This window comes from Zalophus californianus, chromosome 4 (genome assembly GCF_009762305.2).
Source record: "Zalophus californianus isolate mZalCal1 chromosome 4, mZalCal1.pri.v2, whole genome shotgun sequence".
NCBI classification, from domain to species: domain Eukaryota; kingdom Metazoa; phylum Chordata; class Mammalia; order Carnivora; family Otariidae; genus Zalophus; species Zalophus californianus.
The window spans coordinates 25,022,953-25,093,854 of NC_045598.1; the positions used below are offsets into that span (position 1 = coordinate 25,022,953).

The 70,902-nt window shown below is 50.5% G+C and overlaps 1 protein-coding gene across 3 annotated transcripts; it reads right to left on the minus strand.

Annotated features, from left to right (window-relative positions):
• Positions 1-8,274: 8,274 nt before the first annotated feature.
• On the minus strand, positions 8,275-37,008 carry TRIM62 (tripartite motif containing 62). 3 transcript variants are annotated; one of them, XM_027584246.2, is made up of 6 exons: positions 36,918-37,008; positions 35,941-36,375; positions 24,735-24,830; positions 20,215-20,471; positions 19,335-19,450; positions 8,275-10,579 (listed from the first exon to the last, which is right to left on the minus strand). In XM_027584246.2, exons 2-6 carry the CDS (start codon positions 36,346-36,348, stop codon positions 10,029-10,031), a joined length of 1,428 nt encoding a protein of 475 aa, XP_027440047.1. In that variant the 5' UTR covers positions 36,349-36,375; positions 36,918-37,008; the 3' UTR covers positions 8,275-10,028. The 3 variants fall into 3 exon arrangements, with proteins under 3 accessions (XP_027440047.1, XP_027440065.1, XP_027440058.1); XM_027584264.2 differs by having other exon boundaries at positions 35,941-36,352; positions 36,918-37,006; XM_027584257.2 differs by having other exon boundaries at positions 35,941-36,472; positions 36,918-36,988.
• Between the last annotated feature and the right edge of the window lie 33,894 nt (positions 37,009-70,902).

Consider the following 70,902-nt stretch of genomic DNA (forward strand, 5'->3'; position numbering starts at 1 on the left):
CCCTGTGGAGGTCCCACCAGCTCAGGAAGGGGGGTTTTCAGGGTGATAGGGGGGCAGTGTGTGGCCAAGGGCAGCCTTGGTCTCATAGTCACCCAGAGCCACAGTTACAGGGGCTGCAGAATGGGCTTCCTTAACCCAAGGTTTTGTGAGTAATGTCCAACAGAACCTGGACAAGGGTTCAGAGACTATGAGGCCATACAACATGGTTGTGATCTCTGTACGGCTTTATCTAGCTCAGCACATTATTGCTTATTGCCCCAAGAGAGTAAAGGGGTTTCTTCTCTTGACATAACGGTCACATGTCACACCTTTGGGCAATAGAGAAGTTATAGGGCTTTTCCCCAGTGTTAAGCACGAGGAGATGGAGAATAAAACAGAAATGGAAACTTCCCAGTCTTTCAGTCCTTGAGTGGCTTACCTGGGCTCCTGATGGGGACGCCGGGCTGGAGTGGGGGACGTGAGATCGCCGGCAGCATGTTTTTCATAGCATGCAGCTGAGGATCAGCAGAGTGGATGAGGACAATAGGGCTAGAATGATGATCACCGCAGCCTGCAAGCCACCCACATCTGGCCAAAGAGACTGAAGCATCAAGGCAGGGGTAGCAGACTGCTCCCCAGGAGCAGGCTGTTCCCCTGCCCTTAGTAGCTGTGCCCACATGAGGTTGGGATCCCAGGTCTGGAGGAGGCAAGGAACAGGGCAAAAACAGACTTGGAGGCAAAGATTGAGTGACCTTGGACAAATAGCCAATAGTTCTCCCCGCCGCCCCAGTGCTGGCACTTAGAAGTACATTGTACTCGGTCCAAGTTTGTGGACTCTAAGTGAGAGGAGTGATATTAATAACACCAGGTGCTTTATATGCCTTGTCTTATCCAACCTGGCAAGCTGCCTGTGATATTACCCTCTACCAGATGGAGAAGCTGAGATGCAGAGGCTGGCTTGTCTGAGGTTAAAAAGTTAGTAAGGGGCAGAGGTAGGATTTGAACTTAGGTCTGCATGCTGCCAGGTCTCCATGTTGTCCATGTGATTCCCAACCAGAATGGGCCAGGCCGGTGGGCCAGCCCAGCAAGACAACACCTGGCGCATGATAGTCCCTCAACAAATTCCAGTCTCATTAGGTATTAATATTAGTTTGACTCATTGGGTCCTCACAGTAAGGATAGATATTATTATTCCTATTTCTCAGACAGGAAAATGGAGGCTAGGGAGGTGAAGTATCTTGCTTAAGATCACCCAGCTGGGAAGTGGCAAGCCCAAGAGTCAAACCCAGGCTGACTCCCCTTTTCTCATGTCCGCTAAGGTGCTTAGGTCGTAGAGGAATCCAGGACCCCTGCCTCAGTTTATGCAGCTGAAGAATAGGAAGGTGTCCTTGGAAAAGCAGTAACAGAGGGATCTTTAAAGGGCCATCCTATGAGAAGGAGGCCAGTCTTGTCTGGGGGATGCAGAGGACAGAGCTAGGACCAGTGGGGATGCAAGGGGACCCACATAAGGAAGGACCTCCTAATCGTTATGGTCCGGTAGTGGGATGGGCTGTGGTAGAGCTAGTGAGCTCCCTGCCACCAGACTTGTTTACCCAGGGATGCATGGTGTGGGAGACAGCAGGAATCACATTCTACGGGTTCTGTTGGTGTGGGGAACAATGTGGGAACTGCCAGCTTACTGTACCTGTCCTCTCTGGGGCTCTTGAAATAAGGGAGTGAGGCTGAGCACTATGGCTCCGAAACAGCCCCCAGTGCTCCCAGGAGACTTCTCCCTTCTTCCGCCTTTCTCTCCAGCCCATGCTGCAGCCTCGCCAGCCTTCTCTTTGCCTCCAGTTTTGCTCTACCGCATGCAAATATGACCTCACTCCTGCCCTGCATAAAACCTTGTCATGGCTCCACAGTGCCCTCAGATGTCTCACAGCATGGTGTGGCCCAGCCTTGCTTTCCTCTCCAGCTACATTGCTCTGATTTCTGTGTCACATTCAACCCTCTGTCACATAACCCCATTTCTGGCCTCTTAACCCTTGCACATGCTGTTCCCTCTTCCTGGAACACTCTGCCAAGTTCTGACTCTTCCTGCAGGCCTCAGCTTCAGCAGAACCTCCTCCCACAGCTTCTTCTCTAGCCTTGCCTCTCTACATGAGCTGTGACTGCCTGGTCAATGTCAACCCTTGGATAGAGACCTGGAATGCACCTGTCATTGCTTATCTCGGTGGTAGCACATAGTAGGCACTCTCTACGGGTTTGTTGGGTGAGTGATTGAATGAGAGAGAGAGAGAGAGTGGAGAGCACAGTGGGGAGAATGGAGAAGGATGGGGGGTGGTCCTCTGGCCCGGCCCTCCCCCACTCCACAGGTAATGTCACCTTTTCTCCCTTTAAGACTTGCCCAAAGTCAACACTTCTTTGCACTGAGCTTGGGGAGGGAGGACCCAGGCGGGGCTGAACAAACATGAACTTCCCCACCTGACCACCCAACCCCCATTCAGTTCTGGGCATTTGACTCCAGCTCAAGGGCGGTGTCTGGTTCATCAGCTTCCCTCTTTGAAAATTCGCCAGTGCTGGGACACCTGAATGGCTCAGTCATTAAGCATCTGCCTTCGGCTCCGGTCATGATCCCAGGGTCCTGGGATCCAGCCCTGCATCGGGCTTCCTGCTCGGCGGGAGGCCTGCTTCTCCCTCTCCCACTCCCCCTGCTTGTGTTCCCTCTCTCGCTATGTCTCTCTTTGTCAAATAAATGAATAAAATCTTAAAAAAAAAAAAAAGAAAATTAGCCAGTGCTGGGCAGGAGGTGAGGGTAAGCTGGGAGGCACAAAACCTGGATTTACCCAGCTCTGCCATGAACTTGCTGTTCAACCTTGAGGAATTTACCTCCCTTCTCTGGCCTCAGTTTCCCCAATTATAGCAAGGGAAGTTTCGCCCTACACACATCACAGGGTGGTATGGGAATGGCAAGATAATAAGGAGTCACACAGCCCTAAATCTGAACTCTAATTGGAAAATCATCTTAACTCTCTGGACTTAGTGTTCTTATCTGTAAAATGGGGATAAAAGTAGTACCTTCTCCCAGGCTTGTACTAAGGATTAATTGAGATGACAGCTAATAATAATTACTATGTTAGTGATGCCTCAAACAAGGCCTGGTGCACAATTAGATTCAATACATCATAAGGTGTGCAGGGACTTGGAGAGAAGAGAGAGCATTTGGAAACATGGCTTCAAATCTAATTATAGAATTCCAGAGTTAGGAAGGTGCCTGAGAAACCACACAGTATGTGAGTGAGAACACTGAGACTCCTTGGAGTGGAGAAGGGTCTTGCCTACGATCACACTCAAGTCCATAGTATTTGGCTGGAAAATTCCTGGGGCAGAGCCTGGGCAGAAAGCTGGGTATTTGGTTTTGGGAACCGTAAAATGTTCGAGTGGCTCAGCTCCATCCCCGCCACCCCTGGCACGGGCTTGCAGCTATTCCTTCCCCATCCCATAAGCCTGAGGGAAAGCTGGCTGAAGAGCTGGCTGAAGTACAAGGGTAAGTGGCACTTTTCTCCAACTCCCTCCCTCCCCTTGAGCCCAGAGGCCCTCTTCTGCCTCAAAATCAGGACCACCCAAGCCCTCCATACCCCGTGATCAGAGGAGCCCAGTGTTCAAGAAAGTGGCAGAGGAAAGGGGCAGGGTTCTACTTACTGCACCGGTGGGCAGTGCTGGAGAAGTTGCAGGCGGGTTCTGTGCCCATCAGTGGGGTATTGGGGCCTCAGCTCAGGAGGGGTGGAAGTGGCAGGTGCTCAAGGCCTTCCCAGGACCTTCCCTTTCTGAAAGGCAAGGGGCAGACCCAGGTTACTTCCTGGAGCAACTATGGCAGCAGGCTCCCTACTCAGAATGGGGGTCAGGAAAAGCAGGCTGCCAGGGGCTCTGAGATCCAACATCCCTTAAGGTGTTAAACTGATGCTGTAGAAGACTATTTGACAACATGGAAAAATGAACACAGTCTGTTATTAAGGGGGGAAAATAGGCTATGGAGCAATAAGAGATTGTGTTCTGACTTTTGTAAATAAACACACTCAATGGGAACAAAGACTGTAAATGTTATCACCAAAGCACCATCAGTGGTTATCTCTGAACAGTGGCTGATGGATGATTTTTACTTTGTATATCTTGACTGTATTTTCTCAGTTTTCTATAATAAGCACGTTATAAGAAAAAAAATTACCCAAGAAAGCAACACATTTTAAGCGAGCAAGCCTTTCACCAACAATTCCATTTGTAGGAATTTACTCCACAGAACACATAGAAACATAAAGAATGATCCTATTTTCATAAAAGAAAATTCTATTTTTGTTTATGCATAAGCAAAAATGCCTGGAAGGACCTGAACCAAACTGTTAACAGCTGTTGACTTCTGGGAGCCAGATGAGGGGGTTTTCTGCTTTACAGTCTCACATTTATTTGAATGTTTAAACAATGAGCAGAAATTATTTTATAATTTTTTAAAATGGCAAACAATCAAACGACATTCCTAGTCTTCTCTGGCTCTCTCTTGTTCGCCCTGTGCAGAATCTGGCTGAGGGTGGTGGGGTGGTCAGGGGGCTCACTCTGGGGGCTCAGTTTCCATCCAAGCATCTTTAGGAAGGAGCTTTCTCTGGTCTCTAAGATTGCCCCCAAACTTAGAGCTGGGTGGCCTCATGATTCCAGCTTTGACACCAGCCAGTTGCAGCCAGCAATCATTTCTTGAGGCTCTCTCTGCACCCAGTGGGCAGAACTGGGGAACATGATCCCTGCCTCAAGATGTTCATGGTAGTGGGAGACCCATAGTGCTGCAGGGGCCCAGAGCACTGAGTTCTGCTGGGTCTGAAAGACTGGGACAGCTGCACTTTGAGTGGGACATGAAGGATGGACAAACAGGACATCAATAGGAAGAGAAAGGAGGGCAAGGGCTTTCTAGGCAGGGGGATAAGTATCACAAAAGCAGAGGTGTTAAGGACCAAAATATGCTTAACATGCTCCATTTGGAATCCTAATATTCTGAGTGCTCTCCTTCTACCATTATATGCAGTCTTTTCCTCCTCTATAGGTAGTAGCCCCTGGAAACAGAAAAGCCACGTCATGTCGCCAGCAGTCTGTGTTGGGCTCTTGGTGGGGGGGAGGTGAGGGCTGAAGGCTGGGCCAGAGCGACAATTGCATTGGCCAGGTACACGGGAGCCACCGCCACATCTAGTTGGGTCTGTGCCCACACAGTAACAGCTGCTCATGCTGCCCAAATGTCATAAGAACACCCCTCCTTCTTCCTGTCCCCCCCCCATAAGCTTTCACCTTCCTGCTTGGTGTGGTGCCTGAAATTCCACCACTAGTCACTCTTTGGGGAATGGCTCCTATTATGAATGTGCATAGGTTGGGAAGGGGATGGCATCTCAGGCGATAAACCAGTTACCCTGAGGAACACAAGAGGGTGTGTTTTGACGGAGGAAGGAAAGGGACAGAGGAGGACATTTCAGGAGTGTAACAGAGGAAGAGGGAGGCTGAAGGGGATAGGCTGTGTCTCCTGACTGCATCTCTCTTTCTTCTTTCTTTCTTTTTCTTTCTTTCTTTCTTTCTTTCTTTCTTTCTTTCTTTCTTTCTTTCTTTCTTTCTTTCTTTCTTTCTTTCTTTCTTTCTTTCTTTCTTTCTTTCTTTCTTTCTTTCTTTCTTTCTTTCTTTCTTCTTTCTTTCTTTCTTTCTTTCTTTCTTTCTTTCTTTCTTTCTTTCTTTCTTCTTTCTTTCTTTCCTTTCTTTCTCTGTTTCTGCTCTGCTTCCCATCACCCCATCTTTGGGGGTGGTTCAGGATTCCCGGAGAGACACAGTAGAATCATGGGTGTCCCAGAGTAAGGAGAAAATAACCACACCCTGGTGGGCAATTATGATTCAGCACCTTGGCCAGCACCCACCATTCCCCCACCTTGCCTCTTCAAGCCCCCTTCATTTAAGCCTATGACATGGCCCTTTGCAACTGACCTCTTGATGGAGTGTTTCGGGATGGTGAACAGAGTCAGGACCCAGGCAGGATGAGAGGAAGCCAGGAATACTGCCCAGGTGTGCTCACAGTCAGGCTCCTGGGACGACCTCTCCAGCTGAGCTCTATGCTGCCAAGAGACCTTATCTCTGTTGTTTTCTATTCCTGCTGCCACCCCAGAGAGAAAGACCCAGAGCTAATGGCCTTGTTAGGTTCTGAGCAGGACAAACCCTGCATTAGACTTACAGAATCCTGGACAATCAGAGCCAGAACCTTGGCAATCAATTAACTGAATCCCTAGCCCCTCACCAAAAGTGATGGGGACACTGAGGCCCAGGGAGAGAGAGGCACCTGCTTAGGGTCACATAGTACCTTCTTGAATCTACCCCTGACCCTGAGAGACACAAGAGTCTTGGCTCGAAGTTGAGTCTTGACTCACAGTTGCACAAATGCACAATGGTGTGGAGGGAGGGTTAAGGTCCCACTTTGAATCCCAGGGGGACCCAGTTCTGCTTCTGCTGCCTGTCACTGAAGTAGTCCTCAAAGTTGAGAGGCATTCCCAGGGAGGTCCAGTGAAGAGTTTGGCTTTAGCTTTGGATGGGCCTGGGTCTGATTTCCAGCTCTGTTGAGTACTGGTTGTGGGTCCCCTGGGAGGTGATGTTTCTCCACTCAAACACTGAGAAAATGATACCAACCTCCCAAGCTTGTCTTGATGTTAGATAAGTACCAGCACTTTGTCTGCTGACCGCAAACTGGGATCCAAATAGGGATACAGTTCTCTCCTGCTCTGGGTAAGATCTTTGCTGATCCCTCTTCCTCCCCCAGACTGTGATGCCTTTGCCTCCCCTCTTTGCTTGTCTGTGTTAAATGGGGGATTCCTGGTATCAGCCTGAAACCCCAGATTCTTCCATTCAGGAATTTTTTGGAAACTTCATGCCTTTGGAGATGCCCTGATTTCCCAGAGTCCTGAGTTGGGTGTGCAAATTTGGCCCCTACAGTTACTCCCAGACACTGGGAAATGGGAAGTGAAGACTGGAATGTGGCCAGCACTTCTTGGACCTCATGCTGAGGCTGAGTGGGGGAAGGGTAGGAAGGACTGTGGAGGGGGTGCTTCTCCCCCAGAAGAGAGATCCACTGAGCAAAGATGGAGGGGCATGGCTTTGGGGGAGCCACAGAGATTTCAGAGCCTCAGGTGGGGTAGGGGGCTTGGGGATACTCTAGTCTCAAAATCACCTTCCCTCAGACTGGGTGCTCTCCATCAACCAATCAGAGACCTTTCCCTCTTTTCCTGCTAATTTCCCCAATCTTTGTTCATGCCCCTCTTTCTAGAACTCCAAACAATTCAATGACTATGATGATTCCCTCTCTGCTCTCCCTACTTCCAGGTATAAGTGAAGAGGTCTGAGGCCTCGGGGGGCATCCAGTGTGACCTCCCTCATTTGCAGGTAAGGTGATGAGGAGAGGGGCTTGAGGGTACAGAAAGAGTCAACACAGAACTAAGATGAGGCTCAGGACTCCTGTTTCCCAGGTTGCTGCGCTGTGCAGCTGTGGGGTCCCAGAGCCTTGCGCTTACAGTGTGCACGGCTCATCTGTCCATATTCAGGCCCCTGCCTGACTCCTGGCCAGACTCCTTCCCCACTAGTCAGAGGTAGGATGGACCTCCTTCTCTACAGCAGACCTGGGGACATTACCGGCTGAGGTGGTCCCACTCTCCACACAAGGCCTAAGGACGAAGATAGACTCCTTAAGGTCAGACTCCTTAGGGCACTGACTCTGGGAGGCAGCTGGAGTGAGAGGCAGGACTTCCCTAAGTGCACTGCACTTTGCAGCTTACCAATAAATCATGAGATGGGTGTTATTATCCCCATTTTTCTTGTGGAAAAGCTGAGGCCCAGAGAGGTTAAGTCATTTCTCTAAAGTCATACAGTAATGGAGCCTGGTTCAGGCCCAGGTTTGTGGAATTCAGGAGACCATGACACTGTCTCGTGAGCTCCCCTTTGCTCCCAAGGCTACAACTAACCCCTCCTCCAGGCAGGCTGCCAGTCTTCCCTGACTACTAAGTTGTAATGTAAGTGCTGGCTTTAGAACTTAGTTCTAATCCAAGCTTGGCCCCTTACCAGCGTGGGACATGGGTATGTCACATCTTCTCTCTGAGCCTCATTTTCTACCTCTGTAAAATGGGCATAATATTATTACATACTCAGTAGGGCTGCTTTGTGGATTAGCCATGTTAATATACGTATACGTATACTGCCTGGGAGAGAAAAGGTGGGCCTTTTTCAAAATAAATGGAACTGACCACTGACATTCTGTAACTTTAATACAAATTCATCATAACTCACAAAATGGGCAACATTTAAAATAAAAATATTGCTGGGGGTGGCCCAGATTCTGGTAGATGTAGGGGCGGGACGAGATTGAGGATTCCTCCCGCCTGAGAGGGATGCCAATGGGCAGCAGTTGCAAGGGGAGCCCCCCAAGTTCAGCTAGTCTGGCTCCTTTGGGATGAGTGTGGTCAGGGACCCCACGAGTTCCAAATCTAGGCTCTGCCCGAGAAAACAAAGCTGAGGCTTGAGACATTTCGGCTGCGCCTACAGATCCACCTCCTGGGGCTGTCACCCCTGGGCAGGGCCAGAGCCGGGGAGCAGGACAGCTGGAGGCTCTGCTGCTTCAAAGCCAAGACCTGGAGGTGAACCCCTGTGCACCGGCTTGTTCAGCATCTGCTCTCACTTCCTTCTGCGCCCTTTTTGTGTGGCTGGGCCCGGAAAGAAGAATCCATTTCCCAGACACCCTTGCAGCCAAAGTTCTGGGCCAGGTTTGTGTTTCCCCAACAATGCCCCTCATCCAGATTGGGACTTGGGAATTAAATTGAGTGGGAGAGAGGCGGGCCTCATGACATCCATTTGCTGGCATGGCCAGCAGTGGAGGGAGCACAGCTCTGTGGTCCTCGGCTTCCTGATTCGGTGGCTTCCTGCAGATGGGAGCAGCGTTTCTGATCAGGACAGGCATGATGAATCTGGTGGCTGGGAGTTATTCCTGGAAATCCAGCAGAGTCTGCTCCTCCAGTCCTTCCGATGATTCTGCAAAGCCATCAGGGATGTGATAATAAATCCTGTCTAATTAAACCAGCTAAAGCAGCTCTTGTTATTTGCAACAGGATCCGAATGGAGACAGATGCCAAGCCTGATGGGAGGTCCCGGCCAATAGCCTGTCCCAGTGCTCAGGTCCTGAACGAGATGCTGCTCCCTGCACCCTAGCCTGGTCACAGAGGCCCGGTTGGACCCTTATCCAAGCTTCTGGGGACCTCCATCACCCAGTGATGCTTGGCCTGCAGCTGCCTTTAGGCTACTGGTCTCTGCCTCGGGCCCGGGGCATGCCATCATCCTGCTTTTCCACCCGTGGGCTGGAAGGTGGTGGCACAGTGACTGTAACATGTGGGCTCATTGACCGGTGCCTCCCATAGGTCACAACATCATCTCTACCTGCAGGTCAGTAGGAAAAACAGGAACCATAAAGCTCTTGGTCTGGAGGTAGAAGAGGTGGTTCTCGGGCAACCCTAGGACCAGCTACTGCCTGTGTCCACTGTGGGCTGGGGTCAAGGGTAACATGGTCCATGGCTTAGTGAGGGGCAAGTCTTAGACGTGGGAGCATGAGAGGGTTCCTGTGTATCTTTCAGGCTGCCGAATGCTGGCAACACTCTGACACATCCTGAGATCAGGGCGTGTGGGCAGGAGGGAGACATAGGGAGGTGGTCCCCCTGCCCCCCACCCCCAGAGGATGGGGATGAGGGCTGGGCAGAGGCTGCCCCAAGGAGAAGCCACGTCACATCCTCGGACCAAAGCTGCCTCCCCATCAAGGTCAGAACTACAGGACATCAATGCTGATAGAGTTTAGGAATCATGGAGCATGACCTCCATTTTACAGACAGGGCAACGGAGGCTGAAGGGTAAACAAGCGGTCTGAGACCTCACGGTGGCCATGCTGGACAGGAGTCCAGGCCTCTCCTCCCCTGGGCCGCGCTCCTGCGGTGGCCGCAGCGCAGGCGGCGTCTGGGGCTCCCTCCGCTGCCCTAGATGCGCACGGTATTGATCCTCAACGGCTGCACGTTCTTGCCATTGGCGTGGCTCTGCCCGGGGCTGAAGTAGGAGCAGAGCTTGCCCGGGAACTTCTCGCGGAAAGTGTAGAGCCAGGACATGTCGTCAGCGTTGTAGAAGATGAGCAGGCCCTGATCGTAGTCCAGGAACACGCCCACCTTGTCAAGCTTGTCGCGGACGTTGAGCCGGGTCCAGGGCTCGGTGCAGGCGCTGTACTGGTTGCCGTCGTGCATGACGATGCAATAGAAGCCGCGGCTGGGCTGGATCTGGATGCTGCCCTTGCGGCTGGCTGCCTCGTGGGCCAGCCCGATCACCCACTGGGTCTTCTCCGCCACCACCACCTCCCAGTAGTGGACGCCGCTGCTGAAGGCCTCGGAGCCCAGCACCGACACTTCCACGTCGAAGCGCTTCGGGGAGTCCTGCAGCGGCTGTGGGTGCAGGTTGCCATAGGCCACGATGGTGCAGTCGTCAGACAGGATCAGGCGCTGGTGGGCAGTGCCCGGGTCCAAGGTCAGGGCGGCGGGCACTGCAGGGGACGGAGGAGGGAGAGGAGGTGAGTGGAGAGAAGGCTGTGGACCCACTCTGCCATCCTCCCTGAGGGCTGCGTTCTGGTTGGTCCCCAGGAGGCTGTGTGATGCTGAATGCTAGCCTGCCCTCTCTGGTCCTCAGCTCCCTCCTCTGTAAAATGGAAGGGTGACGGCCAAGGTCCTTCCAGATTTAAACCTGGCTGCAGCAGAGCAGGGACTGTGACTGCCTGGGGCATGGAACACAGTGGGTGCTCCACAAAAGTTTGTTCGGTAAACCGCAATGAAATCCAGAATTAGGGAACTTCAGAGCTGAGAGAGCTAAAAGATTCTCCAGGTGCTGGTAATCACCCTGGTGGGGATAAGGACACGTGTGGGGGTGTTTGGGTTTCTCAATAGATGAGATCCGTGCATCTAAACGCCCTGAATGAAATGCACGGGGTAGTCCCACGACCCCCTTGCCACCCATAAATTTCCAAATGCTCAACCAGACATTCATTTCATTCATGAAAAACTTTTTTACAATGACCTAAAATTACATATTAACTCCATTTTATGTATGAACAGGATATAATTTTTGTACAGTTTTAATATACTGAGTAGTTTGGAACACTACTACCATGGAAACTGAGGGGAGACTGAATTTGTGTTGTTTTAGAACTTCATTGAGAATTGTTCACTTTTGGGGAAAATACATCTGTTAAGAAAAATGCCACTGACTCATAAAATCTACCTGTTTGGGGCCACATTTGAGGTAGAATGGTGTTTTACCTATGGTGTGAGCACCTGACTACTTCATTATGTTTTCCGGTGTGGTTATAGTGAGCACCAAAGATTGTCATGTGCAATATTTTCTTATAAATCATTTCTGTGTATTTTTCCTTTATATTATCATCAGAGTGTGGATATATACAATTTCAAGTGTATATATATATATATATATATATATATATATATATATATATATCTTTGAGACATTACAAGTTATGTTAGGAAATGTAGGTGACAGGTCTGAAAGGGCTGTAAACCATTAATTCTGAGCCAACTCTTCCATTTGACAGATGGGGAAAATGAGACCCAGAGAGGAGAGTGGACTAATCTCAGGTCACCCAGCACCTAGTGGCAGAGTGAGGACTAATCAAGGCCATGTGCAATCTGGCCCCAGCCCTCTCCTCCAGCCTCCCTGTCACATGCCACCCAACCTCACTCAGCCCCAAAGCCTCCACTCAGACTGTTCCTCCATTGACTCCTCTCCGCTTGTTATCACCCCTGCATCTGGCTCGGACCATCCTCTGGGAAGCCTTCTTAGTTGCCCAGCAGGTGTGCTGACTCTTTCTTCTGAGCTTCCTTAACTTCGTGTCCTCTCCTGATTCTATAAGGGGTACAGTCTCCTGTGCCCACATCTTACACCCATTTGCACCAGAAGGGCAAGAGCTGTGTACCATCCAACTAGGCTCTCCTTCGTGTGTCCGGTGCCCAGCACAGAGCCAGGCATGGTGAAGGTTTCCAGAAAGGCTCACCAAATTAAACCAACCCTGTTTGTGTTGCTCTTGGGCAGGCAGCACAGGCTGGGTCATCCTGCTCAGGGCTGGCCACACTGGCTTAGCAGGGCTGGCCATACTGGCTTAGCAGGTCTGGCTCTCAGAGTCTCTGTTTACTCTTTCCTCCGTGAGGGAGCTAATGTTCAGCCAGAAGATGCGAGAACCTGGAAATGGCCCTCCTGAGCCTGGATGACCATTTCCAGGCCAGAGTGAGACAGAGGCGAAGAAGGGTGAGGAGAAGAATCCTGCCACCAGTTCCTAGGAGCAAAGGATTTCTTCATGTTGCTCTCTGGCCCTTCCCTTATCTGGGGGAGCAAGAGCATGATTCCACTTGGCTGCAGCATTACCCCCTGCCTCTGTCACCCCCGTTGGCTGCATGCGTGCACAGAAATAAAGCACCTCAGCGGTGGCAACTGTCCCCAACAGGGAGCAAGAACCAGTTTCTGAACTGCGCTCCCATTCACACATCCACTAACAACACTCACCTTTGACTTGTATCAGGCTCCTTCCACGAGCTCTGTTAGGAGTCAGTTTAGTTTTGCATTTTACATTCTCCTTTCCTGTTCTCAGAACTCAGAGGGCTGAATGGGAACAATTAGGCCTATGAATAGAGGGGTCAATGGAAACACAGCTCTCTATCCAGGGACATTGAAGAGGGGGAGCAATGAGAAGGAAGACACTGAATCAGTGGCTGAATGTTCCACCCTGTTGTCCGAGTGATCACAGTGCAGCCTGCCGAAACCAGAAGCTCCTGCCACATGGAATGTGGGAATCCCCACAGTGGCGTCAGGAGGTGAGAGCTGGAGGGAGGTGTAGGAAGTGTGTGTGAAGGGGAGGCTAGGGAAGCAAGAAGAATCTAATTAGACACAGACGGGCCACTCCTACTGGCTGTGGAATGTGGGTCACACTCAGGCGTCTGTGGCAGCGGGGCAGAGAAGGCACAAAGCCAAGGTGTGGGCAGCGCCGTCCTGAGTGCCACGCGGGAACCCGGGGTGCTCAGGATGACTGCGGAGGTCAGCAACAGGCAGAAATTGCAGCACAGGGCATTAGGACAGGGGCTGGAGGGTGGGGACGGGGGTTGGAGGCAGATACCAGCACACGGAGAGGAGGGCTCAGCCCCAGGCTCTTAAGCCTCATGGAAAGTCATGTGGCCACTTCCAGTGCCACCGATGAGTGGGGAGGGCGCCCGAGGAGGCAGTCAAATGGGCTCTCAGTGGCTCTGAGATTGGGCCCACAGAGATGAGGCTGCAGTACAGAGAAAATCCTGACTGCACTGAGAGCCAACTCCTGGGTGTGGACCCTCACTACTTTGAAGCCCCGGGGACCGGGTAAGGGGAGGGCCCGCCACTCATTGGGTGGGCCTGGGGGCGGAGTCTGCTGGTCATTGGACAGCGCTGGCAGCGGAGGCGGGACCAGGGGTGGGGACCGGTAACTGTGTTCTGGGCCCAACCTCCCAGGGGCAGGGCTAGGGGCGGGGCCCGGTGTTCTTATTAGGCACAGGGCGTGGCCTGCTTCTTAAGGGGCTTTGACACCCCCAAAGGGTAGGCTGGGGTCCACCTCCAGGGTCTCCCATCTCATCATAAATAGAGGTTCTGTCTTCCCAGGCCCCCTTCCCACCCTCCGTGAGGCTAGGGGTGGCAGAAGTAACAGTCTTCAGACCAGAGAGAGACCCAGAAGGGGACATGGCAACACCTTTTCCCCCTCTGAGATGTCAGTCGCTGGATGGGGACTGGCAATCCCTCCACCCATCCTTTATCCGTGGGAGAGCTGCCAAACCCCAGCGAAACAAACCAGTCCCCTGGAGCTCACTAGGTTACAGGTCAGAGCTCTTTTCTAGGTCCAGAGACAAACAAAAAGCAGCTGTTGAAGCAGCCCGTCTGGTCTCCAGGTGTTTTCTCTGTCCACTAAAGCCTGAGACCTTGAGGTCAAAGGCATTGAGGGAGGGACATGGACAGTCTGCTGGCCATCGTCAACCCACCCCACATGGCCCAGGTAGCAGAGAAACCCCCTAGTCCAGCACCATCACTTGGCAGCCGGTGGCTGGTGCCTCTCTGTTCCCAAGGACAGTGGCTTGACCCTTCAAAGCCTGACAGGACAGGAGATACTACCAGCTCTTACAAAATCTGCTGCCTCAGGCTTCCCACCTATTTGGGCCCTCCGGGTCATCGTGTTGGCATTCGAGAAAGATGCTCACACCCACTAGCTCTTGGGAATGCTGCAGCAGCCCCAGGAATGCAAATCACCGTACCATTTGTCAGAAGAGGAAACTGAGGCTCCAGGGACACTTCTCGGAGTTAAGTGGCCTGCCCGAGCTGCCACTCGGGGTGGAAGTACAGTTAGAACTTGAGCTAAGGTCTTTTTACACCATGTTCTTTCCTTAACGTGGCCCCAGAAAGCCTGCTCAGCAAGACTGAGGAACCATCTGATGAGTCATGACCATCATCATCATAAACAGGTATCACGTACTTACTAAGTTCCAGGATTATTATCACAAATAGATCATTTTATTTCATTCTTATACCTACCCTGGGAGATCAATCACATCTTCCCCATCCCTGTTTTACAGAGGAGAAAACTGGCTCAGAGAGGGCAGTGATTTGCCCTGGGGTACACAGCTAGGAGATGAACACCCTGGAAGCCGAAATGATTGGATTGAGGCGAGTAGGGGGAAGGAGCGAGCAGCCCAGGGGAGGGAGGTGGCAGAAGCACAGAAGGCAGTGTCTGGTGTCCTCGGGTCTGGCTGGGGAGGAAGTTTGTGCTGGGGGGCTGGAACAATCTGGCCAGGCGGCTGGAGGAGGGTTTCCAATGTCAGCTGAAGGGTGGGACAGGAGGTGGGTGGTGGTAAAGACGGGAGGTTCGGAAGCAAGGGGAGTGACCAGTGCTAAATGGAGTTCTCAGGTGACCCAATAGGAAGCCCTCGCTGGAAGGCGGGCAGGCAGGAAGCTGCTAGAATCCAGGGGCTGGGTCCCTGGGGGCGTCTGCCCCTCCCATAAAGGGCCTTGGTTTCAGAGTGACTTCACAGGCCCTACAGACAAAGGAAGGGGCCTGGCTAAGCAGGTCACTGTTCTCTGAACTCCCCAGGGACCTGTGTCCTTGGCCGGATGTTCAGGGCACACCTACTGCTCCCTCGGCCCCTCTTCCACAGACAAGTTTTCTCTGGGCCAGTGATTCTCAACTGGGGCGATTTTCCTCGCAGGGATCATCGGGCAATGTCTGGAGACATTTTGGGGTGTCAAAACTGGGGAGGGGGGCATCTGGTTGGGTAAAGACCAGGAATGCTGCTACACACCCTACCATGCACAGGACAGCCCCCTACAACAAGAAATTATCCAGCCTCAAAGGTCAACAGAAACCCTGCCCTGGGGCAACCAGCAAGTTCCCACATCCATGAGCTCCCTTGCAAGGGACTTGAGAAGGAACTAGCATCCCGATTTTACAGAGGAGGAATCTGAGGCTCAGAGGAGAAAGTGACTTGTTCAAGGATGTGTGGCAAGTTCCACTCAAAAATATTTACTGAGTACTTACTTTACGGCACTATTCCAGTAGCAGAACTGAGCCTAGGACTCATTCATTTCTTTATTTACATATCAACAAACATTTGCTGTGTGGGCTTCTAGGGATATAGAGGGATGAATTAGACCCAGCCCTGACCTCTCAGAGCTCATGGTCTAGTGAGACAGACAGCTACACAGACATTGACAAAACAGAGAGACCAGGAAAGCCCAGGGCTACCTAAAGAAATCCTGGAAGGCTTCTCAGAGGAGGTGTTTATAAACGAGGCCGTGAAGGGGAGTAGGAGTTTGTCATCAAAAACTGAGGTTTGTGGAGAGGGTTCTAGGCAAAGGGAGCAGCATGTGTGAAAGTAGAGGAGGAAGAATACGGCTCATTTAAGACCTGGAGATGGATCAGTGTCGCCGAGTATTATGGGGGTGGGGGGTGGGGAGGAGGATGAGAGAAGGGCAGGCAGGGCCCAGGTCTTGTAGGACCTTGACTGTCAGGCTGAGGTGCCTGGAGTGCCTCTCTGAGCTGTGACAAGGATCCAGCCAGTGGCAGCCAAGACAAAGAGAGCTCTTGAGACCATCTGCCTGAGGGGCTTCCCTGGGTCAGCAGCTGGGGACGTGCTTCTTGCCTCCTTGAGTTATTCTGCTTCACCCACATGTGGCCTTCCCCCTGCTGGGCCCCAGGGTGGCGGTCCCTCCAAGTCTAGGAGCACAGAGAGGCGAGGAGTACCCCAGGAGGACAGCCCAGAGTCCCACCCAGTCTGCTGGAAAACGGGCCCTTCCCTAAACTGCTGCCCCTTTTGGCAATGAGGCCACAGATCCAGATTTAAGAGTACTAGGTGCTGTCCCTTCGCTTCTGGGAAATTGGTAATGATGTATCAGATGTGGCTTTCGGTCACCTGCAGGGGAGCCCCATCTCTGTCCAGCATTCATGCCCCCAGTGATGTCTTCTGCCCTCTCCATCCCTCCCTGGAAGGCCCCATCATGAACATCCTGGGATCCCTCATGCTCCTGCCCTCCCCATGGCCTTTGCTGGTGCAGTTCCCCACAGGAGGGACAATCTGGAGGCCCACCAGGCCCCACCCTTCCCCGAGTCGCAAAAGCCTCAGCCTTCAGTGCTCAGTTCAAACATCATCTGTTGAGGGCTTCTCCTGGCCCCTGCCCTGTGCCATCCAGAGCCTCCTGTTTCCCCCTCCGGGTTTCCCCAGCCCTGTGTGAGTCCCTCGTCATAGTTTGTCCCGCTGGGCTGTCAGGGTCTGGAAGGGTCTGTTTGACCATCTGTTTCTCCTGACCCCTGAAAATGCCTGGAAGGACTTTCAGTGTCTGTGGGTCGAAAGAATGAATCCAGGCACGGGGACAGAGCTCTGACTGCTGTGTGACTATGGGAAATCAGTGAGCCTCTCTGAGCCTCAGTCTCCCACCCTGTCTTCCTGGGTTGGCGTGAGGCCAGAGGGTGCCTGGTTGGCTTAGTAGGTAAGGGCACAGGCTCTGGGCTCTGAGAGGTCTGAGTGCAAATCCTGACTGTAGCACTTCCAGGTTGTGATCATGGACAAGTTCTTAATGGTTCTGTGCCTCTTTCTTCAACTGAAGAAATGAGGATAATAGTGCCTACCTCTTAGGGAGAATTCCCCTTTATATCCTTGTCTCACCTTTAGAGGACATGGTGCCTTTGTAGGTTGTATGATTTCGGGTCCCAGGGTCTACTCCCTCCACTAGAAACCTGTTCACACCTTCTCTCTCTGCAAACCTCCCATCACCTGCTCTTGTCCATCATCATCCAGTCGGCAGCCTTGCTTCCTACCTCACTGGGAAAGGGGAGGTCCTCAGAAGAGAATCCTCTCAAGCTCCCACCCCTGCCCATTTACTCCCCCTCCTCTGGGCTCCCGAAGATGAGCTGTCTGGGCTCCCAGCAGACGCCGCAGCAGACCCCCCTCCTGGCCGTCTCCCTGGCCACTCTCTCTGCCCTTCGCCCTCAGCTCTGCCCTCCTTCCACCGGGTCTTTCCCATCATCCACAAATAGACTGTTACTTCTTTCACCTTCAACGGCCTCTGCCACCTTCTCTCTCCGTCCCTTAAATCAAACGCCTGCCTTAGAAATAGAAAGCACTGTCTCCACTCGCTCTCCTCCCACTCGCTCTTGGCTGGCCTCCTATCCAGCTTACGCCCCTGCGGCTCCACTAAGTTCTCGTCACCGAAGACCTGCATGTTGCTGGAGAACAGTCAGTTTGGGTTCTCCCACCTGGCCTAGTGGCCTTTGCTGCCCTCAGCCACTCTCCCTACTTGGCTTCCAGGACATACCCGGGTTCCCCACCCCACTTCTCTGGCTATTCCTTCCCGGTCCCCTTGGCTGGGTCTCCCTCCTGTCCCTACGATCTGGGGAGTGCCCCAGGGCTTCAAAGTTGAGAGCAGCCCTGTCTCTCTTCTTTCACTTCCTAGGTGATGTCATCCAGGCTCATTAAATACAGCCCACACGCTGACATCGCCGGCCCTGACCCTTGTCCTCTACAGTACTAGTGATTCCATCTGCCTTCACTAAGACATCTCATCCGTATGGCAGACCTCACGTGCTTACAGCTCTGTCCTTCCAGGCACCTCGGCCTGCATCGTTGTAGTTTCCTTGTCTTCTTTCTCTCACACTTGAGATCCGATTCATTAGCAAATCCTGTTGGCTCTCCCTTCAAAGTATATCCTAAATCTGATCACTTCTCTCTACCTCCACTGCCATCACCCTACTCCAAGCCACCATCGCTCGCCTGGAGTATTGTGGAAACCTCCTACCCAGTGTCCCAGCCTCCACCCTTCACCCACTTCGGTCTGTTCTCAACCCAGCAGCGAGAGGGAGCCTCGAGGAACTTAAGCACATGCCACTGCATGTCCCCAAGCCCTCCAATGGCTCCCATCTCACTCAGCATGAAATCTGAGTGATCTGAGTGAAACTTCAGATTTCAAGTTCTCACCCTGGCCCGCAGGCCCTCAGGGTCTGGCCACTGCCACCTCCCTGACCTCACCTTCTACTCTCTTCCACTCTAGCCACACCAGCCTCCTCACTGTTCCTTGAATATGCCAGGCTTGCTCCTGCCTCAGGGCCTTTGCGCTTGCTATCCCCACTGCGAGAGACACTCTTCCCTCAGAAACCTGCATGGTTTCTGAGGGGAGACACTCTCCTTCTTCCTTCAGGCCTTTACGTCTATGCTTCCTTTCTGGTGAGATCCTCTAACTGGACCTTCTACCTAAAATCACTATCTGACCTAACACCCCCTAGCTCCCTTCCTTATCTTTTATCTTTCTCTAATGAACTATGGATTTCACTTATTTACTTTCATTTTCTCTCTCCCTATGATGTAAGATCCATGAGGGCAGAGACTTTTGCCTGTTTTGCTCACTGCTATGTCTCCAATACCTCGAATAGTGCATGGTGTGATATGTGTTGTAGGATGGATGAATGAACTGCCCAAGGCCTCAGTCTCTTCATCGGAGAATGGACATACTAATGGCCTCACGATGGCTGTATGAGGATTCACTGAGCTGAGTGATCATGCGGGACAGGCCCTGGAAGACAGCAGGTGCTTGGCAAGAAACTCTCCTCCTCCCTCTGCCCTGCCCCCATGCTGTATTCAGAGCAGGCAGCTGGGCAGGGACGTAGCCCCCTAGCTCCTGCCCGTGCTAACCCTTGCCTCTTCCTGGGTGCTCCTGGGGATGGGCAGGAAGGGCCTTACCTGGGTGGATGTCCTGGAACAGGGACTTCCAGATGGTGTACTGCAGGGGGCCCGTGTACTTGGAGGTTGGGAAGTCTTCATAAGTCAGATTGGTCTCATGGATTTTCCCTTTAAGCCTGGAAGGAAAGCAGGACAGCAGGTTGCATTGGGGGCTGGAGTTTGGTCCCAACACTGGGGGCCCTACAGCCACCTTCGGCGCAGCTGATGAAGGGCGAGGTCATGTATGTCAAGTCTGCCAGCCCCAGAGTCAAGTGCCTGCTTATGCCACTTCCTACTTCTCTAGCCTCATTTTCTTCAACTTTAAAATGGGTACTGAGATAGCACCTGCCTTTCAGTCTTGTGAGGATGACGCGGCATAATGTATGTAAAATGCTTACCACAGTGCTTGGCTCACGGTCAACGCTGAATACATGATGTTAGCTATCAGACTTGATCATCAACAGACCAATAATGAAGTGTTATCATTATGAAAGGTGGCTCTGGGACCAGAGAGACGTGCAGCTGAACCCTGTCTCTGCCAAATACTAGATGAGGGGCCTTGGCCAAGTGATCTAGCTTCTCTGTGCCTGTTCCTACGGGTGTGAAAAGGGGACGGCGGCAGTAACTTATCTCCAAGGGAGCTAAGAAGATTATAATAATATAAATATTATTTACTACCTACAATATCAATGTTATAAACAATATGATATACGTTTGTAATATAAATAACGTTGCACTCTAAGTAATATTCTATATGATTCTGCTTATTACATAGAGAACAACTATGAACGCAGAAAGCCTTGTTAGCCCAGGCTCTGGCACAGAGCACATGCCCCGGAACTGTGTGATGAGGATGGGGCTGATGGCGTTCTCTGCGAGCCACCCCCTGCGCCTCACTTACCGCTCAGACAGCGAGGCCACCCCGGCCAGAAAGGTGTGGCGGTCGGTCTCGGCCAGCCGCTCCTGCAGGATCTGGGCCCCCTCCTGCACCTTGCGCAGCTGCTGGCTGTAACGCTGGACTTTCTGCTCGATGTCTGTGAGCGTGCGCGCTGTGTCGGCCTCCAACTCCTCCAGCATCGCTTTCTGCCGCTCACGCAGCAGCCGGTGCAGCCGCTCGAACGCCTCCCCAATGGTGGTCCGCAAGCTTTTGGTGGAAGACTGTGGGGACAGTCATCAGGGGTTAGGCCAGGGGGAGCGGATGGGGGGGAGAGGAGAGGGTGGGGGAGGGGCACGTGGAAAATCTCGGTGGCAGGACCGGCTGGCATCGCCCCAGACAGCACATGATTCCACGTGCCCTTTAGGAAACCCACTGAGGCTTGAACTAGAGGGGCTGTGGCTTGAAAGACATCTGGGGGCAGCCTCTTCAGCCCTGGTGCCCGACGGGCTGGCTGGAGGGACAGAGCAGGGAAAGGTGTGAGGATGATGCCCAGCTTTCTGGCTTGGGGGTGGGAGGGACAGGGAAGCTGGGGGAGAGGGGGTGGGGGGGGGAGAAGAGGCTGAGGTCAGTCTAGGATACAGTGAGGTCTTTATTTGTGAAAAAAAGAAAAAATCACTCGTGGGGCTCAAGCAAAGGTGACAAGGAGATCACAGATATCAGAGAGCTTTATAAACCGCAAGGTGCCGGGCAAACCTTGGTGGTCACCCGCCCTGTCCTGCCGCCCTTGAGACCCACCCCCCAGGCGAGAAACCAGAGCTGGAGGTTAAAGCCATGATCACAGGAGACAAGCCTGGATTTGCCTACTTCTCTGCTCCCGCGGGCACTGCCGGGCCCAGGAGGGGCCTGTGTGGTGAAGGGCCCAGGCTTCAGTGCCCAACAGCCCAGGTGAGAATCCTGGCTCTGGGTCTCTAGCTGTGGCAACTTCAGTTGCCTAATGTCTCTGAGCCTGTTTTCTTATCTGTGAGAGGAGTAGCACAACCACGGCGCAGGGGTCTGGGGAAGATTAAGCGGGGGCTTGTTTGCAAAAGGCATGGCATTGTTTGAGGTGCGGAGAAAGAGCCTGATTACGGAGAGATGGTCTCTGAGCCGGGGCCTGCAGGACAGGCAGCAAGTCAGCGGGGGATGCGGGGAGCATCGCATGGCGGGACAACACGGGTACAGAAGTGTGTCCAGGCTGCAGCAGTGTACGGAACCTGCCTCTGCAATTTTACTTTGTGGGATTCTGGCTGGGAGTTCACAGAGTCAGAGACCCCGCTGTGTTCAGTGCCCAGGGCTCTGTGGGAGGCTTGACAAAGGCTCAATTAGGGCCAGTTCCCTCCTGTAGCGGCGGCAGGAAGAACTGCTGGCAGCGGGCCAGCCTCCCCGCGCATGCCCACCCAGAGCGCCAGGCAGACAAAGGGGGTGGAGGAGAGGCTGGGGACGAAGAGCCAGGCTGCCTGTGGCCTCCCTGAGCCCCTCCCTGATCCCTCAGGCTTCTGTGCGGGTCACAGGTGGAGAAGACGGGGCCTGCTCTCCCTGCACCATCTGCCGCTGCCCTCCAAGGACGCCCAAATCCCACAGCCACCCCTTCCGGCTCCTTCTCGACCCCTCCATGGCAGTGTTTGGCGCACCGGCCACCCTCTACCAGCTGCATGTACTGGTTTGCCTCCCACCTCTGTGGCTGCTCCCTCTGGGCCGGCTCCTTCCGTTCTCACCTACATGCCCTCCTAGATGTTCCAGCCCCACTGCTTTGAGGATGGCTCCCATGTCCTTATCCGTGGCCTTGCGTGTCTCCTGAGCACCACATTCATCTTTCCACCTGCCTCAACCACAGACTCCTGGGATCCCACAGGCCATCCAACTCTCTTGGTCTGTAAGTCAACTCTGTGTCTTTGGCAACAAACTCAACGCCACAGTGACCCTTCTAATGTGCCAAGTGGGTCAAAGCCAATGCTGTTTAGGAAACTTTCTTGGCTCCTTGATAACTAGTAAAAGACTAAATTCCTTAGCCCAGCAATCAGAGTCCTTAGTCTGATCCCAGCTTACCTCTCTAGTGCCATTGTGCTGCTATTCCACCTGCCTAGAATGGACCACCCCCAAAACAAACTCTATTCAACAGGCAAACTCCTACTCGACCTGCAAGACCCAGATTGAAAGCTACCTCCTCTGTGTCATCCTCCCTAACTTTTTCAGGCAGTGAAATAGTTAAATGTCTCCAGAGCATTTTGTAAATATTCCTAATCCACAGTCTCACATAAAATGTGGCTCCAGCTAGTGGACAAACCCCCAGGGGTAAGAATGACGTCTTCCCCAGCCTTGTACTTCCCGTGCCCATCCCAGGGCCTGGCACAAAGCTGGTCGTCAGAATCTGCTTGAGAGGTGAAGGAGGGAAGAGTCTTGCCAAAAACTGCTCTGCAGAGGTGGGTGCAGACTCCATCTTCTTTTTAGGATGGGGGTCTAGTGTCTCCAGGACAAAAGAGGATGGATAGGAAAAGGGGGAGAGGCAGGGAGAGGGCAGCTCAATAGTGGAACGTCAGACTGACAGCCAATCACAGGGGCTTCAAGTATGTCCCTAAAAGGTCTTCCCAATGTACCTGTCTTGCTGACCACAAAGCCATAGATCTGGATGAGGACCTCCCAGCCTGGGGCTGGAATATGCACTAGGTTCTGACAAAATTGGACAGTAAGCTCCCAATTAACCACTCACTAGCTGTGTGGCCTTAGGCTGGTTTCTCAACATCTCTGTGCCTCAGTTTCCTTGCCAATAAAATAGAGATAACATTCCTGCCTCAGAAGGTGTCCCCCTCACATCACACATACACTCATCTGTTCTACAACTATTTATTATGTGGGAGGCACTGTGCTAGGTTCTGGGGAGTCCTGCTGTCATGGGGTGACATTCTGTGGGGTTCAGTGAGACAATGAATGGGAAACACAGTTACCAGCTCACCTGGCATGCCCCATTTATTCTAGTTTTTTCTAGGGCAGAGTCACCCCCACCCCACCCCCAACCCCTTTGGTGCTGTGGCTGGGAAAGCAGCCTCTACCCCAGCCCACCACATCCCTGGGAACACACAGGGGCTCGGAGGAACTGGGGCTGGTTCAGAAAAACACCCTGCCAAGAATGCGTCACTTGGTCAGCACTGACCAAGGAAAACATTGGGCCCAGGGAGGGAGATCAGACAGGCCCTCAGGCCGGGCCATTGGAGGGACAGGCGCTGCAGGAAGGCCGAGTCAGGCACCAGGTGAAATATGACCTCCAAAGCATCCATAGGCATTTCTTGTATAAACACCCCAGTCCAGACAGGAAGCAGGGCTGGGGGAACTGGAGGGGGAGGTGGCCCCACAGGACCCCCCAGAGGTAGACAGATGGACAGGAAAGCAGGGGAGGAAAAGGTCAGTGGAGAAAAACAATGGGGAGTGGAGAGAAGAGAACGCTGGGGAAAAACTAGACCATAATATTCGCTCTCATTCACATAGAGGCTTGCATTTGCTTCTCTTCACCTGAGGGTGCAGAATCACCAGGCAGATAGGGAAACTGAGGCTGTGGAAGGCAAATAGGCTAGCGTCCTCTGTTTCTCATCTATGGCCTGCTGAGGGTCCTGCCCAAAGGCATTCCAGAATGTTCTCTAAAGAAATGTTTGTCATGACCTCCCTGAGACCCCACACGGGTTGGTGGCCAAGCTTGGGCACAGATCTGGGTCTCCAATGGCCTCTCCAGGCCCCAGGTGACCCCCAGAGGTCCAGAGCATTCCTAAGGCTCTAGCTCAGCTGCTGCTAGCGAGGCGGGCCAGACTGAAATCAACGTAGAGCTTAGCAGCTGGGCCTGGGTCCCCAGTTCCTGGTCCCAGAAAGGGCAGAAATCAAAGCAAGCCTTGTCCAGTTGGTGAGGCATCAGTGGGGGGAACTCAGAGGGAGGCCCTGGGATCCAGAATTTCAGGGCTGGAAGGAGCCTGGCCAGGGTCTCTGGTGGACAGATGGGAAGACTGGGGGGCCAGAAAAGGATGCAGTTTACCCAAAGTCACACAGCCAGTTAGTGGCTGGATCAGAATCCAGGGCCTCCCTCTCAGGTCCAGAAAAAGCCTTTCTTTTCAAACCATTGCAGCCAGAGACTATAGGGATTGGCCCTACTTTGCAGTAGAGTCCATATCCCTACGGTCTGCGTTTAAAAGAGTGATACCAAGGCTGGGCCACAAATCATCAGGAGGGCTTCAGGGGAACACGCTCAGGGTTGGCTCCTCCGGACTGCTCCCTGGTCCCATCTCACCTTCCACCCAGAGCAGGAAGGGAGAAAGGGCCCCACCCTTAAACCCAGGCACCAGCCCAAATCCTTGCCCTCAGTCCTAGGAGTGGGTCGCATTTACCTTCGTGGAAGCTCCAGCCTCTGTTCCACTGCCCCCAGCCCCGCCCCTCTCATAATGGGTCTGGCACCTTTAAGCCCCGCCCCCTCCCATAGGGCCCCGCCCCCTCCGCAGGCTCCGCCCCCCGCGCCGGGCCGGGCTCACCTTCGTCTCGGCCAGCTGTCGCTTCAGCAGCTGAAGCGCCTCTGTGTGCTCCCGCTCGCTGTCCTGAAGGGCCTGAAGCTGCTCCTTCAGCTCCCTCTGGAACAACACAAGGCCTGGATGCGGAGCCCGGGCCAGACCGCCGCCGCGCTCCCGCGCCCCGGCCCAACACCGTCCTCCCCGCACAGTTCAACAAACCCCCCAGTCTCCCAGATACCCGGGCTGCCTTCATCTTTCCATCTTTCATCTGGAGGTTTGCGACAGCCTCCTCTCTAGCCATCCCAGGAGTTTACGATCTCCCTGTCTCCAACCCGCCTCCACATACATTCTGCCCCAGCCTGATTTGCGGGCGGAGACTCCCGGCTTAGCATCCCGCGGTGGGTACCAAGGCCGTACCACTGTGCTCCGCTTCGACTCACGCGTCCAGTGGGCTGGGCGCTGCTCTCAGTCCTGTGCTTGTATTGGGTCATTTAATCCTCTCAACACAGAGGAAGGCACTATTAATACCTCCATTTTCCAATGGAAAAATTGGTACAGAGAGCTCATGAAACTGGCCCCAAAGCATGCAGCCAAGCAAGTAAGGGTAAAACCATAAGTGGACCATGACCTTGACGTCAGGTGGGTGACATGGTTTCTACAGTGATGACACCCATGACAAACAGTGACAAAAACCCATACTATACAACATATGGAAACCTTAAGTAAGGCCACGAGCAGTATTACTGATTTTTCCTTTGCCTCAGGTTCCAGTAGGGCTCAGCAAGACGCTGCTAGGGATTTTGTTTTTATTTAAAAATTTGATATTTTGTTCATCATGGGTTTTTTTTTTTTGCTTTAATTTTAAAATTGCATTAAGTATTAACCATCTCAATCACTGAGTTTTGGGGTGCCTGCTTCAATGCTGTGCCTCACCCTCGTGCCACACCTGTCTCCACCACCCCTCTCCCCTCACTCCCATGCACCCAAAGCGGCCTTCTTCCTGTTGCTCCGACACGGGCTTGTCTTGGCCTCGTGATTTTGCCCTTGCTGCTTCCTCTGGCCAGTGCACTCCACTCAGATTTTCTTCCGGTGATTCCTTTGTGTCACTGACATATCAGGTCAGATGCCACCTCCTCAGGGAGGTCTCGCCAGACCACCCCATGTACAGCATCATCCCCTACACCCTCTGTCCCGCATCCTGCTTCGAGGTCCTCCTAGCACCTTCTGCTGTCCGAGATGCTCTTGCTCACTTGTTAGCGTGTTTACTGCTCATCTCCTCCACCAGACTGTGAATATCATGAGGGCAGGAGTCCTGTCTGGCTTGTTCACTGTTGGATCCCCAGTGTTTAGAACAGTGCCCAGCACACAGCAGGGCCTCGATGAATATTTGTCAAATGAATGAATGTGGTGTTGAGGTGGGTACCCCCGTGACAGGGCCAGCTGTCTGCACGTACTGGGCAGTTAGCTCACTGTATCATAACTAGTTCTCCTGTCTGTCCCTAGTGCCCCTCCCCCCCCATGAGCCCATGAGTCCTGCAGGGCGGACCCTTACCAGTCCCTGCTCTCTATCCCCTGTACCTATCAACGGCCTGACACTAAGATGGGGCTCAAGGAAGTTTGCTCTGTGGAAACAGCCTCTGAGCGGGACCTGGGTTTTCCAGTCAGCCTGGGCTGTGAGAGATGCCAGGAGCTGACTTACCTGTTCACCCTCACCTCCCTCCTACTCCCTGAGCTCATCAGAGCAGGGAGGACCCTTGGAAAACATCTGGTCCAACTAATTTTACAGACGAGGGAGTGACACGGGAAGATGGTTGTGATGGCACGCTAAGGGAAGCATGCAGAAATTACCTTTGCTTACTATCCCTTAGTCATGCAACAAATATTTACCGAGCAACTACTCTGTGCTAGGCACCACCGAGGCTCTGGGGATACAGCAGAGAGTGAGACAGACAGTCCCTATCCACAGGGACCGTCCAGTGTGGTGGGGAAGAGAGATAATGAGCAAGGAAAATAACAAAAGAACCAGGTGATTCTGGGTTATGGTCTGTGCTCTAGAGAAGATAAAGCAGTGCGGGATGGGGGCGAGTTTGGGGGAAGGTGGTCAGGGAAGGCTCCTCTTCTCTGAGCCGTGACCTGAGATGACACAGCGGCAGGATGAGGAGCCAGCCTTGGAAAACAGGAGTCCCTGATGACTGATCGAGAAGGCAGGCCTGCCTCTTCCTCTTGGACTCTGGGAGCAACAGAACACTCCTTTGCCCATTCCACAAACACGTGCGGAGGTCTCCTTGGGCCCACACGGTGCTGTGTCAGCAACAGGCAGACGGATGCCTCAGGAGGGGTGCAGATGAGTTGGGGGGCAAGACAGGGACACATGCGTTAACATGACAGAGAATGCTGGAATAGGGTTAAGGGACACCAGACTTGCTGCTCTTCCCAAGTCCCCATCTCAGCGAAGGCCACCCCCACCCCTACTGCCATCCAAGTGAGAAATCTGGGAGTCATTCTTGACGCTGCCCACCCACCAGGGCAATGGGTCATCAGGTTTGTCTCGCCAGTTGTCTCCTGTCTACACCCACTGCCCCTCGTTTGGTTTTCACCCCTGCTTTTCTGGACTGTGACCCTAGGCTCCCCTCTGCCCCTGCACGCTCCAAGTGCCCCACAGAGCAGCTGGAGTGACTGCTCTATGGGACAGATCTGTCCATGCTTCTTCCCCGTGCCCCACTGCAGCATTTCCATGGTGTCTGGAAAGACAGCCATGAAGCTTGAGCGTGGCACTCAAGGCCTTCTCCCCTGGCCCCAAACTTCCTCTCTTGGTCCAGACCTGCACTGTCCAATAAAGCAGCCACCAGCCACATGCGGCTACTAAAGTTAACATGATTTGAAATGAAATAAAACTGAAACTCGGTTCCGCAGCGGCACCGAGGTGTTGGGTTGCATATTTCAAGTGCTCAAGAGCCACATGGGACCGGTGGCTAGTGTCTCAGACGGCACAGATGCGGAGCACCAGGAACTGTCTGGTCAAACCCTCTGGAACTCTCGAACAGGAAACTGAGGTCCATGAAAAGGGACTGACTGGTCCGGGGCCACACAGCTTGAAAGAGGAGAACCAACTGGAAAATGTACGGCCGGCAGAAGTGAGACACAAAACAGGAAGCTCTATGGGGCAGAGCTAGCTCTGAAGAAGGGCCGCCATGCTGAGGTTTGGGTTCACAGGCTCACAACCACCTCATGAGGTGAGTGCCTTTAACACCTCCATCTCACGGAGGGGGAAACAGAGGCTCAGAGAGGTCAGACAGCTTGCCTCAGGTCACACAGCTCCATTTCCAAATCCGTAAAGTGCAGCTAATATCAGTGTTGGCTCTGTGGTTGTGAGGATCTGATGACTTAATTCATGCCCTGACACGACGCCCAGGGTACACTCAGTCACTCTTGGCTGCTGTCATGGTCATCATCATCATCCCAATGACATGTGAGACAGGGAGTCAGAACTGGCAGAGCATCCAGGAGAGACTTTATTTCTGATTTGGAAAGCCCAGGGAAGATGGATGGATGCGCAGGGTTCCTTCAGGTCTCCTGGGTGGGGCCAGAGCATCCCAGGTGGACAGACTAGTCGGGCAGGGGCACACCTGGTGTGTGCAGGAAGTGGGGGGCAGGTGGGGATGACGGGAGCCAGGCTGGACAGGTGGGTGGAGTCCCAAGCTGGAAAGGCCAGTGGGGTTAGCTGGGGTGAGAGCGGGGGGGGGGGGGAGGAGGCCTTGAAGGTCAGCTTGGGGGAGCTGGACTCTGCCGGCCCCATCAGAGCAGGAGCATGTCAGGAGTGGGAGAGTCGGGAGGGGCAAACCTCAGAGGGCAGAGCCACAGCTCTGTGCCCCTTCCTTTGGAGATGAGCACAGTTAGGGCTGGCACAGACCTGAGTAGCAATTATGCAAATGTCAGCTGAGAGGCTCGGGGCTCCCATAGGTTTGGAGAGGCCAGGACTGGGGCAGCAGCTGGTGGCGGGCGGGGGGGTGGGGGGGGAAGGACAGAGAGCCAAGGTTCCTATGCTCCCCAGGCCAGACTGCCCCTCCTGTGGGGCCACCCCTCTCCCAGCCTAGAGGGCAAAGCTGCTGCAGGAAGCCATCTCCTGAAGGCTTCAGGGACCCTTCTCACCCCTGTCACCAAGCAGTGCTGCCCAGGGCAGATAGCGTGAACTCTGGGTTTGAGTCCCAGCTGTATGACCTTAGGCGGATCACCTCTTCCCCTCTCAGGGCCCACCTCTCAGAGCCTTATCTGCAAAATGGGCATCAGAGTCACCCATGGGGTTGGGGTGGGACTAAATAAGATGGCCCCGTGAAAGGGCCACGTAGGTGCCCAGGTCCCCTCCCCTTCTCCACGCTCCGATACGCGCTCTCTCTCCTGCTCTGACCCAAGGACACCAGAAATCTCAACATGGCCAACTGAACTTGCCCCACCTTCTTCCTCTCCCCCATTCCTCTCCCACGCCCAGAACCCCTGATGCTCCTGCTCCCCCTGAACTCTTGCATGTCTTCTCTCTTTGAACCCCACCCCTCCCGGACCCTCCCAGACAATCCTCCCGGACCACCCGCAGTCTCTTGCAAGGCCTCCTCATTGCTCCCTTTGCCCCCAGGCTCTCCCAGCCCTCCAGTTGCCCACTGCCCAACCTGCAGGCCTGGCCAGGCCCCGCTTGCCGGCTCAAACCAGGTCCTGGCTCCCCAGCGTCTCCAGGAATGAATCCAAGCTCCTTGGGGTGGGGATTTGAGAGTGGGCCCCCGCAACCTCACTCCCCCATTCCTGCCAGGCCCCAGATGCCCTCCCCTCCAGCCACAATTACCCACCAGCTCATCTCCAGGCCTGTCCCTGGGCTGACAACCTAAGTTCCAGTTCCAGCAACACTTACTGGTGCCATGGCAGTGGGCACAGTTTCTGAGCCTCCGTTTCCTCAAAAGAGGGCAATGCCACCCACTGCACAGGTGTGCATGAGGATTCGGTGAGAGTGTCAGCCATAGCGCTGCCCCTGCCCCCGGGCAATGGGGGCCGTGAATGGCTTTACCCCTGGTGTCCACAATGTCTTCTCTCTTTGCCCTCAGCTCAACCGTCAGCCCCACGGAGGCCTGGATGACTCTCAGTTACAGCCAGAGGAGCCGGGGCCATGACGCCCGCGGTCGATGGGCCTGGCTCCCCCCCAGCAGGCGCTCTCCCGGGCCCAGCACACAGCCTGGCCCCCAGCAGCCACAGCAGTAGTGCTGACTGAAGAAATTACTGAGTGAATCCCTAATTCAGGATGGACCCCGCCTCCAAATCCTCCACACCCACCCCAGTGTCCAAGCAGAGCTCAGGGTCCGCAAAGTAAATGAGGCTGTGCCATGGTTTCTGAGGCCCCTCCACCGTCGGATGCTGCGTGAGGCAGTCAGGATGTTGGGGAGGAGGGTGAGTTCTGGGCCAGACAGACCGGAGTCTGAGCTCCCAGCTCTGGCTCCCGCCTGCACCCGTCTTGCGCTCTCCCACACCCACTCCATCTTGGGCAAGTTACTGAACCTCTCAGCCTCAATGTCTTCATCTGCGAAATGGTGCTGGTGCGAGTCCCACACAAGGAATTGGGAAAGGAGAAAGGATTTCATGGCCGTCCCAGCACCTAGCTCACAGCCAGTGCCTGATGAGCGCAGCTGGTGTTTCCTTAGAGTTGTTCTTTCTGTTGTTGTCACTGCCCACCCAATCCTTTGCCTTCTGTGAAATAAATGTCCCGAGGCAGCCCAAATTCAAGTTCCTACACTGTGGCCTGTGCCTAGCCAAGGTGTCCTGGATGAACATTCCTGGCAGCCCGCGGACACCTGTGAGGAGGGAAGTAGGGATGCCAACAGCAAGCCCCGAGTTTGACTCACTGCCAGCTGCTTCCCTGTCTGTGGCGCTGAATAAAGCAGCTTCAGAGCCATTAGCTGTCTGGATGGGCAGCGAGTCTCTCTCCCTCTTTACGCAGCAAGGGGACAGTCTTGTTACTTCGATCTCCCAGGCTGGGAAAGGCTGAGAGGAGGCAGTGCCTTCTGCTCAGCTGGAAGAAGCTGGAGTCAGGATTTGAACCCAGTCCCCTCACCCCGCCCTTTCCCCCATGTGGCTGTCTCTCGGCAGCTCTGGGTCACCACGCCCAGCTCATCAGGGCTCCCACCCAAGGTTAGTGCAGCACCGTCTCCCCCGGCAGGACAGAGGCCTTGGGAAAGGCTCCAATGGTCACATAAGGCCTGGAAAGGGTGTCTGGGACTGAATGTGATCCCTTCTCTGGAGGCATGGAAGCTGAGGTCTCAGGCCAGAGAGTGGGATGCATGTCTGACCAAGATGACATCCAGCCACCTGCCCTCAGGGCATCAGCTAGCACAGACCGTGTCCTTAGCCTGACCCTGTGTTGAGTACTTGAAACACAAAGACAGGCAGCGTGGGAGAGGTGGGGAAAGGGAGGGGGGGTACTACCTGGCCCTCAGAGGTAGCTGGGAGGCTGTGAGTGGCCCAGTCAGACTGGCTTCTAATCCTGCCCCTGCCACCTCCCAGCTGGGTGACTGAACAAGGCACTCAATTCCTCTGAGCCTGTTTCTTTATCTGGAAAAGGAGTAAATGACAGGACCCACTCAACAGGGTTTTATGAAGATTAAATGAGGTAATACAAGAAAAGCGCTTAGTCTAGTCCCAGGCAATGCACCAAGGCCCAATAGGTATTGGCTGAGAAGCTCCAAACCCTTCTGAGATGGGGCTCCCTCCCTCCCTTTGGCTCTACGGTCCAATGCTCAGCAGTGAAAAAAAAAGGTGAGGCAGGGAGGCACACACACACATACACACGCTCACATGCTTTTATACAATAAAAATTCTGAATAATCACAAAGCAATTCTAACCATGTTTTTCTATGGGGTGAGATTATGGGGGGGGACTTTAACTTTTATATTACATAGCTCTGTTGATTATGTTAATTTTATAATCAGAAAACAATTCCTTAAAAATTGTTGTGTGCTACTCAGTGGCAGGCACAGTATCAGGCACTTTTGATCCAGCATCCCTAACCCTCAGAACATCCTTCCCAGGGAGGTCATCTTTTTTATTTATTTATTTAAAAAAAATTTTTTTTTTGTTATGTTAATCCCCATACATCATTAGTTTTTAATGTAGTGTTCCATGATTCATTGTTTGTGCATAACACCCAGTGCTCCACGCAGAACGTGCTCTCTTTAATACCCATCACCAGGCTAACCCATCCCCCACCCCCTCCCCTCTAGAACCCTCAGTTTGTTTTTCAGAGTCCATCGTCTCTCATGGTTCGTCTCCTGCTCCGATGTCCCCCCCTTCATTCTTCCCCTCCCAGGGAGGTCATCTTAACCCCATGTTACAGATGAGCAGGGGGAGGCTTAGAGAAGTGAAGTGATCTGACCAAGGACACACAGCTCATCAATGATGATGCCAGGATCTGACCCCAGTATTGGAATCAAGTTCAAAGCAATTCTGCTTGGCAGGTCAGGGAAAGCTTCATGGAGGAGGTGACATTTGAGCTGAGCCTGGAAAGCTCATTAGAGCTTCTCTAGGCCAAGGTTCTCAACCAGGGGTGACTCTGACCCCAGGGGACATTTGATGAAGTCTGGAGACGTTTTTGGTTGTCACAGCTTGGTGGGATGGGAGGGGTGGGAGGGTGGAGGGGGTGAGGGGAGTGGGAGGCGCTGCTGGTTAGCGCTAGTCCGAGGCCAGGGATACTCCTAAACATTCTACAGTGCACAAGATTGCCTTGCATACAAAGACTCACCTGGCCCCAAGTGTCAATTGCGCTCAGTATGATAACATACTACAGCTGTCATTTACTGAGTGCTCACTATGTGCTGAGTGCAGTACTAAGTTCTTGCAAATGCCATCTCATTTCATCCGCCCCCATCACCATCAATGAGGGACTTGAAGCTCAGAGGTGGAAGTAACTCTTCTAAGGCCACACTGCCAGAAAATGGTGGCACCAGGATTGAAGCTGCCCAGTACAAAGCCAGAGTTCTTCACCTTTCTGCTCTGCTGCCTCCAGGATTTATAATAAATGTAAAAGCTGCAGGCCAACCGCTAGGTGGGATGTGAGGAGACTCCAGCTGAGCCCAGGCACAGCCTCCTCTGGCCTCGGGCCTGGGGAAAGGTCCGCTTCCTCCTCCTCTGCCACTTACCCATCTGTCAAGTGAGGGTTGCACCAAAAGATCTCCAAGGTTCTCCAGCTCTGAGTCTGTTATTCTCCAGGAGAGGGACCCAAGCCCAGGCTCTAGGAGCCCTGGGGATGGAACCACCAGCAGCCGGGAGAGGAGGGGGTGTGCTGGGCAGGCTCAGCCTCATTCCCAGTGCACACGTAGCGAATGAGCTCTGCTCTGTTGATTATGTTACCCCACAAGGTGAGAGAGGCAGGTGGGTTGGGGAGTGGCTTGAACCTCACCCAGGAACTCCCCACTCCAAGGTGGAAAGTATGTTTCTCTGCCACCTTCTTGCCAAGCCCAAAGGAGGAGCCAAAGCAAGGTCTCCTCTCAGGCAAGAGAGGCCGGGCTGGGCACTTGCCCAGCTGGGCATGTGAGGTCTCACAGGTAGAAGGAGAAAGGATGGGAGGGGGCATGCTGACTCAGCCCCTCCCCTGTGCCAAGCATCTCAAACAGCAGTTCACCTCAGGTCAGCCTCCTGAAATCCTGGTAGGAAAGAACCATTGTGACCCCAGTCTACACACCAGAGCATCAAGGCTTACATGAAGGGACTTGCCGAGTCACACAGACAAGGCTGAAGGAAGGTTTGGAGCCCAAGTCTATCTGCCCACAGGATAGTGCACTAGAAGGTAGGTGAGTGGCCGTCTTGTTCTTTTCACCGAAGAGTAAAAGTGTTTCAATAACATTTAGAGAAAATACACATTTAATTTCTCCTGTATTCCCCAGGATATGGAATGGATTGCAAAAAACCAAAACACAATTGTTCTGATTTCCTGGTTTGCATTCAGGGGAACCCAGGCTCAGAAGGCAGAGGCCTCTCTAGCTAGAAAGTAGACAGGGAGAGGAGGGGCTAAGCGGCAGAGGAGGGATCTGGCCTGGGGCAGGCAGAGCTTTCTAGCCTGGCTCTCTCATTGTCTGGTAGTGTGGCTTTGGGTAAGTCCCATCACCTCTCTGGACCTCAGTCTCCACATCTATATTAGGAAGAGGTTGGACAGATGGTTTCAGACAGAGTCCCTTCAAACCCTCACCACCTGCACCCAGCCATGTCAAAGGTTCTCCCCTCCCTGTTTATGTGACTTCACAGATGGAGAGATGGGGATACCAGGGCCCGGCACAAAATGCTCTGGGGATGGAGGGCCGATGCCAGCCTATGCAAGCTCCCAGAGCCCCCAGTTCTTGTTCTCCATCCTCAAAAAGCCAGACTGGGAGGGAGTCAGCCATGGTTTCGGGATGAAAAGGGCAGGGAGGGAGAGATGGTGAACATGGGGCCATTTCTCCTGGGCCAAGGGTCATCCACACATCTGCTAAGTGCAGGCTGACTTGCAGAGACTCATGTTGGTTGGGGGGGGGGCGGGGGCAGGGAGGACCCCTCCTACAAAGTAGGGGAAAGTAGTTATTTAGCTCCTGCTTAAGCATCTCAAGGGCCAGGGAACTCACTGCCTGCCAAGTTAGCCCACTGCATATTAAAAAAAAAAATGAATGAAAGATCTGCTTCCAAAGTCTCCAGTCTGGGACTGCTCAGGCCAGAATTGGTCATTCACTCATTCATTATTCAAACTTTACTGATGAGTACGGACGTGCCAGGCTTTCGGGCCATAGATATGATGAATCACAGACTGTCTCTGCTCTTTGGAAACTGTGCTAGACTGGTATCCCAAAGCCAAAGATACAGGACTGGTGGATTGAAATGGTTTAGGTGGAGGTAAAGATTAGACTTCCAGGCTGAAATAAGCTTGGGTGCCATTCTAGTAAACACATTAAATGGATTTCTTTGCTACAAGATTTCTCCAAACCTTTAATATGAAAAATGTACATGGAGATTCCTCCAAGGGGGTATCTAGAATATACTGTATTTCCCCAATATAGCTGATCTTGGAACACTACTTTTTAAAACAGCACACTTATTAACAGAGGATATTTGAGGAAATGCAGCTCCAATGCCTTTTTTTTTTTTTTTGCCAGGGGAGCTTGGGGAAGCCTTACACCGAGAGGACATTTGAGCAGGGCTTTGAGAACTGAGTAGGAGTTGGTCAGTGAAGATGGGAATGTTTAAGGGAGATCATTTATAGTCCTGGGCTGACTATGCTCAGGTTACCCTGCATATACTGTTTCATTTAGTCTTCAAAGATCTTGATAAGGGTGACAGAGCCAAGGAATCATCAAAAGCCTCTGGAGACTCCCAGAGATCCACCCCCCTCTCTTTTCTTGAATCACCCCACTTCAGGGCCTTATTCTCCAAATCCTGAGTCTTAAGTCCTGTTCCCACAGTCAACATGGCCTCTCCTCTGCTTTAAACCCAAAATAGTTTCTTACAGTACCTGGACTTGATCCCAGCTTTAATCCCTCACACACCTTGGCCTAGGCCTTGGCACCCAAACTCACCCTCTCTGCAGTTTAGATAGCCATAACTTAGACCCTCTCTCAGATTTCACCCTGGCCTGCCCAGTGCAATCTAGCCCTGGTACTGCCCCCTAGGTCCTGATGCACACCTGATTGAGACCTGCCCCATGGTGCCTCAAGCCTGCCCCTCAGCTACCCCAAACAGTCCTGACCCATTCCCGGACGGCGGCCCCGCCCCCTGTCTAGACTTGATAGTGTTCCCATTCCATCTGCGTCTTTGTCCCACCTCTGTCCTGAACCATTCATTTGTGGACCCCGCCTTCAGGTCCAGGCCCCTGACCCCAGACAGTGGCCCTCCAGCTCTAATTCGTCCCCGCCCCAACCCTGCCCCAAGCCCGTACCTGGGCCAGCTCTGATCTCACTGGTACCAGCCATGCCACTCCATGGGTGACCCCTCCCCAACCAAGGACCCACCCCGACTTCGGGTCTGTCTCAGACGCGGCCAGACGCTGACGCCCTTAGGCCCCGCCCCCAGCACCCCGCCCTCTCTCCGCGGCCCCGCCCCGTCCCGTACTAATTCTGATAGGGCCCTGACCCTGCCGGCGGCCCCGCCCCGTGACAATTTTGCCTAGGCCCACCCCACGGTCCAGCCCTGACCCCGCCCCCGGCCCCGGCCCCGCCCTCGGCCGGCCGGGCAGCTCACCTGCAACTCCTCGAAGGCATCGTCGATGCCGGTGACCTGGTGCTGCTCGTGCAGCGCCGGCTCGTCGCAGAAGAAGCAGAGCAGCGCGCGGTCCGTGAGGCAGAAGAGCTTGACCTTGTCGTGCGCCTGGCAGGGTCGCGCGACGCGGCGCGCGTTGAGGATGGCGTCCAGCGGGAAGGCGCTGTAGCGCTCCACGATGTTGGCTAGCTTCAGGCTGGGCGCGAGCGCGGGCTCGGCGAACGTGCGCCGGCACTCGGGGCAGTCGCGGGCGCCCTGCGCCTCCTGCCTCACCCAGTGCTCAGTGATGCAGCGGCGGCAGAAGTAGTGCTCGCAGCCCAGGCTCACCGGGTCCTGGTAGATGCTCAGACAGATGGAGCAGAGCAGCTCGTCCTTGAGGCTGCACGCCATGGCGCTGGGGGCGGCGGAGAGGGGGCCCTGAGATGCAGGGGGGCGGCTGAGCGAGCGCGGCGCTGTCGGGGGCAGCACCGAGGGATGGGTGCGGGGAGCAGGCGGGGAGCCGCAGGAGTACGAGCTACAGAAGGAAGAAGGGGGACTGTCCGGGAGGGAAGGGGGGGGACGCGAGGAAGAGGGACAGGGTAGAGACTAGTCGGGACGCGAGTCCAGGAAGGTGGTCTCGAGGTAGTGGATGACTCGAAGCGATGGGTGCTGGAGGGAGGGGGCCTTGGTGTCTGAGGGAAGAGGTTCTTGGCAAGGAGGTTCTAGAGTAAGGGACAGTGTGAAGGGATGGGTGCTCGGAGAAGAGGATCCAGGAGGGGAGCGGAGGCCTTGGGGGGGGGCTGAAACCCCGGGATGGGTGCAGTGGGGGGAGGGGGAGAAGCAGGGGATGGGGAATTCTGGGGAAGGGGGAAGCCAGGCAAAGCGGCGCCGCGGTTGTGCGTGGCAGAGGAGAGGAGGAGTGCGAGCAAGCTCAGCTGCACGATCCCGGCCCCAAGACCCCACCCGGCGTGGCCCCTTACCCCTGCCGGCTCAGCGGCCACTGCTCAGGTCCGAGCGCAGCCTCTCAACCCGGAACCAGCCGAGCGCGAGCTCCCGGCGGCAGTGACTCCCTCCCCGCCCCCGCGGGCCGGGCCCAGGCGACTCCGCCCCTACGGCGGGCGGGGGAGAGGAGAGGCGGGGCCAGGCCTCCAGCCTGCGGACCCCCTCTCCGCCCCCACCGTTCCCCTACTCCCCCCCGCCCGACCGAAATCCAGCTGTTCCTTCAGGATCTGCACACGGAACAACGTGCGCGTCTCGCTTAGGGTCCCTGCGGGGGGTGAGGATAGCTAATTTAAGAGGATAAGGAATAAACAAGGAGCATCTTTATGGATCATCGACTTGAAGATTTAGGAAAAATATTTTTTAATAAAACAAGCAAGGATATGTCCTGTAATCTGTATAGAATACAACCTTTGCATAAAATGTAAAGATAAACTCGAGAGAATGCCCTGCTTGCTTTGGGCAAGTTCAAGATTTCCACTTCACTTTCTTAAGGAGTGCTTGGGGGAGAAGTTTAGAAAGCCCAGACCCGCTACCGTGTGACCCAAGGTAGCCTCCGTTCAGGAAACATTTCCGGAGTTTTTATATTGTGTGTGTGTGTGTGTGTGTATGTGTGTGTGTGTGTGTGTGTGTGTGTGTCTGCGCGCGCGTGCGTATGTGTTTGGCGAGTGGGGACGGTGGAGCAGGAGAGAAGGAGAGAGTAATAGGAGACCTTATCTTGTATGCCAGATGGAGAGGGGATAAGGGATTTCTAGATAGAGGGGACAGCCGGTGCAAAAGCACGGAGGCGTGAAAGGGGAGGGCCCTTTGAGGGAAGTGCAAGTAGTTCTATACTGTTGGGGGTGGGGTAGGGAAGGCAAGGAGCGGAGGGTGTTGTGGGTCACAGTAAAAGATTTCCTGGAGGCACTGGGCTTTTCAAGCGGAGGAATGACTTGGTCTGGTGTGGGTTTCACGGAGTCAGGGAGATGCTCTTTTCCCATCAGCAGGGTGGCGGCAGGGATCCTTTCTGATATGTCTGCATATGCGCAGTGCTTGGTACTCATTACAGCTGTGTAGCTGAGTAACAGCAACAAAGATGGAGACTGCGAAAGAAAGACTGTCCCCAGTTAGATCACCGTTGTCATAGTGCCTGCAGGGGACCTGCGCTGGGGCCGAGACACTGGGGAAGGAGAGAAGGCTAGGGTATTGAAAGCATAGACGCTATGGAATTTAGTAATGGATTGGATATGGGGGTGAGAGAGAAAGAGACATTGAACACGGCTCCCCAGTTTCTGCCTTCTCCAGACATGTCTTCACTGGAGTTAAACTTTATTGAGGCACAATTTAAGAAACAGTTCAAAGTTTACTCCTCTGGGCTGTTTACGTACTCTCCACATCCTCACCTGGTCCCGTGCCACCATCATTGCCAGAAACGAGTTGGTAACTCATGCCAAACCATTCCTCCACTTTTCCTTGCAGTCAGAGTCTGATTTTGTTTAGGTGAGTCCCTTCCGCAGGTGACCAAGGGAAGGCTGGCCCTAGCCCAGTCTAGGAGGAAGTCCCCTTTTGGCTCAAGTCCATTGTGATGGTTGCATTTTTCTTGCCAGTGATAGTTTGGGTTTGGACATGTGATACAGGTCCAGCCTGAAAAACCTAGAGGTCAAGCTTCTGGTGGGGAGGTGACTTCTGCTAAGGATCTCTTCCCTTTCAAAAACTCTGACCCCTTTCCTGATCGTGGATGTGTTTGGTGGTGATGGTTGGAGCTGCAGCAGCAAACTTGCTCCCAGTATGAGGATGCAGCCAACACATGACCGAGGCTGGGAGAGTCCTAGGGAAGAAGGGCTGGTGCTCTGACGCAGGCCTAGACTTTTGGATATATGAGGTGGCCCACCTTATTGCTTAAGCAAGTTGAATAGGGCTGTGCTGTCAGTTGGCAACCAAAAGAATCCCATATAACACACCAATATGCATCCCCAATATATTTTTTTTGTAAGAGGGGAGGGTCTAAATTATTGAAGCATTTGGAGAGAAATGAAAAAAGGCTTGATGATGGATGGACAGGCTTCATTTATTCAACATATAATCTATCCTCTTCTATGGCAATGGAGCACCCGGCCAAATGGCTGGTCTGCTAGAGACCGCACTTTCTAGTCGCTCTTACTGCTGACTGCGGCTTTGTGACTAAGTCCTTTCTAATAGAATGTAAATAGAAACAGTCCTTAAGGCATTGGGCTTTTGCTCTGCCATGCTCCATTTCCTCTTCCTTCGAGCTAGAACACAGATGTGCCAGGCACCGAGCTTCAATAATGCTTCAAAGGGGCTGACAGAGCAAAGATAAGGAACCTGAGCTCTGAATGACGACACGGAGTGGAATCACCCACCCACGCGGACTAGAGAAAGAGAAATAAGCATCCATTTTCAGTAAGCCGTTGTATTTTGGGTCTCTTTCTTGTAGCAGCTTGGCCTACCCCATGCCATCCCACTGCTGTTTTTAGAAGAAGCTCTGTTACTATGTGATGCTATTGTCTGAATCCTTTCAAATAGCTAAGCTCCCCTTGCTCTGTAGCCCCAACCCCTTCCCAAGTGTATGGAATATGGTTTTGTCTGGCTGTAAGTCAGTCTCTTGACCTTTTGCAGTGTTTTCTGCTTTTAGTCTTTTTACCCTTCCAGCAGTCCTTCTGCTGGCCTTACACCATCTTGGCTAAGATGCGGAACATACACTCACTCAGACTGCTGGTGATAGTTAGGTTTGGCAAGCCATTGCTCTTCCTGGATCATTGTTTCCCAACTTGATGTGGTTAGGTTTAGGGTCAAGGGGTCTGAACTGAGACGGGGTGGTCCTGACCGCAGTGCATGCTGACTGCTTCCATCCATACTCTAAAAAATAACTTCAGGAATTTTTCTTTCTAAAAATTATCCAAGAGATCTTGTTGAGTGAAAACACACACACACACTCAGACACGGACACACAGTCACACATAGGCACACAGCCATTATCTGCCTAGCAGAGATCTGCAGAACTCAATAGCAGTTCCAACGGTGTTTATCTGTGATCTAGGATTATGGAGGGGACATTGTGCATATAGCACTGTTTATTATTTAATTTTATAATCAGAAAAAATAAAGACACAAACGTCATTATTCATGGATTCCGTATTTGCAAATTCACCTACTTATAATTTTTTTGTCTTTAGAGAGGGGAAGAAAGAGAGAGCAGGGGGAGGGGGAGAGGGAGAGAGAACCTTAAGCAAGTTCCATACCCAGCTTGGAGCCAGACCCGGGGCTCGAAATCACAACCGTGAGATCATGACCTGAACCGAAACCAAGAGTGGGATGCTTAACCCACTGAGCCACCCAGGCGCCCTTCATCTACTTGTAAATCTGTTTGTAACCCCAAATCAATACTGGAGGAACTTCTGCAGTCATGCAAGGATCCACGCATGCACGGAGTCGTGAAAGTTTAGAGTTGCCTGATGTACATGTTCCCAGCTGAGGTCCAACGAGGTGACGCTCTGCCTTGTTTTAGCCCTCATACTATAAACAAGTGTCTTTTTCATGGTCTATTCAGTGCCACATTTTTCTCACTTGGGGGCTTTTTTTTTTTTTTTTGGTGCTATTGCTGTTTAAATGGGCCCCCAAGGGTAGCACTGAAGAGCTGTCTGTTTCCTAAGCGCAGGGAGCCTGGGATGAGCCTCAGGGAGAAAACACGTGAGGTAGATGAACTTCGTTCTGGGAATGACTTATGGTGCTCTTGGCCGTGAGCTCAATGCTAATGAATCAACAAAAAATTAGATAAGGTGTCTTTAAACAGAAACATACATAAAACAAGGTTATGTATTGATAGGTTGATGAAAGTGTGGCCAGAAGAACGCCGTATTTCCTCAAGGGGCAATGATTCAGTATTTCCTATTTCAGTCTTTGTGGCAACTTTATAGAACACAGCTAGTGTGAGTAACAAGTGGACTGTATTTAAAATTGTTGTTGTATCCAATAGCATCCACCACTACAAGGTACCAACAGCCATGTTCTTCTCCATCCAGGGTCCACGGGCTCAGGTTTGCTCCGAAGGGGAGGGGAAGGAGAAGGAGTACTGACTGAGCCTGTCCTGTGTGCCAGGCACTGTGCTAGGTGCTTCGTGGCATGGTTTAATTTAATCCTCACAACCACCCTCCAGACTTGCTGTTTTTCTGCCCACTTGCAGATAAGGACTCTGTAGCTCAGCAGGGTGAATGACTCGCCTAGCACCAGACCAAAGAGGAGGCACAGGCTTCTACACCCTGAGCTGATGGAGGAGATTGCACAGTGTGCAGCCTGGAACTGGGCCAGATCTGGGCCCTCAGCTCTATCCAACGGTCTCCGTCCCTCCCCATTCCAAACCTTTGCCTGTCTCCTCAAGCCCCGTGGACACACCCCTGCTCCTTTCTCTGTGGGGGACCTTGCCTCCCCCTCCATGAAGAAAGGAGACGCCTTTCTCTGGGGGCTTCTCAACTTCCAGTCCCCTTCAGCCTATCAACTTTGCTATAGAAAGACTTCAAGCCCTTTGTGAAATGAGGCAGAGTGTAATATAAACAAATGGATGAAGTCAGCACATTTATAACTTTATTCATCCTCACTTCCTTTCCTCGAGCCGGAGGGTGAGGTGTGCCTTCCGTTCAGAATGAATTCCTCCACCTGGACCTTGTCTAATCCCCTCAGAACTCCCCTGGGACCCAAGTCCTTCAAAGGTCCCCCTCTCCAGTGTCTTTGTGTTTCCTCTCTCAGCATTGGCTCCTTTCCCTCAGCCTGTGAGCATGCTCACCCTTCTGCAAGCAGCCCCTCTCCCCTGGCTCCCACCTCATTTCTTGCCTCTCCCCACCCCAGCCTTTTGAAAGCATCCCCTGCACACCCTCCCTGCAGCTCATCAACCCCAGCAGCCTGGCTCTACTCCCTGCCACTCACTGAAGTCACTAATAATCTCCTAATTGCCAATTAAAGAGAGCTGCTAATATACAGTCGCTGTGGCGGAAAAACAAAATACAGAGAAAAATTAAAAGGAAACTTGAAATATTCATGATTGCACCACCCAGAAAGAACTATTGTCAATACTTGTTTATATCCTTGTAGACTTTTTCACATTATACATGCTTGTGCACATGCACACATGCACACACACACACAAGGGAGGAGGAGGAGGCAGAGAGAGAAAGGGAGAGGGAGAGAGATTTTTAAAAAAAATACAAATGAATTCACTCTCGAAATCATTGCTACTCAAAACGTGGTCCTTGAACCACATGTGTCTTAGCATAGGTTATTCCAAGAGCTGATCTTGAGATAAGGAGTAGAGTGAAAATAGTTTACTTGGGAAGTATAAGCAACACTACTGAGTGGGAAAGTGACCCAGGGAGGGGGAGGCACGCCATAAGGCTGCACTGTTAAGCCAGCTAGCACAGAGGGCAACTGGAGACGTACTGTGCCCTCTGGTAGAAGTGATCTCCCCCTACCCTCTAAGAACTAGGATCTCTAGTCTAACAGAGCCTAAGGGTTTGGGGTAGAAAGCATAAATTTACCAAGTAGGACACTGAGAGCCACTTCCTTTGTTCCCGGACCTGTATATCCCACGGAGCAGGGATATAGCATATATATAATGGCTGTTGGCTCAAGGTATAGAAATATATCCTCAGGCAGCACATGAACACTATCTTCAAGCTGATGCCTTAGTTATACCTTCAGGTGATTATTCTGACATCTTTTAGTATGGTTGCTTCCGGTTGATAATGGTATATAGTAGGACCAGTGGATAATATGGTCATGTGCCCACTTCCTCCATGGTCAAGAGGGGAATCCCGTGATGATAAATTAGACACTCTGGGAGCCCTCAGAGCATAATGCTAGCCATGACATTGGGGACGAAGAAGGCAGACCTATATAAATCTCATGAAGTCATAGAAGAATCATGGCCCCTCTGTGATGGTTGGGTTCACTGTCATGAACCTGATACCATGTGGCTAGGTGCTCTCCTTGAGGGGTGGCACCACATTGAGAGCTCCCATCAATTTCGCTCTAACAGCCTGGACATTTAGTAGAAGTAATACTTTGATCCACTTTAGTGAGAGAGAGCCTATGCTGTTGGGCCATGCATGGCTTTCATCCTTGCCACCATGGCCTCTCAGTTCACAGATCCATTGTGCATGCTCTGAGGTGGCTGAGGTAAGATGACCATTCATTTCGATCATAGACGAATCATCATACCCCACCTGGTTGAACAGTGCCTCCTCTACAATGGGCACTCTCTGGTAGACATTGAAATAAGAGAGAACCATACATTTTGTCAATACACAGGGTTCTTTTCCAGACTTCATGAATTTCAGTTTTTCAGTGTTGCCCTTTGTAGCTTCCTGATGAATCAGCCAAACCGTTCACCACTGTCTGGAGTCCATTCCTCAGGCCACTACGTCTTTTGAACCAAGCCAATGCACTTCTTGAGGTTTTGCCTCCTGGGACAATCTCGCCTTTCCACTATCCTGCAAGATCCCCCTGAGTGGGGCTGCAGTGCAGCAAAAGTTTTGTTTTGCTTTGTTTTTGTCTACTACCAGCCTATTGTGCTAACCTGTTCATAAACCAGGCTCAAGCTTTATCCTCCTCCACAGCCGGTCACAAGGAATACCCCATGAGGCATAGCTGTGAGTGGAGAGAGAGGCTTCAGTGAAAATATGGTGACAGCACGGGGTCTGGTCTGCTTGTGGAATTCATGTGTGACTTCTGGGCCTGCTCAGGCCTGGTCTTGAATGCCCCATTTCCATCCCATGATGGCTTGCTGTTGCAGCTGTCTGACTTTACGACATGGTGGATCTGACAGTACGCAACTTAAAATGGGAAGCTCCAGACACACGGTCAGTTGGTCTCCCATGGTCATTGCTCAGTCTCTATTAGAACCCAGTAGCAGGGGCGCCTGGGTGGCTCAGTCGGTTGAGCGTCTGCCTTGGGCTGAGGTCATGACCCTAGGGTCCTGGGATCGAGCCCTGCTTCAGGCTTCCTGCTCCGCGGGGGAATCTACTTCTCCATCTCCCTCTGCCCCTTCCCGCTGCTTGTGCTCTCTCAAATAGATAAATAAATAAATAAATAAATAAATAAATAAATAAATAAATAAATAAAACCCAGTAGCATGCCAGGTGTTGGTTTTCAAATACTGAAGAAAGCATATTCTTGCTCCAGATTCCTAGAGGTCTGCACTGAGGCCTCCTATGGGCCTTGCCAAGGCTCCATATGTGGCCTTACCTAACTATGAACACCTCTATCCAGCAAGGCATCTGATAAATGGTTTGCAGCAGTAGTCCCACATGAGATACATGTTGTCTCCAAAATCCAGAGGTCCACCGAGTGCCACCATTTCTTGGTGGTAAGAAATACAAGGTACACTTACTTGTCTGTTACTTTGGAGGGGATGTCTCCGCATGTCCTAGATCACTGACCCCCTTAAAACTTTTATTGTCATATCCAATCCCTGAATCTTGGTATTTTCCACCCTCTTGCACATGTATCTTGGAAGGAATCCAGGGGACTTACCATCTCCTCTTCCCCTGGGTCTGATTAATATGATCTCATCAACGTAGTACTTCTCAGAACCAGTATGAGGCTCTGAGGAAAGGCAGGTACTATATTGTGACAGAGTAGGAGAGTTAACATAGCTCTGGGGCACAACCATGAATGTACACTGCTGTCATTCCAAATGAATGCAAGTTGTCTCTGATCTTCCTTCCTGAAAATGACTGGGGTGGGGAAGGAAAATGCTTTTGCCTGGACAGTTGCTCCATACCAAGTGCCGGAGGTTACCTTGGTCTATTTTAGTAAAGTTAGCACATCTGGCCCCAAAACTACAATCGAGTCTACTGTGGAGTCTATGGTAGTATATCAACCCCCACAATGATTTGTTGGTTTTGTTTTAATTTTTATTTTTGCGGTGGCCAGTCTGAATTAAATGGGAATACCATGGGAACTACTACTCTTCATTATTTAAATCTTTGAGGGCAGTGTTTATCTCTGCCATTCACCACAGAGTGCAAATTAACTATCTTGTCTGGGGGTACATATTGCAATTTCAGATGCTTCCTCTTAACCTTCCTGCCATTATGGATCTTTCTGTACAGATTAAGAAACCAGTGTGAGGTTTCTACCAGCTACTAAGTGTATTCTTCCCAATTTTCAAGAATGGAGAAGTGATCACAGGAGGGTCTGCAGACCCAAAGGACCCACCGTGAGATGGGCTTTGGCCAAGACTCCATTTGTCCTCTTGCTTCCAAATCCTTATTTTAACAGGAGGGTCACAGTGGCATTTTGGACGTCCTGGTATTAGTGTTAGCTCAGACCCTGTATCCCAAAACCATAGAAACATCTGGGTATTCTTCACTCCCCAGTATACAGTTACTTTGGATAAATGGTCATAGGGCCCTTTGGGGAAAGAGTGGGGAAATCAGTTCTGCATATACTTACTTGGCAGTGCACGGTCCTTTCTCAATGGAGAAATTTCCTTAAAACAATGGGCCCGGGTGCCTGGGTGGCTCAGTTGGTTGAGCAGCTGCCTTCGGCTCAGGTCATGATCCTGGAGTCCTGGAATCGAGTCCCACGTTGGGCTCCCTGCTCAGCGGGGAGTCTGCTTCTCCCTCTGACCCTCCCCCCTCTCATGTGCTCTCTCTCTCTCTCTCACTCTCTCTCAAATGAATAAATAAAATCTTTAATAAAAAAACAACAACGGGCCCTCGGTCTAAGGACAAGCCTTAGCATGGGAAGTGGGGGAGAGATAGCAATTTTTCATTGTGATGGCTCACGTCAGCCTTCAGATCACATGGTCTTGGTATTTTTTGATTATATGGGTCAATAATACCATTGGTTGTCCATTGATCTCACCCTTTGGAACTTCAGGGTCTAATAGCTAGCTATCCCTCAGATCCCTGTGGGTAAGGGTCCCTTGGTAGAATTTCCTTCCACCTTGCCTCTGATGGTTAAGGGCTGCCACCTGGCCTCTGCTTTTCTGGAATCCTGTCGTCACCATGAACACACACTGAGGAGTCCAGTCACATAGCAGCCTCCCCTACTGTCCACTTAGCTTAGAAAGGACCACCACCACTGAGCGACTCCATGATGCCAACACCCCTTTCACAGCTCCTTTCTTATTGCTCCAATGAAAGGAGCGTACTAGGAACAGACTCAGCTGGAGGGTCCTTTGGTTTTTGAGAATACATTTCTTCTAGTAGGCTCCTCCTCTGTGAACCATTCTGCTGCTTCTCCACTTCTAGCAGTTGACGCGTTTCTGATTGTTCATTGCAGCTGTTCTTTCTGTCACTTCTTAAGCTAGTGCCTCTTAGCACCACAACCACCCTTCCATACCCTGTTGTTCAGTGCTAGAGCCGGGACTCAGAAAATCACATTTCAGGATCACCAGTCGCTCTCCGTTAGGCCCCGCCCACAAGGAGCACAGGAGGGAGTTGACAAGGCTGAAGGAGGAGGAGGGTCACGCTCTTCCTCTTGGCTTCCTGGGGGCCTCTTGCTTCTGCGGGCATCCCCCCCACCCGCCATATCCCCCTCCCCGGCATCAGCAGTGCCTTGCCTTAGCGGCAGCTGAATCCCCTCTGCAGGTTTCCCCAGCGCTCTGGTTCCCCTCCTTTGAGGTCTGAGTTTCAGTTTCTTGGAACCCCTCCTTGAAACTTTTCAATTTTGGTAACTTTACCCTCTTACCTTATTTCACCAGCCCTGGGCATGTCATCTGCTTCAGTAATTGCCACCTTTGTGACAACTTAGTGCTCTCTCTGTTTACCTTTTCACTTACCTAGTTAATAGCATTATACCTACTTCATGATACTATACACTCCATTCACTCCACTTAAATTAGTGCTGTGGTTTCTGTCTCCTGATTAGACCCTGATCATTTTTTTTCCCCCTTAAGTTTCAGGGAGCTGTCCCAGCTCCAGGGCCTCCTTCCCAGGAGGCCCAGGAGATGCCTCCATATCAGCAAACACTTCCCCAGCGCAGTCCTAGATTCCCTTTCCCCTCCCAAGTTAACACCCTCAATCCATTCTCAGGCATGTTCTCCAGATTTCTTTTGGCACCTCTTAGCTAGATCCTGCGGTTCTTTTCATAAAAATCCCATTTCTCCAGGGAGAGTGGTGCCATGCTTACACCTGGTCCTAGTGATTGACCTAGAAGTCACAAAAGAACGTGGGCGCAGGTCTTGAAAAGGGCAAGTGTGCTCTTGCAAATTGTCTGCCTCAGGTGATGCTTTGGTCATAGAGGTTTTCTGGCTTTCATGCCATGCCCTAGACTGGTAGTCGGCTTGTTTGAGCTCATCATTTTCTTTTTTCATCACATCCCGGGACTTACCAACCAACTCCACAAGTTCTTTTAATTCCCATTGCCCCCACACCTCCCAAATGCTGCAGAGTCTGTAGAAACAATTATATCCTCTTACACTGGCAGCCCAGCCCCCAAGTCACCATGAGTGAGAGTTCTTATAATGGGGCTTCTACATGGTAAGGTCTACCAACAACAGGGGTCTTGTTGCCATGGACCAGCAAGTGATCCAGTTCTAGAATTCTGTCCTAAGGACCTGCTTCCAAACACCACTTCTGGTACAAGCTGTCCTGGCTCAGGAGACCTTGTGACAAGGATTCAAGCTAACTTCGCTTATTTGGGGAAGCATCCACTACACTGAGAGAGAAGTGGGAAGTGGGGAGAGAAAGCAAAGCATCCAAGAAGAGCACACTGTTAAAAGCCCAGCTACTGCAGGTGGTTCTCAGACCTTGCTTATCCCAGCAGGGGAACTCCAGACAATGGTACAAAACGTATAACCCATGAGAGGGGCGAGGGAGCTGGGGTGGGAGTCACTGCTTAGGGGCGGATGCTAGCAGCTGGTGGTTGGCAGGAAAGGTCCAGGGGATATGGTAGGGAGCTGACAGGCCCTGCAACAACCTGCATCTACCTCTGACAACTTGCTGAAAACAGACTCCCGGTTGGGAGAAAGTGAGAAGGGGACGTGAGACTTCTCCGCAGCTTCCTGAGGATCTATACGTATTTCAAAATCAAAAGTCAAAAAATTAGGTAGGATGACCAAGGAAACCAATCATACGGAAATATAGTTAACAGAATATGTATATCCTTAATGTGAGTTCTTGGGCTTCTTCCAGCAAGCACAGCATACCACAGTGAAGACAGAAGCCCCTTTCAGCTACCACTCTAAATGGAAATGATGGATAAACTATAACAAGGGTATACTTAAATATCGACCCGAGTGTAAAATCTGTAAGTCGGAGTAATTGCAGTCCCAGCCTGTACTAATGTGGGCGCGAGGACTCAGTTTGCATTAACGATACAATGGGGGTGGTGGTAGATGGGGGAAACCCTGCCAAAAAATGGAAATCACATTTGTCAGTGGGACTCGTTAAACTAATGGAGCTTCTCGTGATGCTCCCCCTGGCACTTCTCCGAGATCTGGGGCACAAGGGACTTCCAGATAAAACAACTCCCATGAGCAAAACATTACAAAGTCTGAGAAGAGAGAGACTTCCAGGAGACAAGGTCAGAAGACGAAACAGCTTGGGGAATTCACATGCCTTATAGTGAGGCAAGGACATCAAATAGGGGTGGAGCTGGGAGTGCAAGGCATTCATTGAGGGGTGATGCCTGCAGAGGAGAAAGGGGGTGCGCAAGGAGAACCTCAGCTGAGACGCAGGTCTGACAAAGTTTTGGCTAACCCAAAGGGCGATGACAGAGCAAAGCGTGCCGCTTAGAAGAGTTCCAGGTTGAGTAGAAATGGCAAGAGGGGCGCCTGGCTGGCTCCATTGGTTGAGCATCTGACTGTTCATTTCCACTCAGGTCATGATCTTGGGGTCATGAGATTGAGCCCTGTGTCAGGCTCCATGCTCAGCAGGGAGTCTGCTTCTCTCTGTCTCTCTCCTTCTGCCCCTCCCCTCATTCGTGCCCTCTCTCTAAAATAAATAAATAAATCTTAAAAAAAAAAATGCCAAGACTCTAGCACCCTATTCATCATCGGTCACCGCTTGGGGTGGGCCAAGGAAGAGCATGGCCTCCACCCCAAAGGCAGCCAGCCCAAGGTCTTCAGCGAGAGGCACTCCTTGTGGCCGAGTGGCAAGTTTGTATCGAAGGGAGATGAGAGTGGTGCCCAGGCCAAAAACTCGGGTGGTAGAACAATTGGAAAGTATGCTTCAAAAGGATACACTGGAGACCAGAAGGCATAGGGCAGGAAGAGGGGCTGGTGGCAAAAGAAGCAAAGGGAGTGGAAATGAACGATCAGAAACCCAACCCATGTTTCAAAAAGTAGGCAAGACACGGGCTGGAGAAGGAGTCGGTCAAGTAAAATTGATCTGAAGGAACCACCCAGAATGCAGCTCAGGAAGCAGCACAAAAGGATGAAAGCAGGATGGACGGTGTGGAATACAATGGGAGAGCTCTGGAGCACCCCCCACCCCCGCCCTTGGGGATGACATTTTAGCTCGGCTACTTTCCAGGTGTGAGGTCTCAGGCACGTTTGTAAAGCTCTCTGGGTCTCCGTTTTCTCATCTGTAAAATTGAGGTATCCTGGTTCCTGCTGTTAGGATTAAATGAGTATAGTTCTTATCAAGTTATAGTTCTTCCGGCCCACAGTAAGGGCTCAGCAAATATCAGCTAGTATGAGAGGGGAATGGAAAATATGAAAGATAAGTTAAAAGTCAGGATGGAGAAAATGAGAGGTTCCAACAGTTATCTAAGAGTAGGTCCAGAGGAGAAAATAAGAAAGAAGCAGCATTTGGAAGAACGAATGATGGAGAATTTTCTATATGTGGAGAAGAATGAACCCCTAAACCAAAAAACACTGAGCTCTGAGGAGGATTGAAAAATTCCATTCCTGGACATGTTGCAGAGAAATTAAAACACAATAAAGAAAAAAATCTGAAAAGCTACCAGAGAGGAAACAGATTATCTACAAATGAATGACATTCTGCCTGAAGCCAATTTCTCATGGGCACCAGTAGATGCCAATGGAATAATAGCTTCAGAGTGATCAGAAAAACAATTAGAATCCTCCATTCAGCTAACCCGCATTTAAGGGTGAATGTGAAACAGAGAGATTTTCAGATACACACGGACTGAGAGATAAGGCAATCTGATCTCAGACTTTTGTTCAAAGAATTTATGTAGGATGAACTTCGGCAGGAACAAAATCAAACTGGGAAGGGAAAGACCTCTTGCAGTTGAGCTGAAATAACAAGAGCCAGATGCACCCTCCTATCTGGAACAACAGAAACCTGGACAAAATATATGGGACGGTGGTTCCCAAGGCATCAGACAGCCAGCAACAAAGGGCAGTGATCCCTCAAGTTGGGAAACAGAGGAGGTGAGCCCTACAATTTTCCAGCTTACCACCTAGAGAAGGTTTACAAGCCATAGAGCAGAGAGGGGGGAACCTAGGCAGACCCAGAGGACTTCCTAAAATAAGGAGACAGCGGGTGCCTGGGTGGCTCAGTTGGTTAAGCGACTGCCTTCGGCTCAGGTCATGATCCTGGAGTCCCAGGATCGAGTCCCGCATCAGGCTCCCTGCTCAGCAGGGAGTCTGCTTCTCCCTCTGACCCTCTTCCCTCTCGTGCTCTCTCTCTCTCATTCTCTCTCTCTCAAATAAATAAATAAAATCGCTATAAAAAAATAAATAAATAAAAAATAAAATAAGGAGACAGCTGGGAGTCCAAGCAGGCCAAGAAGTGGAAGTTTGCAGGACAAAGTACCAGAGGAAAGAGCCAGACAGTACTGGGTACTGATCAGCGCATGAACAAGGGGATATGATCCAAGGCTGGGAAAAGCACCTCCCAGAAGGATTAGAGGGAAATATTCTCAGTTCACATGTAGCCAGAAATAATGCCATTCTCACCAACTAGAGTTGAAAATATAATTCTTGGGGCATTGAGTAGAGTATTTCTTTATACTGGCAACAGATCATCAGAAACTAAAAACATCATTTGCAGTAGCATAAAATGTATGGAATACCTGGGGATACATCAGACAGAAGATGTGCAAGACCTGCACCCTGAACCCTACAAAGCCTTGCTAAGAGAAATGAAAGAAGGACCTAAAGAAATGGGAAGATATACCATGTTCTTAGATTAGAGGATCAATATTGTTATGATGTCAATTCTCCAAAAATTCGTCCATGGATTCAACAGAATCCTAATGAAGCCCCCAGCAGGCTTGTGTGTGCGTGCGTGCGTGTGTGTAGAAATTGACAAGCTAAATCTAAAATTTATATAAAAATTCAGAGGACCTAAAATGGCATAAACAACTTTGAAAAAAAAAGAGGAAATTTGAAGGACTTCTACTTGACTTCAAGGCTTAAGATAAAACTCCAGTAAGCAAGAGAGTTTGGCATTGGCTGCAAGAGAGACAGATCAATGGACAGAATAGAGACTCCAGAAATAGATCCACATTTAGTTGATTGATTTTTGAAAAGATGTGACGGCGATTCAGTTGAGAAAGGATAAACTTTTCAAGAAATAGTACTGGAGCAATTAGATATCCATAGGCAAAACACAAAACCAAACACAGGACTTGAAATGAATCACAGGCTTAAATGTACAACAGAGAACTATAAAACTTTCAGCAGAAAACATAGAAGAAATTCTTTGCTGGCTTTGGGTTAGGCAAAGATTTCTTGGCTACAACACAGATATTTAAAAAAATTGGACACATGCGCAAGAGAAAAATGGATAAATTGGATTTCATCAAAATTAAGAGAAATCTATTCTTTGAAAGACGCTGTTACAGAAATGGAAAGACAAGCCACAGACTGGCAGAAAATATTTGCAAATCACATATATCCAGAATATAAAGAACCCTGAAAACTCAGTAATAAGAAAACATGCAGCCCCCCTCCCCCACAAATGGGTAAAAGATTTGCACAGGCCCCTTACCAAAGAAGATATGTGGATGGCAAATAAGCACATAAAAAGACGTTCGGCATCATTAGTCATCATTAAAATGCAAATGAAAACCACAGGAAGATACTACTTGCACCTAAGGTATGGCTAAGACCCTGCCAAGTGTTGTCGAGGATGTGGAGCAATGAAACCTTTCTCACGTTGCTGGTGGAAATGTCAAGTGTAAAACCATTCTGGAAAAGCAGTTTAGCAGTTTCTCATAAAGTTAAACATATACCCATTGTACAACCCAGCCATTCCACTCCCAGATGCCCAAGAGAAAAGAAAGCATTTGTTGTACACAAATTTGTACACACATGTTCATTCCTGCTTTATTTATAATACAGCCCCAACTGGAAATAACTCAAATGTCCCCAATCTACAGGTAAATGGATAAATAAAAGGTGATATATCCGTACAACGGAATTACAACGCAGTAAGAATAAACTATGTATGCAACCACATGGCTGAATCTCAAAATAATTGTGCTGAGTGAAAGAAGACAGACAAAAAATAGCACATACAGTGTGAGTCTCTTCATGTAAGATTCTAGAAAATGAAATTAATCTAGAGTGACAGAAAGCAGCTCAGTGGTTGCCTGAGCATGGCGTGGGGCAGGGAGTGGAGGGAAGCAGGGAGAAATTATGAGTCACCAGGAAACTTTTGAGGGTGATGTTCATTATCTTGAGAGGGATGATGATTTATTTCATGGGTGTGTCCATATGACCAAAATTATCAAAACTGCTCACTTCAAATAGATGCAGTTATTATATGCCATTTATACCTCAATAGAGGTGTTAGAAAAAATCCCGGAAGGAAAGTGTGGGAAGCAAGAGGTGAGAGTGAACAAAGAAATGGGTAAATTGTTAGTGAATCTAACTAAATAGTGGTTACTCTAATAATGATAATAATTAAAAGATAGATCGAAAACATCTGATTTGATATTGGTCGGAAGAAAGAAGGTGAGGGATTTTTATTCAACTCTTGCTTTTTAAGTGTGCGTTATGCATAGTTAACTTCCACGCTGGCTGAGGGAACAAAGAAAAGGGATTTGTAAAAAATCAACAACAACAACTCAAAAGAAGATGTGAAAGAAGAAAAATGAAGCAAAGAAAAAGCATGTGGTAATTGAAGTCATGGGAAAGCAGGCAAGAGTAGTGGAATGCAGCCCCTTAAAAATTCTGAGGGGAATCAAGGAAGGCTTCCTGGAGGAGGGGACCCTTATTTAGGATGGTTTTAAAGAATGAGCAGAAGGTGCCCCCCCCCCCAGAGAAGGCAGGGATGTTATAATAAATAGAGGGGGTTGCATGAGGAAATGTACAGGGAGATAAAAGGACATGTTAGGTCAGCACATGGGATGTCACCCCAGCAGAGGACAGGAAGGGAGGGATGGGAGAATGTCGATGGAGGTCGGGGTCGCATCACTGAGGGCCTTGAATGAGGGCAGTGGAGAACCACAGGAAGCTTTTCCAAACAGAGGTGACAGGGTGGGAGTGGTGTTTGCAGTGTAACCCTGTGGGTGGTATAGAGAATGGGTCACTGAGTCAGTCCTGGAGGCAGAGAAAGGAGGGCTGAGGGGAGGCCTGGGGTCAGGGACAAGAGGCTACCCCCTGTTCCCACGCACCTCAGCTTCCTGGTCAGCATCAGTGAAGGCCCTGTGACAAAGCTGAGCATGGGGTGGGGCAGGGAGCGGAGGGAGCTACACTTCCTGGCTCAGTGATGAGGAAACTGAGTCAGAAGAACTGTTCTCACAGCAAATTGGTGGCAGCACCATGTCTGTGGAAACATGCTGTTTAAAAGTGACCTCACTTCTGTTTTTTTTTTTTTTTAAGATTTTATTTATTTATTTGAGAGAGAGAGAGAGAACGTGCACAAAGAGGCAGAGGGAGAAGCAGGTTCCCCGCTGAACAGGGAGCCAGCCCCACGTGGGGCTCGATCCCAGGACCCTGGGATCATGACCTGAGCCGAAGGCAGACTCTTAACGACTGAGCCACTCAGGAGCCCCAAAAGTGACCTCCTTCTGATCTTCAGATCCACCTTATGAAGTGAAAGCCGCAAGGAAAGAGCCCTGGCCTTGGGTCTGAAGGCCTGGGTTCTGGTGCCTGACGCAGCACTGCCTCGCTGTATAACCTGCGCCAAGTCCCTAGCCCTTTCTGAGCCACCATCTACTCTAACCTTCCTGCCCCAAAATGAGCGTGTTAGGCGAGCAGGTCCCTTACCTGCCCCCGGGTCTCTGACAGCCCAGGACAAGCTCCAGACAACTTCACAGTGTGTCAGCAGATCCAGCCAAGCTCTTTGTGTCCCCCTGAATGTCCCAACCCACTAGCATGCCCTCCTCATGGGGTCATCCCTGCATCCCCACCACTGGGCTCCTCCAGCTGGGGAAGCAAGACCCTCTGATTGTTTTCTTCTCTCAAAATGAAAATAGCTTTATTGTACTCATTATAGAAATAATACGGGCTTATTGTTAAAAATTTAAACAGTAACAGAAGTGTAAAGGAGAAAGTAAAATTCCAGGTTAATCCTATTACACAAAGGTAGCCACCATTAAAATTTTGGCAGTAGTCTTTGTGATAACACCCTACGTTCCCCCCCACCACACAAACTTCAGACACCCTCACACTTTGTGTAAATGAGATCATAGTATTTTAACTGTACTGTAATCTAAGTTTTTCACTCAATGATATGTCGTGAAGATCTATGTAAAAAAATATTTACCTTGTGATTTAAAAAAAAATCTTTATTTTGATTACATACTCACCTATAAGTATTCCATTTACACAAATGTGTAAATGCCGTCAGCAGCCACATGACCAAATCCTAGCTACCACTTTATTTTAGTGGCTCCCTATTTTCCTCTATAAGTGAATGAATCGTAAATATTGCTGCAGTGAGCATCTTTAAACCTATACCCTTTTGCAACTTTAGGATAAATTTCCAGATCTGAAATTGTTGGGTCAAAAATGTGAACATTAAATTGTTTTATATATATTGTCCAACTATCCTCCAAAAAGTTAGGACCACTTCTCACCTCTACCAACAATATGTCTCAACAGTCTCGCTAACAGAGGGCATCTGCAATTTCTGATCTGAAAGGTGAACATGTCATCTCATTGTTTTTATTTTCATTTCTTTGGTTTTTAGGGAGATTGATCATCTGCTTATTGGCTATTTGGCTATTTTGTGAAATGGCCTGTTTATATCCTGTGTCTACTTATCTTTTGGGTACATTTGTCTGCTTCTTATTGCTTTTTAAGAGCTCTTTGCATATTAGGGATTTAACCTCAGACCATCTGGTTTCTCAGGGTCCCTAGAGTTGGACAACGTGGTTCCCTGTGAAATCAGATTCCCAAGAGACAGGAGCAGTTCTGCCTCTTGTCAGTGGAGGGCAGCAGTGGGCAAGATTCACATTCCGGCAGGACACAGGCCCGCTGGGAGCTGGAGAGACACACACACACACACACACACACACACACACACGCGCGCGCGCGCGCGCGCACACACACACACACACACACACACACACACACCACACCCTACAAAGACCTTTCAAGAGACCTTCTCAGGTTCTCAGGAAACTACTTGGTTCCCTGACTCTAAGGGCTCCCCAACACAGAATGATTTCCCCTTAGTCTCTAGAGACAGCCGAACAGTGAGAGAACGAGGCTCTGAAGCCAGCCTGGAGTTTAATATCCAACTCTGTCACCTCTTGTCTGTAGGTTGGGTGCAGCCCTCATGCCCTCCCGATCTCTCAGTTTCCTCATCTGTAAAATGGGTCCACCAATACCCACCTTCACAGGGCATGGTGAAGGAAAGGTGAACAGAGGATGATGTAGCCTGGTGTGGGTAGGTGCTCAGGGATCGTGAGCCCACTCCCTAACCCCTGTCCTCCACACACTCATTGGCTGACCAGAGAGAAGCACTGGTTCCTGCTGTCACGGCTGGGTTTGCTCCTTCCCAGGCTTGTCCCCACGCTTGACCAGTTCTGTGGCTAGGGAAGATCCCCTTTGGGCTGGCTGTGTGGGGGTTGCTGATGAGGACCCACACCAGGGCGTGAGGAAGGACCTGTGTGCGGGAGGGACCAGCAAGAAACATTCTGAAGGGCCAGCACCTAGCAACTAAGGAGATGCACTGGCTAGGTTTTCTGCCTGGAGGGACTCCGTGGACAGCCAGGGCATGTGCAGGAGAAAAGTTCTGCTCCCGTTGGGCTGAGTTCGAGGTGCTAGAGGGACTTTCAGGACCCTCCCAGCAGTGGGAAAGCGTGGTTCTAGCCTGACCTCCCCCTTCCTCCCTGACCCCTGCCCCCACCCAGCAAAACCTGGATCCATCCCTGCCCTGGGGATCAGAACTGCTCCAGACCTAATTCAGGCCAAGAGAGGGGATTGTCTCCTTCCTTGCTTCCTCTCTGATCTTCCCTCTTGCCTCCCAGTTCCCCCTAGTTTCCAGGTCTGGAGAAGGGGGAAGGGGAGGAAGACTGATTTTTCTACTCAGGGCTCCTACCCATCCCTTATGCTAGGAGCAAGGCAAAGCCCAAGAGGCCCCCAGCTCAGAAGGGGAAACCAGAAAAATGTGTTTCTGATGGGCATGACGATGGCCGGGAGGCGGGATGAATCATCCAAGTCAGCAGGCAGACAGGACGGTGAGCAGAAGGAGAGGGCTGGACCCAGGCCCCTAGGTTGTGAGCTTTGCAGGGAGGTGAGGGGGCAGGTGAGAGGAAGTGGGGTCCTGGGACTCCACAAGTGGGGGGCAGGGGGAGGAGGGGTATCTCTGATTATTCTTCTATAGCCAACCTGGTCCTGGGGCTAAGGCAGGATTACAGACTTTTATTCCTGTCTGTATTACTGACAAAAGCAGTAAGAGCTGCTTTATAGACTGCTTACTCTATGCCCAGCCTACTGTTAAACTCTTTACAAGCATTATTCTGTATAATCCTCACTTACCTCATTGCCAGTCTCCATCTTACAGACGAGGTCACAAGAAGCTCAAGGAAGTTACACCACTCGCCCCAGGTCACCCTGAGGAGTCGGGGAGTCAGGGCAGTGCCCTGTGCTTGCCCCCAGGGTGAAGAACTCCCCTCCCTGTTCTCCACCCCCCACCTTCACCCCCAGTCATGGTTGGACCATGTCCTGCACCCAGCAAGACCAGTGGTTTTCCACCTGGCATCCCAGGCACCCAGAGGCCTGGGAGTTCTAATCAAGGTGAAGAGGGGTGACAGGTACATTCATCCACCGCTAGGTCACTCCAGGCATGGTTTCCCTAATGCCAAAGGATTCTGAGCGCGGTTTAAGATCTGTGGGTTTTGTGCGGAGGAAAGGAATGAAGCTGGTGGGTGCTTGGTGGGGAATAGGGTGGGGCCCTCACCAGATTGTCAGAGCCAGGGTCTGCTGAAGGAGGGTGCTGGGGACTCTTTGGGGTTCCTTAAAGCTGTGTTGTTACGGGGTTCTGTGAAAAAGGGACAGGGACATGCATATTTGAGAGGGTGGGTTTGCCGGCAGCCAGCCCCCCGTGTGTGGAGGGGGAAGGCCCAAAGCCCCCTTCCTATCCAGTCTGAGGTAGGCAGTGGGTGGTGGGCATGGCTTCCAGAATCTTATCAATCCCTCAGGAATGTATGTGGCTTTGGTAAACCCCAGCGGCAGGCAGAGGAGATGGGTACAGGCCAGGACCCGTCCTGGCTGTGGGTGGGAAACCTGGGCAGGGTCCCCCCGCCCCGACAGGCTTGGGCTGAAGCCAGGTCTGGAGTGGGACTGGCCAAGGTAACCCTGCAGCAAGTGTCAGGCATTGCTGCCCCCACCCCACCGGCTAACCTCCCTGCTGCCAGGCTGCTCTCCAGCTTCACACCTCCCCGCCCATTTCTTCAAGATCAAACCCAGGGATGGATAGCAGGGGGGCGAGGGTGCTATAGCCTTCGTAATGGCCTCATTTATCAAAACATAGAGTACTAAAGCTGTACCAGGCATTTCTCTTCAAGATCTTATTTAATCCTCAGAACCTACCCAATGATGCTTTTCTAATCACTAGTTTCTAGATGAGGAAAAATAAGTCTCAGAGCAGGTAAGTGATTTGTCCAATGTCACACAGCTACCAAATGTCAGAGCCTGGTGGAATCCCAAAGTCACTTTGGGATTGTGACCCCAAAGTCAATTCATTCTTCATTTCACTAAGCTACGGGTCCAGGGAGAATAACCTTACCCTTAAGGGGTGTCCAGGCTGTTCCTAGAGGGATAAAAAGGTAGGTAGACAATCTCACTGGGCATGAGAGCGAGAACAGGAGACTGTAGTGTTAGGAGCAGTGGCTGTACGATGGCTGTCTTTTCTCCTGCGGTAGACAATTTCTTTGGTGAGAGGGTCGTGGCTGTGGTCACACCAGGCTTAAATCATCCCAGTGAAGGAGGAGAAGGAAGAGACAGAGGTGGAGGTGGAGAGAGAAAGAGAGAGAGATAACAAAATGTGTGTGGTCTGATGGCGGAGTACCTGGATCCAGCTGTCCCTGAGCCTGTATTTCCCAAGAGAGTCAGCCAACAATTTCCCACTTTTGCTTAAGCCAGTTTGACATTTGCAACGAAAAGACATCAAATCAATGCCACTTGCATAGCATGCAGATAGCTTCAAAATGGAACTCAATTTTTATCTACCAAACCTGTGCCTTCCCATACTTCTCCATCTTGATATATGGCTCCACCATCCACCCAATTGTTCAAGCCCTCCTCACCCCGTATCTACCCAGAAAAAAGCCCTGTCAATCCTACCTCCAAAATATATCTCATATCCATCTATTTTTCCTCATTTGCGGTAGACTAAGACTGCCGCCTTAGTCCAGGCCATTATACTGTTCACCTGGATTTCTGCATATAGTCTTACCAATGGTTTCTCTGCTTTGATTCTCGCCCTCCCCTTACATATTTATTCTCTTAGCAGCCAGAGTAATCTTTCAAAAATATGAACCAGACCGTGTCACTCTCTTGTGTAAGATTCTTCAATAATTTCCTTCTGCATGTGCAATGAAGTTTACACCCTTTGCCAGGGCTTATAATACCTGACTCTTATCTCCCTTGTGATGTCATTCTGTCTTCTTTCTATTCCACAAAACTGCCAAGCTCATTTCTCCCTTAGGGCACTGGCATTTACTGCTTACTCTGTCTGGAAGAATCTATATCTTCACATGGCTGTTTGTGTCTCATCATTCATGTCAGGCCTCAAGTGTCATCTCTCACAGAGGTCTTCCTTGCCACTCTAGCCAAAGCAGCATCCACCTCTCATTCCCAACCCGAGTTTTTCTCTCTTCTCTCATTCTGTTTACCTCCTTCACAGCGCTTTTCATAGCTTGTAATTTTGAGTGAATCAGAAATAGACTAGCCATCTTAAACATTGAAAATCAGCTCAATCTCTGATTGCATTAAAGTGGTCTGCATCTACTACCCATCAAAAGTAAAAGTATATCCTTTCTTGAGGGAGAGAACATGAGCCAGAACCTCAAATTTTCTCTATATTTCTCATACACAATGTCAAAATTTAATCAAAAGTTACCAAACATGCACAGAGACAAGAACTGACCCCCCCCCAAAATAAAGAGAAAACATACACAGATATACAATAGAAAGAGACCCACAGGAGACCCTGCTATTGGCATTAGCAGACTTTTTAGTAACAGTGATTAACATGATCAAGAAATTAAATGAAAACATGGAGTATTTTGGCAGAGAACTGGAAACTAAGAAAATTATTTTTAAAAAATTCTATAACTTAAAAATATGAGAATTGGGGTGTGCCTGGGTGGCTCAGTCGTTAAGTGTCTGCCTTCGTCTCAGGTCATGATCCCAGGGTCCTGGGATCGAGCTCTACATCAGGGTCCCTGGTCTGCAGGAAGCCTGCTTCTCCCTCTCACACTCTCCCTGCTTGTGTTCCCTCTTTCGCTGTGTCTCTCTGTCAAATAAATAAATAAAATCTTTAAAAAAAAATGAGAATTGAAATTAAGAACTCAATAGATGAGTTTGATAGCAGATTAGATGCAACTGAAGAGAGAATTAGTGGACTGGAAATAAGCCAAAAGAAAACATCCATACCAAAGTAAGGAGAAACTAAAGGATAAAAAAATACAGAAAGAATATAAGAGACAAATGAAACACAGTGAAAATGTCCAAATTATGTGTAACTGGAATCTCAGAGTGAAAGGAAAGAGAAAGTAGGGCAGGTGCAAGATTCAAAGAGATGATAGTTGAGAATTTCCAAAACCAAAGAAAGACATCAAGTCATAGGATGTGTAAAGCACTATGAACCCTAGACAGAATGAATAGAAAGAAAACCAGATTCAGACACATAATAGCAAAACTTCTGAAAATGAAAGACAAAGAGAAAATCTTAAAAGCAGCCAGGGGTGGGGGAGATATATTATCTTCATAGAATATACAATAGGGCTGGCAGCAACTTTTACACAGAAGCCATGGAGACCAGAAGACAATGGGATGAATGATAACCTCAAATCACTGAAAGAAAAAACTGCCAATCTAGAATTTTGTATCCATCACTATATCCTTTCCCTCATCTTCTCATCTTCCCTTCACTTACTTAGTTCCAGTCATACAGGCTTCTCTGTCATTCCTTGAACATTCCAGACATACTCACACCATTGGATCTTCGCACTGGCTGTTTCCTATACTTGATTCATTTTTCTCTCAGATATTCATATAACTATTTCCCTCATCACCTTCAAGTCTTTTCTCAAATGTCACCATTTCAATGAGGCCTACCTTGAACATCTTATTTAAAATTGTATCCACTTTTGATCTCTCTTCCCTGAATTACTTTTTACAAAGTATTTTATTTATTTATTTATTTATTAATTTATTACTTTAATTTTTTGAAAGAGAGCAAGCAGTAGGGGGAAGGCACGGAGGGAAAGGGAGAGAGAGAATCTTAAACAGGCTCCATGCCCAGCACAGAGTCCAGTGCAGGGCTTGATCCCATGACCCTGAGATCATGACCCGAGCTGAAATCAAGAGTCGGATGCTTAACCCACTGAGCCACCCAGGCACCCCTTCCCTGAATTATTTTTCATTATACATTACTACCTTCTAACATATCCTATACTTTATTTATTTATGATTGGGTTTTAAAAAATTTTTGGTCTCCCTCAACTTAAATAAATTTAAGCAGATTGATCAATTAAAAATACATATTTAAAATAACTCTAGCTGTTTTTATCAGGAAGGCTATTAAGGGTACTTAATACACCATGACGTCAGAGACAGAAGTCTCACTTCATTCATCAATTCCCTTGTTTACCCTTATTCTGATTTTTTCCTCTGTGTTTTATTGTAAAATAAGTCAAATCCTCTCTGAAAGTAGATGGGAGATAGATGATAGATAGATAGATAGATAGATAGATAGATAGATAGATAGATAGATGATAGAATGTGATCTATGTTTAAGAATGGATGTTTTCAGTTGCAAGTTACAGGAAACCCAACCACAAGTGACTTAAAGAATGAGGATATTTATTATCTCACCTAAGGAGTCATCCAGAAGCAGAGCATCTTCAGTGTTAGCTCAATGCTGACATCAATTTGCTTTCCATTTTCACATTTATCACACCCTGCAGGCTGATTGCTATGCCTTTTCATGAGAAGACATGACAATATGTTGCTGAAGAGAATAGCTGCTTTTTCTGCACCTCTTCTTTAGAGGCTAAGAAACTCACTTTCTGCAGTACTCCCAGCAGACCTCCTTCCCGTCTGGATCACCAGGACTGCATCATCAGGCCATTCCGAGACCATTTACAGGAGAGGATGATGGATTATTGTGATTGGCTTAGACTGATCATGATTTGTCTGTCATAGTGGAAGGGGCCCAGACCCATGAGGCAGATGACTTCTTCATGCTTGATCAAAATCAAGGTTCTGTTACTGAGAAAAGGGGTGTGGTTGAGTGGGCAACCCAAAGGTCTTTTACATAGCATCTGTCAGATTATTATTTTGAAAGTCATTTCACATCCTTGAGCTCACGCATCCTTATGTGTCCAGGGATATTTTATCATCCTATTTTGAGGATGAAGCTCAGTGGTGTTGGGTAACTTGCTGAAGGTCATAGAGCTAGGACACGTTAAGATCCCGTTTGGGACCCACCATCCCTGGATGTCCTGTCCGTGGATCAGTGGTGGTTTAAAAAACTGGCTGCAAAACTTGTCAATGAATGTTCATAGCGGCCTTATGCATAAGAGTCAAAAGGTAGAATCAACCTAAGGGTTCATCAACTGGTGAATAAACGAAATATGGCACATCCATATAATTTAAATATGATTTGGTCATAAAAATGAATGAAGTTCTGACACATGCTTCAACACGGATGAACCTGGAAAACATGATGCTAAGTAAAAGAAACCAGTCACAAAAGACTACATACGTGACTGCATTTATATGAAGCGTGCAGAAAAAGCAATTCAAGGCAGACTGCAAGTAGATTAGTGTTTTTCAGGGCCTGGGCGGAGGGGTGGGGACAGTGATCACTAAAGGGTATGGGGTCTCTTTTGGGGATGATGAAAATGATCTAAAATTGATTATGGTGACAGGTTGTACAACTTGGTGAAAATACTAAAAACTATTCAATTATATACTCTAAATGAGTGAATCATGTGACATGTAAATTATAACTCAATAAAACTTACCAAAAAGATGGCTGCAAATGATATAAAAAGTGCTGCTATGGAAAGCAGCGTCTAGGTCCCCAGCCCTTGAATCCGAATGGGCTTGCGACTGCTTTGATTGATGGTGTATGATGGAAGGGACAATATGTGACTTCTGAGCCTGGGCTTTTTAGCAGCTTCTGCTTGGCTTTCTCTAGACACAGGTTCTTGGGACCTTCTCACTCAGAACTCAGTGCTGTTAAGAAGGCCAAGTCACACTGAAAGGCTACATATAAGCACTCTGGGGGACACTCCCAGTTAAACCTGGCCTGCAGCCATTCAAGACCAGGAGCCAGACATGTGAGTAAAGGAGCCTCCAGATGATTCCAGTCTCCAGCCATCGTAGCCTCCCCACTTGAGGCCCCAGACATGGTAGAGCAGATACAAACCATTTCTGTTGTGCCCTGTCCAAATTCCTGGTCCCTGGAAGGCATTAGCATAATAAAAAATGTTGTTTTATATTACCAATTTGGAGTGGCATGTTGTGCAGCAAGAGATAACCAGAGTTACCTTCCTCTCCCCAGCTGTTCAACCCTTATCTCTGTTCCATCTGTTCTCCCAGGTCTCTTAGGAGTCCTTCAGCCAGGTGCCCTGGAGAGACAGATGGTTCTCAGAACTGGGGAGGGCAGAGTCTTTCTTTTCCCTTCACCCCATTCTTCTCTGAGGGTGTTTCCCTCACATTACACATGGTTGGAGAATTCACCTGCAGGTTCAAATTCCTGTTTTAATCCCTGAATCACCTGCATTGACACCTGTTTGCCCCGTCTCCGGGAATTGGGAAAAGGGCTTTGCTTTGTATAGATTTGCATTTCTTTTACATACATTTCCTGGAACCTCAGTTACCCTCTGCCCCTCTCTCTCCCCCTCTCTTGCCCGGGCCTCTCTCTGAGCTCATGGTCTCTAGACCCAACTGCCTGTCAAGCCACTCCCTGTCACTCCATGAGGTCCTACAGTACCTTGAACTCTTGCGTCCACAAGCAAATGCTTCACCTTCCCTTTGAAAGCAGCTCCTCCTCCCGTGTCCTCCATCTCTGAAGAAGGAAAACCATCCTTCTGGTAACCGGAGCTGGAAACCCAGAAATCATTCTTCTCTTTCTGCACTCACTCCTGGATCTTCTCATCCATTTCTTGGGTTTCAAATATCACCTGTACGTTGATGACTCCTAAAGTTTTGTCTTTGGCCCTGACCTCTTCTCCGAACTTCTTTCCAGTATGTCCCCTGCCTACTGGACACCCACATGTTGAAGCCAACATAGCCCACTTCAACTCCTGGTTGCCTTCCACGAATCTGGTTCCCCGGAGGCCTATCCCTTCTCAGAAAATGCAGACTCTGTTCTGCTTGCACAGGCCACAGATTTTGGACTCCCTCTTGACTCCTCTTGCTGACCCCCCCCATTCAAAGTACATTCAGAATCCGACCCTGCTCAGTGTGACTCTTACTACTCCGAAGCCACTGTCATCTCGCTGCCGGATTATTGCAAAGGCCTCCTAACTGGTCCCCTGCTTTCAACTTTGCCTGTGTCTATCTCTCACACAGCAGCCTCAGCGATCCTTTTAAAATGAAGGTCAAGCCTGTCACTGGCTTGAAACCTCCGCCGGCTTCCCATCTTACTCAGAACAACAGTCCAAGTCCTGACAGTGGCGACTTCCTTTGGCCCCCTTGCCTCCCTAATCCCATCCACTGCTGTTTCCCTCCCTCCCTCTCTGCAGCCACCCTGGCCTCCTTGCTCCTCTCTGACACCCAAGATGCTCTTGTCACAAAGCCTTTGTGATGGCTCTACCCTGTGCAAGGAATGGTTTTGCTCAAGATACACACAGAGCTGCTTCTCTCATTTCCTTCCACTCTGCTCAAATGTTTCCAAAGGAGGGGGGTCTTCTGTAGTTGCCCTCCATCCCAATCTGGCGTTCTCTATCCCCCTCATCTGGCTTTGCTTTTCTCGCGAACACTTAACACCTGACTCATCAGGCACTGACGTGCTTATCATCTGTCTCTTCCCAGTTGAAAGGAAGCTCTGTAAGCTTAGGGATTGACCTGTCCTGTGGAACCTTGGTTCCTAGAACAGCTCCAGGAACACTGGTTCTTAATGGATGACTTAATAGTCATTGGTGGAATGAAGGGATGAATGGATCCTCCTTCACACACATTCAATCAGTCACAAAGTCATTTCTATGCTTGTCGGTACCTGCTGCCTCCTTCACCCACACCCCACCCCCCTCTCCCCTGCCCTGAGTCAACGCCCTGGTTCAGACCTCACCTTCTCCCCGCCACCACCATTGCAATTGTTTACTGACCTGACTGGTCTCCCTCCCTCTGCTCCTCATCCATCTAGGCTCTTGCCACAGTCGTTTAAAACATTAAATTGGATTATTTTCCCCCAGTGCAAAAGTAATACATGTTGCTAATGGAAAACGTAGAAGACGCAGATCAATGAAAAAGGAGGGGGAAGAAATCCCCACCCGTATTCCTCCCATTTAGAGACAAACACTATTTACATTTTTTTAAAAAGATTTTATTTACTTATTTGACAGAGAGAGAGACAGCGAGAGAGGGAACACAAGCAGGGGGAGTGGGAGAGGGAGACCAGGGAGCCGGATGATACGGGGCTGGATCTCAGGACCCTGGGACCATGACCTGAGCCAAAGGCAGACACCTAATGACTGAGCCACCCAGGCGCCCCACTATTTACATTTTGATGTGTTTTCCTGCGGGTCTTTTCTCCTGTGCACAGGCTATTATGTTTTCTTTTGTTTTGTTTTACAGATAGCCGTGCTTCTGCTGACTCTCCAGAGGAACACCCGACTTTGAAAAAAACCGACAAGCAGAGCCCATAACGTTCCAAATTTGCTGGCTAACTTAGAGCATGCTATTTAACCTATGCTCTCAGGTGCCTCACCTGTAAAATGGGAATGATATTAACGCCTCCCTCGCTGGTAGGTGGTGAGGATTGTATCTGGAAAGTGAACCTGCTCCCTGCCCAGTGTTAGCTACCCCTCTTGCGGGTGCTGTGGGGGCTTCTGCTGTACCAGGCACCATTCCGAAGAGGAAGACGCCAAGCCGCATCACAGGCGCTAACTCCTGTAACCCTCACCACCTCCCCCTGAAGTAGGTGTGGTTCCAACTCACCACGGTGAGCTAAAGAAGCTTCCGTGGTGTTACAAAGCGAAGGGAAAGCCGAACTGGGGAGGGCTCCCTCCAGCTTACAGGAGCCCGAGGCTCCCGCCATCTAGGGGGATGCCTGATATTAAAAACAGTCGCTAGTGCTCCCCAAGCACTAACGGTCCGCTGGGCCCGGTGCTAAGTGTTTGCACGCGCATAACCAGCACCGTGCAGAGCTTGATGGATCAATTAGGCAACGCAATTTGCATCCTGCCGCTTGCGATTGGTTAGACAGCCGAAAGCAGCCTGGCAGCCGACGCTGCGGCCGCCGGCTGGGTCTCGCTTTGTTTATCCTAACAATGGTGGCTCCTCAAGGTGTGTTACAGATAGAAATGGACAGACCGGCACTCCAGAGGAAAATCGAGATGCCATCAAGCCCAGGGACGCTCAGGGACGTTTAACATTCCTGGCTGTACATGTTTTGCGATGACAAACACCTTTATTATTGAAATAGCAGCGAGAAGAATGACTTTGCAGTCGCTAGCCTGAAGATCCCTAACCCAACCACGTTTTCGTGTGTGCTTTTATGTTTTAATTCCAAAACAACAACACAATAATAATAGCTTTCACTAACATTAATTGAGCTTACATCATGTCCGTCCTGTGCCAAGAGCTTTGTAGTTAAGCTTTACCACAGCTCTATTTGTTATTGGCTCCATTTTGCAGACGGGGAAACCAAGGCACAAAGAGATGATGCAATTGCTCATTGTCACACAGCCAGAAGGAGCAGAGCCGGGCTCCCAGCACGTGCCCTCTGGCTTGAGCCAGAAACCTCGGCTGCTGTGCTCTACTGGACAGTTGAGAGCGGGAGGTTTCCCAGTTACTGGAGGATGGTCCAAGAGGCCACCTTATTTCATTTCGTCAGCCTACCAATCCCAGGGCACAGGTACCATTATTTTTGCTGGTTTCCAACGAGAGCAGGGCATAGAGATGTCAAGCAAATTGACTTTGAAGAGTCACACAGCCAGTAAATGGCGAAGCCCGGGCTCAAAATGACACTTACCAATCCAAAGCCCTCCACCTCCCTGCCTGGGTCAAGTCTCCCTGCTATTCCTTCTCATGGCATCAGTGCCTGTCTGTCCACGACTGATCACGGATGTCGCCGCACACACACCTGTCTAGTTATCCCATTGCCTCTCCAGCGAGGGGGTAAGCTCTGTGAGGGCAGGGTCCATGTCGAGTTTTGCTTATTGTTTGTCCCCACTACAAAGTATGTGCCCAATTAGTATTTGTGGATTGGTAAGTGAACGATTGATCCTGCCAGAGGCACTGAGCTGAACCCAAGGGACACAGGGCATGTAGCTCAGCTCCCCCAGCCCTACTGAGGCAGTTTCTAAGGCTCAGGGCATTGGGCTCAGTCTGTCCTGATCTCAGGGATCATAGAAGAATCTTAGCACCTGAATCCAAGCAGGTATGGAAATGGGATTATCTTTATTGCCCAGAGCTTGGACCCAGGTCCTTGGAGTCACAAATAATGCTAATGGTCTGGCCAAATCTCTTCCCCCTTTTTCCTTGCCGGAAAGGCTTGTTGTTGTTTGTTGTTGTTGTTGTTGTTTTTTAATTTATTTATTTGACAGAGAGAGAAAGCTCACACAAGCATGGGGGAGCGGGAGAGGGAGAAACAGACTCCCCACTTGAGCAGGGAGCCTGATGCTGGGCTCAATCCCAGGACCCTGGGATCATGACCTGAGCTGAAGGCAGATGCTTAACTGAATGAGCCACCAGGCACCCCAGGAAAGGCTTGTTTTATTTGGGTCCTGTCACACTGAGGCCAAGCACTCAGGGAACAAGCCCCTTCTTAGCCCTGGCTTAGGCCAATCATGATGATTACATTCCCTTTGCCAGGATTGGTTTAGTGAAGAGTATGTGATCCAATCCTGGCCAATGGGACCTGAGGGGAAGCCTGATAGGGAGGCTTTCAATAAAAGTTTTCTACCTTTAAAGATGCCTAGGAGGAAATGCCTTCTTCAGTAAATATTATCATGTCTATGCATGATGGCAGGCACTGCTGCATCCATCTTGTGACTATGAGGCAAGACATTACCAACATGGGAAGGAGGTTGACACCTCTTTGAAGACATCATTGAGCCACTGAATTTCCAAACTGTAGAACTTCTCTCCCTTGTTAAGTATGAAAATGAATTCCTTATGGATTAAAGCATATTTAGTTGGAGTTTCTGTTCCTTGCTGCTCAAAGCCTCCTGATTGGCATGCATGGAGCCCCTGGCTCCTGTGGCATTTATCTCGTTGTTCAGTGGCACTTCCACATTTTGGCTCCTACTTTGAGGGGTGGTGGAGACTGGAAACTAGCATTTGTGAGGTTCCTACTACAAATGCATTGTCTCATCTCTTCCACTCAGTAACTACAGGCATGTAAAGTAGGTTCTTTTACTCTCAATTTATGGATAAGGAAACTGAAGTACAGTCAGGTAAAGTGACTTGTCCAGGGCCATACAGCTCGGCTCCCCATTGCCCATTGGATAAAACCCAAACTTATTGTGATGGCATTCAGTGCCCTTCAGGATCCTTGGTCCCTTCTACCCTCTTCAGCTTCAAACCTCACCATTCCACACTCCCCACCAGGCCCCAAGCTCTGGTCAGACCGAACTTCCTTGTGTCCCCGGTGTGCCCATCGCACATGTTGCTCCCTCTGCCCAGGACCTATTTCCCTTCAGCCTGACTTGTCCCTCCTTAAGCACTGAGTTGGCTGTCCCATTCTCTCGGAAGGCTTTCTTGGTCACCCCAGCTGGCTCAGCCTTCCGCTGCCCACCTTCAGTGCCCTGCACTTCCCTCACCCGTGCTTTCTCATGCTTTACTGTAATTGCCTGGAGTCATGTCTGTCTTCCCATGAGACTGTGAGTTTCGGGAGGTTTAACATGGTGGTGTGGGGCAGTGGTCAACAGCATGGACTCTGGCAGCTTCACTGTCAGCTCCATCATTTCCTAGCTATGTGACTATGGAGCCTCATTTTTTTTTCCAGAGATTTTATTTATTTATCTGACAGAGAGAGACACAGCGAGAGAGGGAACACAAGCAGGGGGAGTGGGAGAGGGCAAAGCAGGCTTCCTGCGGAGCAGGGAGCCTGAGGCGGGGCTGGATCCCAGGACTCTGGGATTATGACCTGAGCCAAAGGCAGATGCTCAACGACTGAGCCACCCGGGCGCCCCGTATCATTTTTTAAAAAAGATGTTATTTATTTATTTAAGAGAGTGAGAGAGAGAACGAGTTGGGGGAGGGGCAGAAGAATAAGCGGGACTCGATCCCAGGACCCCAGGATCATGACCTGAGCCGAAGGCAGACACTTACTAGACTCAGCCACCCAGGCGTCCCTATGGTGCATCATTTTCTCTCTCTGTGCCTGTGTCACTCCCCATAAGGTAGGAGTATTCAATATGTCCTACCTTGTATGATCGTTGTGAGGACTAAATGAGTTCATTTGTGTAAAATACTTAGAACAGTGCCCAGCACATAGCAAGTATGACCAGATCCTATTTTTATTATCTGTGCACCCAAAGCACTTGGCACCTACCAGACGTTTAGCAAATATTTGTTGAATAAATGAATGGAGCGGTTGTGATGGTTAATTTAGAACCTGACTGGGCCACAGGATGCCCGGATATGTAGGAAACATTATTTCTGGGTGTGGCTGTGAGGGTGTTTTTGGAAGAGATGAACATGTGAGTTGGTAGACTGAGTAAAGCAGATCGCCCTCCCCATTGTGGGTGGGCATCACCGAACCAGTGGAGGATCTGAAAAGGACAAAAAGGTGGAGGGAGGGTGAACTCACTGTCTGCCTGAATGCTTGCACAGGAGATCTGGTCTCCGGCACTCCCACGGGGACCGACACCAGCAGCTGGCCCGGATCTCGGGCCTTTGGGCTTGGACTTTACACCACCAGCTTTCGTGTGTCTCCTGCTAATCATGGGACTTCTCAGTCTCCATGATTTCATAATGAGCCAACTCCTATAATAAATTGCCTGTCTATCTATCTATCTATCATCTATCTATCATCATTATCTATCTATCTATGTATCTATGTATCTATGTATCTATCTATGTATCTATCTATGTATCTATCTATCTATCTATCATCATCATCATCTATCTATCTATCTATCATTGGTTCTGTTCCTCTGGAGAACCCTAATGCAGAGGTGGAACTGAGATTATCCAGAACACAACCCACTGGGCACCAAGGTGGCCTAAAGTCAAATGCTGCTAAGGCTCTTGAATCAGACACACCTGGGCTCAGATCCTGGCTGTGTGACCTTGAACAAGTTACTTCACCTCACTGTGTTCCATTTCCTCATCTGTAAAATAAGGGAACCAATCTCTACCATGGCAGATTGTTATGTCTACGAAAAATTCACCTGGCACGGAGCCCAGCATATAGTAGGGGCTCAAATACCTTCAGTTTCCTTGCCCCCAACCCATGTTATAATTTTGCCAACGGCCACATCATAAGAAAGGATGTTAGGAAATTGGCTTCTGTCCACTTAAAATCTGGAAAGATAAAGTAGTCTTTGTGATTTAAAGACCCATTCCCTGCCCTGTGCTGTCTAGGCCCCTCCCCCCCCATTCCAGGGGCCTTTGAACTTACTCAGCTCTGACAGGAAATGGACCCCCCACAGCAGAGAGATCGGAAGGAGCAGGCCCTCCCTGCCTGCTTCCCGCAGAGCTAAAGGAAGCAGGAACAACACTGAGGAGTGGAGGCAGCCCTGGGTGAGCACTGTGGCCCCCATGCTGGTCCCAAATTACCCCCCACCCCGGCTACCTGTGTGACCTTGACCGGGGTCTGCTCCTCTCAGGGCTCCACTGGACCCATCTGTCCAATGAAGTTGGGCTCCATGACCTCTGCGGTCCCTTCCGGAGCAGGCATTCTGGGATGCAGGAAGTGGGACCCCTTGGCTGCTAGGGAGATCAAAGGGTGGCTTCCCAGAGGAGGCCTCACAGCTGCCTGCCCTCTGGAGCAGCTCCTGGCTTCCTGCTCTGCACGGAGCCTGCTGTGCAGCCCTGGGAACTGTGGAGGCCCCAGCCAAGGTCCAAGGTCGGACATTAGGCTTCCTCAACCGCCTCCCACTCCCATCCCCAGTCTGAAGTCATAGGCTTGAGATACTTGACTCCATTTTCCTCTGTTAGCCACCTGGGATGGAGGTACCATGCTGTGTATTCCTCAAGTTTGATCCACAGGAAATGCCTGTGTATGCCTTAGGACCCTGGGGAAC

Coding starts and splice junctions, on each gene's coding strand:
- TRIM62 (XM_027584246.2), bottom strand. CDS start 36,348: ATGGCGTGCAGCCTCAAGGACGAGCTGCTCTGCTCCATCTGTCTGAGC. Junction 20,472..24,734: donor GACAGCTGGCCGAGACGAAG/GTGAGCCCGGCC, acceptor CTGTCCCCACAG/TCTTCCACCAAAAGCTTGCG. Junction 19,451..20,214: donor GTGGCCTCGCTGTCTGAGCG/GTAAGTGAGGCG, acceptor CTTTCCTTCCAG/GCTTAAAGGGAAAATCCATG.